Source organism: Gadus macrocephalus, chromosome 15 (genome assembly GCF_031168955.1).
Source record: "Gadus macrocephalus chromosome 15, ASM3116895v1".
Taxonomy (NCBI): domain Eukaryota; kingdom Metazoa; phylum Chordata; class Actinopteri; order Gadiformes; family Gadidae; genus Gadus; species Gadus macrocephalus.
This window is the reverse complement of record NC_082396.1, coordinates 2077080-2147258: the sequence shown is the minus strand read 5'-3', so window position 1 is coordinate 2147258 and position 70179 is coordinate 2077080. Positions and strand designations below refer to the sequence as shown.

The window sequence follows — 70179 nt, the reverse complement described above, 5'->3', positions numbered from 1 at the left end:
GTCAACCATACATTATGAAACTGAGCTTCCTGTCCCACCCCATCCCAAAGGTCCTCGACTAGATCGGGATCTGGGAACTTGGGAGGGCTGCGCAGTCCAGCACTGAGGCTTTTGGGGAACATGTGACAGAGGATGTTGTGCAAACAAAATATGTAGAGCTGCATAAAACCGCTCATGTCAATTGCAACGGGTCAACCCACTTGTGAGATGAACTCATTGGGCCCCCGTGGTTGTAAACAACTATATTTTGGACGCTTAAACGTCAACAAGAGAAAACAGAAGGGCTGAAGATGAGAGAGTGTGATTATTCGGTCAGGATATGATTAACCATCGCGTCTTGCCAAAGGCCTACTCGGATCGCTTGTAAATGATGCCCTATTTCTGACGTCCAATCTGACACTGATCGGACACTTAGGAACACTCTACAAATAGACATAAACTGCCCAGCCAACGAGATAGAAACATTAGCATTGACATACGCAACCTTGAGTCAACCTTACAGGCCATTGGCCATAAATGATGGATGTCAAGGAACACTTACTGCTCAAACGGCAGGGAAATTTAAAACGACATTCAACACATGATAAAGATTTCTATTCACTTCATCACAGACATTAATACCTCACGCCTCAATATTCAACATTCATTAGGAGGGGACTTCGGCTGGTTGTCAATTAAAGGTGCAGGACAACATGTCGGGAATCGAGAACATTGACCAGATACATTGGAAGAATAATTAATCAAATGATAACGTCCTCTTGTCTTTAAGAAATGAAAAGAAACTGTTTCCATGTAGTGTCTCATCTACTGTGTGTGGAAACGGTGAAATACGTTGTCGTGAACAAATCACTCAAATGCTTAAAGGGGTCATATTATGCCACCAGGTGTGAGTGTGATTAGCCTTTTAGCCTTCTGACATCACAAGTGGCCTAGTCCAGCTAGATGTGTGCTGGATAGATCAGTCTACCCAGCCTACCCAGTGGACCGGAGCAAACGTTGCTCATCTATCCGTCACACATCTAGGTGGACACGCCCCCTTGTGATGTCAGAAGGTGCCGATTTTCAAAACGGCTCGTAACGGCTAATCACACTCACACCTGGTGGTATTGATTCATCACCTTTAAATAGACCAGCCAGACAGAGGGAACAACAGGACACACAGGTGCGCAGAATCACGGTCGCACACGGTTCACGGTTCGGCGTTCAGTCGCTTCTCCAAACGTCACTTTAGCGTGCTAAACCAACAAGCCACCACGGTATCTGGAACACAGACCGGCGGCGGTTGCGGCCCCCTGCTGGGGAGACCTTTGAAGCCGCTCCCCAGGCACCCTGCTCCGAGTCGGCCTCATCGGTCGGTGACTGTAGCTGGGGGCGGTTCGACCGACGCCGTATTAAAGGCACCCAGTGCAACTTTCGAGGCTTAAAAATAAACATTCAATTTCTAGTCTTTTTTACACGGAGTAAGTTTCAATAACTCCATACCATTACATACCGACATTTAAGCAGCAAAGATGAGACGTCGTTGTGTGGTGAGAACTGATACAAAATCGATAACAACAACAATGCCGCCATTTTCTTTATTTTTTGTAACCTACAATAAATAAAGCAAGCTTCCAGTCAATGGAAAAATGGCTTCTCCCCACCGGCGATTGTTGTTGTTTACGATTTTCTATCAGTTCTCACCACACAACGACGTCTCATCTTTGCTCCTTGAATGTCGATATGTAATGGTATGGAGTTATTGAAACTTACTACGTGTAAAAAAGACTAGAAATTGAATGTTTATTTTTCATTGAATGTTTACATAAAGTTGCACTGGGTGCCTTTAAAGGCGTAAAAATAACCAGTCCCCGCAACATGGCACCGGATTACCATTTAGATTGAGTTTAATTGCTCAGCAACCTATACGCTATGTTAAAAGATCAAGTGGAGAACGGGATGATCTCAATCAGACGGTCTCAACGGGATGATTAAAATGATTACAGCATCTTGTTCGTTACCATCTGCAGCACACACTCTGATTTGATGATTTGTACCTTACGTAAACAGGGAACCACATCCTTATGAATAGCATGTAAATGTTTACACTTATTCTGAAATTACTCTTCAAATTCGTACTTATGTTACGAATATTTGAACCACGTGAACGCGCGCGCGCACGCACGCACGCACGCGCACGCACGCACACACACACACACACACACACACACACACACACACACACACACACACACACACACACACACACACACACACACACACACACACACACACACACACACACACACACACACACACACACACTATTTGGATGATAACTGCAATAGTAGAACCTACTGCGGACTGCTCTCAAACACACACACAGACACAGACACAGACACACACACACACACACACACACACACACACACACACACACACACACACACACACACACACACACACACACACACACAAACAAGGAAAGAACAGATACACAACCATTTAATAAATCTAAAACTAATGAAACATTTAATATTCTCATTAAGGGTTACAATTATGGGCAATGTTATTAGAATAACTGACCCGTAATTAAGGACGGCCTGTTAATTACATTCGTTATCTACATAATGTACCTTAATTTGGTCTGCTTGTAGTGCTCCAAGCTCTACACACGTCTCTGCATCAGTGATCACGCTTTTAATCTGTGTTCACTGCGTTCGCGGAAGACGAGAGATACTGAGCTTGATATAATTCCACCGGATACCTGAGAGAACAGAATGAAAGGTGTGTTAATTATACCTGTTCCTGTCAAGCACATTGAAGGAGAGAAATCAAGGGGGCTTTCACATCGCTGGGATTCATCAATTCAAAGATGAGGAAATTAACACTCCAGTGTCCATATTACCTTGATGGGTGAAGTTGTTTTTCTGCCTGATACATTCCCAAACACGTTTTGTTGGAGGAAAGTTTTCACAACCTTCCAGGTACGCCGATGGTCATGATCTCCTCCTTTATCATTTTATATTTCTTGGGAAAATGTCACACCCATGTGGAAACTCCAAGGGCCTCAAGTGATTCTTTGGAAGGGTTGTGCCTCTCATCCATATTAATAGACATGGGCCTTGGTTTGCCTATATTTATTGTTGCCGTGGTAATGACGGGAGGAGTTGTAATCTCTTGTTGATACTAATCATAGATGTAGTGAGATCATCTACCCAGCCAAGGCACACAGGAAGTTCCCCTAGGGATCAGTAGAAGCCATAGCAGTAGGCGATTGTTCCTGGACTTGATTGCTCACTATTAGCACAATGAAGATTTCTACGTCTCAATGGGTCGTTCTGAATAGGCTTCATTTGCAGAATCTGAGTTTCATTGCCAGTACGTTTTTACGTACTAGGATGCGCCATTAAGCATGACTATTGAATGAGTCATTCAGCAGATAGTTGCGTTGGGTGTATTCAGATGCAGGTCACTAAGCAGCAGGTAGGACGCGGAAGGGGTTCTGATATATCGGCTGGCCGTCAAACAACCTACGGCTCCTATGAATATAATAATAATAATAATAATACATTTAATTTAGAGGCGCCTTTCAAGACACCCAAGGTCACCTAAATATATACAAGCCACTGTCATGCCAAATTTGTACCGGCTGCCAAATTTGTACCGGGCGCGTCATCCATACGTAATCCATTCCAAACCTGCCTGGCAACAGATGATAACCACATATAACCACCTTATCAAGGGGGACTAGCGTATGAGTCTTACCCAGCATGTAACAACTGCTCAAGGATATGGAATAACACAGAAAAATAGTGAATAAATAAATAAAACCTGGACCGGGCCGTGGCAGGTGAAGAGTTGAGCAGGAGAAGCGCTCAGGAGAGAGGAGCGGGTTGTACATCAGACTACGAGGTCAATACAGCGAAGAAAGCGAATATATCTCCTGATCAATTGGGAAGACTTCCCAGAGCCGTGGTTTTCATGACCGGAGCTTCGCTGTCGAACTTCAAAGGAGAAGAATAATGGGGAAGATTAAGAAGAGATGAAGACGACGAAGAAGTAGAAGAAGTAGAAGGAGAAGAAGAAGAAGACGCAGAAGTAGAAGACGAAGAACTAGAAGAAGACGAAGTAGAAGGAGAAACAGAAGAAGAAACAGAAGAGGAAAACAGAAGAAGAAACAGAAGAAACAGAAGAAGAAGAAGAAGAAGAAGAAGAAATAGAAGGAGAAGCAGAAGAGGAAAACAGAAGAAGAAGAAGAAGAAGAATGAGAGAAAGTAGAAGGAGAAGAATAAGAAGACGAAGAAGTAGAAGGAACAGAAACAGAAGAAGAAACAGAAGTAGAAACAGAGGTAGAAGGGCAAGTGTCAGATGTGTGCTGACAGGTAAAAGACCCGACGGTGGTGGGCGAGCTCATTGGTATGCACCTTGGAGGTCGAGCCCCCAGCGAGGGCGTATTTTTAGACACCTCGTTGAAAGGGGCTGACTTTAATCTTGCTTTGCACAACCATCGCTGCAAACCGCAGATAAAGGAAAAAGTGAATAGAAGACGGAATTGGGGAGAGTGCTCTGGCTTTGGTCTGATTACCCCGCCCGCCCGCCCTCCCCAACCCCCATTCTGTCCCAGAACTTCTGCCGCCACCACCCTGTCCTCCACTTATATTTGTGTCGCACGGCAGCAGATCACGAGCTCTTAAGGTCAACACCGGCCTTTCCGGCCCGCCACCTTAAGTTTTCCGTTGAGCGTTTAATTGCCACAGGAGTTGGCGGGGTCATGTCGTACACCTCGACAGCCCCCCCCCCCCCCCCCCCCCCCCCCACCGTAGACCTCCTGGGGTGTATTTCCTCCTCTGGGCCTTTCCTCCCCCACACGTCACCCATGGGGAGGCTGAGGTGACTGGGTTATTGCTCTCGCTCTCTCTCTCTCTCTCTCTCTCTCTCTCTCTCTCTCCCCCTCTCTCTCTCTCGGTCTTTCCCTCCACCCTCTCTCTCTCTCTCTCTCTCTCTCTCTCTCTGTCTTTCCCTCCACCCTCTTTCCCTCCAACCTCTCTCTCTCCCTCTCTCTCTCCCACCCTCTAAATCACTGCGTGAGGCAAGACCACCCGTCTCACTCAGTGATTTAGGGGGTGGGGGTTTGCTGTGACTTTCCCCCCCCCCTCGCGTGTCACTCACGCGATTGTGATGTGACTCGGTTATTGCTTGTGTGCGCAAGGTCAATATACCCAGCTCTCTCTCGCCCTCTCTCTTTCTCTCTCTCTCTCTCTCGCCCTCTCTCTTTCTCTCTCTCTCTCTCTCTCTCTCTCTCTCCTTCTCTCTCTCGCTATCTCTGTCTCTCTCTCTACCCATAACTAGGGGGTGCACGCTGATTTTGGCAAATGTAGAATCAAATAAATGACAGAAATATTTTATTGTATTTTGATTCATGTTTCATAAAAAATATATTTTCCTGATAATGTATGGATGGATGTTTAAATTCCAATGTTTGAGTCCTGTGACGATCCCAGAGACACTGAATGTGCATAACTCTGCTGCCACGTCAGAACATCAACAACGTGGCGTGGCAGTGGTGGCACTAATGAAAGAGTTCAGTGGCAGACAAACACTACCCCTCCCTTCAGAGACGAGAGTCTGTGCAAATAGAACGGCCTCCGCCAGCTGTTCGCGCCAAAATAAAAGTGTGCTGCTGTGCATGTCCACATCAGAGAAGATTTCCGATAAAACGGAAAACCAAAATCCCTATTTACACACCGAAGACCAGGCCGAAGGCCTTTATTTAGTCCGATCAAATGTCCCTATGACGTCAAACGATGAAAAGCCCCAATATCAACACCGCTAATCTGTGTGTAGCTGTGAGGATATTATATTAAAGCGGCAAAGTGTAACATTGCACCTAGCTTGTAGCTTAAAATAACCTGGACATATCTGTAGTCATGCATAGACACACAGTTGCACAGCCAGTGAGATTGGATAAAACACTGTTACGGAGTCTTTTGAATACTGAGATTCTCCCTCCTGCAATCTAGGACGGGCTCAATCTTACAAATTGCGACTTTATGAGTTGTCACTTCGATTATATGAGCATGCATGGGATATAATGGAATTAGTAATGGTTTTGTTTGTGTGTGTGTGTGTGTGTGTGTGTGTGTGTGTGTGTGTGTGTGTGTGTGTGTGTGTGTGTGTGTGTGTGTGTGTGTGTGTGTGTGTGTGTGTGTGTTGTTGCGATTGGGGTACAGGACAAAAGAGAGGAGCTGTGTCGAACGCAGCTTGACACCATCTTACCTTTCCCAGACGCCCGTGTTGTGAGCTCTCCATTCCAGTCTCAAGTGGCTTTACATAACAGCTCCGGTGCATTCTCTGAGGAAGAACACTAACAAGTGTTTCTGCTACAATTGTCTTTAGGGATGAAGTAAAGAGTGAGTGGTGTTCCCTTTCATCTCAGATGTGTGTGGCGTGTAATCTAAAACTGGTCCGTTGTTGCCATTTGGCTGCCTTTTATAGCCACATAACGTCCAGAAATAGCCAGAGAACGTACGCAGCACTTTGGGGTAGTGATAACAATGTCCACACTGGTAGCAGGGTACACCACTATCACTTCCCTTGAGCCATTGCTTTGGTTTACTTCTTAAAGTCGGGACAAAATATATATATTCTCAGAACGTACCCAAAAGATGTTTTGCCATATTGTTGTTGTAGCACAGTGGTACGAACATTGTAATTCCACAGCTCTCCAAAGAGAATAACTTTGACATTATAGCATTTAGAGAAGAAAACAACATCAAGAACATGACAATGTGTGGATTACTAAGAATAGAAAATGTGTGCAACAATGCCACACACGTGTGCAATATGTATTTCTCTCAGGTAGGTGTTCAACACTGAGCATCACGGGATAATCAATTAAGTACATAGTCTTACTTTTTGGATTATCATACGAATTATGGTATAATTGCTTTTTGGTTGTTTTTTTTGCATATTAAACACAACTCAAATGACAGGGACGATTTCCCTTGTTATTCAGTGTTTTAATTGCTTCCAGGGTTGGATAATGTATGGTGCGGTAAACAGTGATAAGTTATGACAAGAAATCATAGAAGAACTTTTGAAAAATTCACAAACTTTTGGTTGTATCTATGCCCATCTAGCTCTCACTGTAAGACGGCAGATTATCTTCAGCGTACACCTGCAAATAACTCAAGCGTACCTTGAGCTCTCTCCTCTCGCCTTGAGTCTAATGCAACGTTAACGTTATTGCAGAGTGTTGTACTACTACCACTGGCTCTGCTGCTAGACCAGCTACCGTCTCATTAATATAGACAGTCTTTAATTAATGACTGAACGGACAAGATAACGTTAAATATTCATTTGAAAAGATAAGAATGTCCTCAGAATGATTAATAGGAGCCGGACACCTCGAGGCTGTTCCTTCGAGTCTTTCTGAACGATTACTGCAGAGAAAAAATAACATGTGAAATACGCTATTAATATTGAATAGTCAATAGGTATCACGCGATTGCGTGCTCCTGCGCACGAACGTTAATCTATTGAAGTGTGTTCCAGAGCACGATAGTCCGACTTTTTGCGTGTTACACAGAACGAAATGTAAACCAATGCATTCTGAATGGGAGTGTTCTAAGACAATTAACGTGCTCCACAAAACGGTATGAGAGAGAGAGAAAGAGAGAGAGGGAGGGACAGAGAGAGAGAGAGAGCGAGAGAGAGGCTTCAGAAAGGGTGTGCGCAGATAGTACAGTGCACCCTAGTTATGTTTATGCCAAAACCACAAATGCTATATTTAAGCAATAGATCACGACAGGCTGTGGTATGTGCTCATTATACCACTGTTAAGGGGCGTTGTCCGGCCCCGACGCGCAGCGGAGGGCCGGCGACCCCCTTCACAGTGGTATAATGAGCACATACCACTGACTGAAGTGAACTATTGCTTTTATACAACGGTTACTATTATGGCAAAACGAAAGTCATAGACACACTACATTTAAAAAGAAACCAAGAAAGTCAAAGTAGCCGTTTTATTAAAGAATACAAAAAAGTAGTCCCTCCTGGCTGCCGCTATGCATCGACGGTCGCTATGCAACACACTTTAGCGTCCCTCCGAGAGAAGGCTCCGATAGAGCGGTTCGCCGGCAATTTATCCTATGGAGCAGTTCACTCGCCGTGTGCCTAAGCTTTCGTTAGTCTCTCTCCATCGCCTTGCTCACTCCCGGAGTAACAACATTTACACCCTCTCCATCATCCAACATATGTTTTACTTTGTAACTGTTTCTACTTTCAGGCGCGGAGTGATATGCAAACTTTCACAAAATGATCGGGCGTCATAGCAGTTATGTATACGCTCATTATACAACAGTTGGGAACCAATCAGATCGCTGGATTTAGGTCCCCCGTTGTGTAAGTATATTTATACAGTGGTGGAGGTATCATATATATGAAAGAGGGCATTCAATTATACTATAATGATCAGAGGCCGAAGCCCTAAAGGAAGTGATGCAATAGGTGACTGAGGGTCAACAAAGAACCCCTTTTATCAAAGGGGGTCTCAAAGGACTCATACGCTTCAACACCGGCTGCAGCAGAAGTGTCGAGACGAAAGATGATAGACATTTATTTCATTCCATTGTTTCGTTGATATGCATTATTGAAAAGTTTCAAGCATATGGATTTAATGCAATATCCACAAACAGTTCAAAATGGTACCATGAAATGTCTTGTTTATTGTATTAACCAGTTAATTTCTCTTTTGTGAAAGTCACCAAAAGTCGAAAAAAGTTAAAATGCAAGGTCACAGGCTAACAGTGGAGCTGTGCTGGGAACCAGCAGCCAAGAGCTTCCATGGAAACTTTATACCCATGTTAAATAGATTTAGTTGGCAGTTCCTTTTCTGCCCATTTTTTAAACTTGTGGAAGCACTTTGCAGTACTGGGAGACACCATTTCTAACGGCAATGGAGCTAGATTCTAAAAATATCAAAAGATGCCCAAAGCAAATAGCTTTAACCCATAGTTGTGTTTTATCAAATTAAAAAATTTCAGAGTTTCATTGACCACAAATTGAGCAGAAATATTTTGCATACAAATCTTAAAAAAGTTTAACCACATTAAGAAAAATACATTTGTTAATTTTTTTTATTAGTGAAGCCACAAGTTTTGCACATTATCCAAACAGAATACCTGAAATGTTGATATTTCAGCCCTTTCGGGTTAAAACAAGAGAAAAGGACAACCTAACAAGAGTGAAAAGTTTGGGTTAGGTGACCTATAGTTCAAAGATGTCCCTGGTCAGGTAGACTAAATAAAAGTGTATTCCCAATTGCTCCAGGACATTCGTGTAATTTACTTGTGAGCTCTCCCTCAAGCCTAGAGAGACATCAGTGTTGAACCACCAACTGAAAGAGGGTATTTGCCATTAGTATGAGTGACAACATTTCATGGCTATTAATTTAGTTTTAGGCCATTATATTTAGCCGATTTGAATAGACTTTTCTAGCAGGTGAGGCTGTCAAAGAACTAAATATGGAGCAACTACAAAAAGTAAATTTGCAGCATGACCAAATTATACAAAAAGTATAGGAACTGTTCTAGCAGATATGTTTTAGAAGTCTCTTTTGATAGGCAGGGAATAATTGTCTTTGTCACCCTGTAGTCATGCCATCAAATCTGTTGGGCAAAGTACCGCTACTGATTAATCCAGTAGACTCACCAGTCAAGTCACCCTAGTTAGAAAATGGAAGAAACCCAGTTAGTCATGTTAATTATTCTGTTACAAATGAAGACTAATACTTTCCACATATTGCGATCCAAGTTACTGGCTGCAGTCTTGGATTTTATAGTTCTATATGAATAGATTCAATTTACTAAACTATTAATCATGCTTCAGAAGAATTAACCTTTCTTGGATGGCAGATCTACCACAAGCCTCCATTGCCACAACCTCCAGATGGCTTACGACCTACGGCAACTCCTCGACTACTGCAAGCCAACAAATTGTCTCTTGCACACCAGACACACATTTTGCTTTATTTTAGGTTTTCAAGCATCTTAAAATACCCAAATCATTGCTCCAATACACAAGTCAGCTAATGGCCTACAAGGAAATGCTGAAGCTAGTGTTAGTGATGGCGATAGAAATGGACAAGCTTGCGTGTACAAATATGCAACTAGAATTGCAAGGTTCACAGCCCAGTTGCATAAGTGGTCACAACCGTTGGATTGTAAGCAAGGGTAAAAAAAAAAAAAAAAAACTTCCCACAAACTAGTCAACATGGTCAATTGAAAGCCTGTACAAAACGACCCTGGAATAGTCAAATGCAGCTTTACTGCGGATGAATTAAGCCAAATTGCATAAACATCCAATGGTAAACAGTATACAAATGCAATCAAGGTTGCACTCACACTAGGCCATCTGGCCGTAGCCGTTGCAACTGTGGCCTGGCCACGGTAGGCTCTTGTACATACGCCATCACGTCGCAAGCATCCAAACAATTCTACCAAACCTTAACCAACTAGTGAAAAATGGAACAAAACTTTAGCACACACCCAGTGACTAATCACCTTGTCCAGGGGTGTTCCAACGTGGTTTACCAGAGGGCCTTGTGGACTTAAAGTAAGCCACACATTTGACAGAGACAGCACGGAATGACATTAAACTAAGCTAATCTACAGGTTACTAATGCTAGTGCAATTACATGAGCATTATGCACAATATTTGTACTCCAATGCTACGTAAAGCAGGCTTCTTCAGAAACCCGTAGCCTGCTACATTGAAGGCCAACTGTAACAAATCCTGACCAAGACCGAAAGATGGCTCTGGAAGCCACTACGGCCCACGCAGCAGATTACTGCGTGGACCGTGGTGGCTTCCAGATCAACCCTTCGGTGGACCATTCATACACATGTATTCCGAGGATGTTTTGAAGACACTGGAGTCCCATGGCACTAGATTCCTTTGAAGACTAAGTTGGTATGGGGGGGCCCAAAGGGGGCCCCCCCATAGATCTTGTCAGTCAGTCATCTAACACCTGTTAAGAAAAACACACATCACAAGATACAAATCAGCAAAGCTAGGTTAACAAACAGCTGCAACATGCATGTCAAGGTGCAAAGAGCAGGGTTACTGATGGCTTGTGTCCGAGGAGACAGCCCAAAAACTTCAACATTTAATAAAGGAAAATAACTTTTACTCACTGCGGTGGTCTGTTTCGAAGTGCCATGCAGGTAGCAATATTGGTCTGGGCTGCTCAGTCAAATGCCCACAAAAACAAACACGCAACAAGGCATGCGTCCAGTTCGTATAAAGTGACAATAGTGATCTGCAATCTAGATCGAAAACTTTCAACACTCCCTAAACTCAACCTCGATTGACAAAGGCCAATGCAAAGTAAACCAAACGCATTGTGTCCACCTTTAATAAAGGGGTGCGTGGCAGGTGATCTCAATAAGAGCTAATCAGAAAGAACACACTGTGATCGGCCATGAGTGAGACGTTCAAAACGAGAACGAGGATTTAACACCAGACGGAATTGTTACCATTCAAATTTCTTTAATATTGGATAGGTTATGATATCAATGATTTGGGCTTTGAGTAGGCCTATATTTCTTAAATATATTTCTTAATTTTTTTCAGCCCTTCACCTTTTGATATGAAATCTATAATCTCAGCTTCTCTATAATTTGCCCAACACATATTTTATTCTTATTCTTTATTTTGCCATTCATATTGAATCTTTACTGTGTTTTATTGTACAACACAATCATCGAATAATTATTGCTAATACTCTCCCATTGTGTTGATATCCATCTCCTTGGCTGCATTAAGACGAGGCTCGGGTCAGAGCAAAGATCGGGATCCACACATGATAAGGGATAAAGTTATTTATTAGAATAAAGTAAGTATCATGAAATCTGTAAAGGGATTAGTGTAGCGTATGGAAGATTAGAAAATGTGCGATGATATGGTTTGGACAGAAAACCAGTACCAAAATCACAAGGACCGACCGAGCCAGAACGGGGGAAACTTACCCAGACAGACAAAACAAATACTGGGAACAACAAACCATCTTTACCATGTTAGAAATACCCAAACAAAATGCAACAAACCAAACCTGAACAGCAAACCAACATATGTGACCAACCAACCAGTGGCGATTTTAGCCTGAAATTTCTGGTGGGGCAAATTTATATGACGTCATATTACGAAAAAAATAGAGGTAGCTGATTATTATAACAGTAGGCCTACGTATATAGACCAGTCAGGTATACTATGGGCTGCATTTTGAGTGCCAGCAGGGAGCAGACATCCTATTTAAATACATTTCACATGCTTTAGCGCTCAGTACGACACAAAGATGTTGCCTATAATAATAATAATATTGCATTATATTTTAAACGCAAACGTTCCAAAGAATCTCAGAGCGCCAACATGGCACGCACTATAATATAGTGTAACGACCTCGCCGGTGACATAATCATGTCGAGTCATTAGTAGTTGAAGGTAGTTTTAATGAACCAAAAACCAGGTCACTGAAACCCGTAACGTTGTAACAACATTGTCAACATTGTCACCAACAGCTGAAAACCGGACCAAAACAAACCCCGGTTACCCCGGCAACCCCCAACACGGTCTCACTCGCGTGCAGGCCCCCACCCGTATTCTACGTAATTCTACATTACGTAGAATACGTAGATTACGCAGTTAACGTCTAGGGGCAAATTTGAAATTGCCCCTAGCCTCAATGTTAACTTTGGCCGGAGTGGTTCGCGCTCATTGGTGTTTCTATGGTAACGGTGGGGCAGCGTGGGTCTTTGCCCCTCCGGAAACAGGAAACGTAAATATAGACAACGTTCATTCAAGCAAGCACACAGGCAGTAGAACACACGAATCAAATTACTCCAAAACAAGGCTATAATGCTTGTGAGTCAAGTTTATTCACACAAATGTGTACGCTACTTTGTATATAAAAAAAAATATATAGTTTGCCACGAAGTAGGAATGGATTGCGCCTTCTGCTCAACAGCGCCATCTCGTGGGTCTGGTGGGGCACTGCCCCACCTGCCCCTAATGTAGAAACGCCACTGCAACCAACTGAACTACTGACCAAACACACAATTCTTTCGACTAGTCTATGTATATGGGCAGTGGAAAGTGTGCTGTGGGGATGTTGAATAGTGTTAACATAAAACAAAACATGGAACCAATCCAAAGGTCCAAAACCTTAACGAACCATTTTCTACCGGGCGCGTTACGGCAGCGCAACGCTGCCTTGCGAGCCAGCCGTATTCGCACGAGATCCCGCGATAATCCTAAACCTAATGCACTCACCTTCCACTCCCAAAACTACTGCAATTAAATGCCAGGCTTTGTCCTTTCTGACATTGTTCTTATAAAAAGGATGATTTGAGACCCTTTGGTTGATTGACTGCTGACCTGGTGCCACCGGTCATGACGTAATAATGTTGGTGTTTTATTTATTGTGTTTTATTTTATTTTTAAATTGACCGGAATGCTCTATGGCTTTTACTTTTTCCCTTCCTGCCCTGATCGATCTGCTCTGTTGAAATTGACGCGGTTCAGCAACGGCTTGCGGCAAAAATAGAAATGCTACGGAATGATAGCGCTGCGGCACGGCGAGCCGCTCCTGGGACGTTGCTGAGACGTTCCGCAGCCGCGCCCTGTGGAAATGGTCTCATTGATTAGAGTGGAACCTATCTGCTGCGGTGACCGCGGCCAAGACGTGCCGCTACCGACGTTGCCGTAACGCGTCCGGTGGAATCGAGCCTTAAAGCCTTCGTGGCAGAACTGCACAGGTGCACCTCATCAGCTGACAAGCCTCTCAGCCCCGCCCACTGGCTACCTGTAGCAGGTAGGCAAACACAGAGGACCCAGCAGACGAAGGAGAGAGAGAGAGCAGTCACAGCTGTCACATCTGTTGCCTGAAGATTCTTTGTTTGTCTCCAACAAAACCTTCCAAACAGATGAATCATTGGCTCATCCCAGAAGTGTCAAATTACTTTTGTGTGTCAAAACGGGCAGGGTGGTCGTGGACTCCTGAAAAATACTATGGTTGTTTTGTGTGTAGAATAAAATGCCATTGTACATTTAAAAAAAAAAAGGGAAGACTTTCACAATGCAGGATTCTGGGAATGCAGTGATGGAATCCCGATAACACCTGTTCCCTAATAAATGGGCTCAAGATTCTGAGTCTGCCTGCAAGAGGTTGTGTGTGTGTGTGTGTGTGTGTATGTGGTTGGTGTGTGTGTGTGTGTGTGTGTGTGTGTGTGTGCGCTTCAGAGAAAAATTCTATGTTCCAATAATATGTTAACATAAATAAAGAACATTCTGAGCCCCAAATGTCCTCAAATCCCAGCAGCCCCACCGCGTCTCCCAGTGCCACCCCCCCCCCCCCCCCCCGAGACGAGGAGCAAATAAAACCACAGGAAAGCTCCACGCCTGACAGTAGCGTACCAGCGCGCGCCTTGCTGTGTGTCCTCTCCATAATGACTTATCAAGTGGATCCCAACAAGCCAGCAAAGTGGATTTCCTTGCAGGCTGGCAGCACATCCACTCTCCGACTCTCCCCTCTCCCCCCCTCAGCCAACCTCCCTCGGCGCTATAAACAAGCGAAAGCAGACCTCTAGACTGGGACTCTAATCCTTTAAGTACACCACATTCTTCATTCCTGTCACAGCTGCTCTTGTCCCTTCCAGTCCTGCCACGGCCATGCCCTCGCTGTGCCTCTCCGTCTACGCCTGGAGCACGTGCTGCAGGAGGTAAACAGTATTTTCGATTGCCAATATTGAGCGGTTGAATGTTGACCTGTGAAGGCTGATTTATTAGGGACGAATAAACACAAGAACCGGACAAGAATGGAGAAGACGCTTGAAATATGGATGAGTGAGACCATTGAGGCGTTCTTTATCGGTAGCATCTCTCACAAAGCCGTACTCTTAAACGTGTAGCTTAATGCTCCGTAGTTGTGTATGTGTATTTGTTGTTTGTATGTTACTGTGTCTGTATGCAAGCTGCTCAAACAAATTGCCCCTAGTGGGATAAATAAAGTTGTATTGTATTGTATTGTATTATGTATGAATTGAAGGCTACACTGACGAAGAGGGAAACTTAAAACCTTTTATAATAATACAGATATTTTACCTGGGTTGAATCCAGTAGCTGTTGAAATAGGATTCACAAAAGAAAAAAAGAGAAGAGCATGCAGAGTTATTGTGTATACTCCACTCCCCAAAAACAACAACATCTGCCCGGGCTACCTTCCTGAACCCGGGTTTGTACAGAGAATCTCTTGAGACTGACCTGGATGGCTGCCGGCACTCACAACCCCACCAGCCAGTAATTGACTGATAGTCTTGAGCACGGGGCCTGGTGCGGCCATTGGCATCGTCGCAACCGGAAGATTATCACCTGGAAAAAACAATAATGAATGGCTCTTGGCTGAGGAGGCGAACGTGAGCTGGGGGCTGTTTCCTCCTGGGGAAAAGACCAGGGAAGCCAGAATGCTCCAACAGCAAGGCCTAAAGATGAAAGGAGAGGCAGGGAGGCTTGCGGGTGCAATTCCCAGAGCAAGGAGTGATTGTTTTTCTTGAGAGAGGCGACCTGCTGGCCCAGTAATTAGCACTGCGGTCTCAGATCCAAGCAGGCTGCTTGGAGATATGGAAAAAAACTATTCAAAGACACACACAAGACAAACGCACAACAGCAGAGTGAGAGCGAGAGCGAGAGAGCGTGAGAGAGAGAGCGAGCGCGAGAGAGCCGTGCGCCCACTCTACAGTTCACTCAAGTCTCCCAACAAACCGCTTGGGAATTAGCTTCCCAGTTTGACGGGTGTCCCTTATGAACAAATGGAAATAGTTGAAACGGTAATTGTGGACGATTTTTTCTAAACCTCTGAAAAAGAGGCAATGAAGATTGATTTTTGTGTTGGTTTGTGTGTGTTGTGGCCCAGATAACCCTATTAGTTAAATCCTTCTCTTGCTAAGAATAGATAGGATTATTAAATTTAAAGTTTAATTATTATGTGTCCAGTAAGACCAGACCCCAGATGAAGCATGCTGTGCATAACAATCTGCGCCCTGGAATCATAACCCGACCCAAATCACTTTCAAGAACTCATAAACAAGCATTCTTCTGAGTTAATAATTAAGGAATGTTTAATAGTCCAATGGTATTATTGCCGCTGTGAGGAAAACTCGATTCATTTTTGGAAAAAGAAAAAGACAGAAAATAAGGATGGAAAACATTGAATAACATAAGACGATACAAAATGAGCTGGGTTCTATATCTTGGGTTGATGGGCTGGTGACATTTTCTAAACTCAATCGCTAAAATAATATTTTCGACTGGTCCTAACAGATAAGACAACGAGGGGTGTCTTAAGTTGTGACCCCTGGACCCTGCCGACTGCTACACATGAAGATCAGGCCCATGGCTTTTCATGTGCGGGCTTTATAACGACGCTGAAGTTGGCATCCGATTCGCAGCATCCGATTCGGCAGTTGCTGGTCCTTAAATCGGTCCTGATTGAAAACCACTACACCTAGACTCTTCAAATCTGGACTAAATTATCACAGTGAGGCTATACATTATGTAAAACATAGTTTCAGATTTGTGAAACCTTTACCCTATTTGTGAAAATGCAATACAGGCTCATTTGAATGCTTTTTAGGGGTCCAGACAGCATTGCATTTTCACAAATAGGGTAAAGGTTTCAAAAATCTGAAACTATGTTTTACATAATGTATAGCCTCACTGTGATAATGTAGTCCAGATTTGAAGAGTCTAGGTGTAGTGGTTTTCAATCAGGACCGATTTGAAGATTCTAGGTGGTTTTCAATCACGACCGTTTTAAGGTGGACCAGCAATTGCCGAATCGGATGCTGCGAATCGGATGCCAACTTCAGCGTCGTGGCTTAATAAAGATTTATGACATTTCTGAGGGCTCACTCTGTCAATGGCCCGACGCTGGTACAATCGGGAGGCAGCAGCACATTTATGGCGGCTTAAATATCCACTGTGGACCTTACACTGCACGCTTTCTTTCCTTTTTCTTACATTTGGTTTTGCTATGGTGCAGTAAATCATACACTACAATTCAGTTTGGTCTGTGCCGACCGAGAGAATGTCAAATAAAACATTTAATATAGTGAAAAATCAATTCATTATTTTTCGTGACGCAATAATTCTCACTATTACCTGGCTTGAACACAAATTTGCGATAGGCTTCGTATGTTGTTTTAGGTTTCTGTTGCTCTTCCGTTATCGGAAACGTCACAGTCTCTGGTGGCCGTGAGGGGCCGCTAGTGTGCAAAGTTACATCATATCTCTTTAAACACGAGGTAGTTGTCGTTCATCAATCAGACAATACAGTACTGGATCCGATGGAAATTCCCTTTTCTGTGGTTTTTGGATGAGTTGTATGGATGAATACTTACTATCTTACCACATTCTCACTGCTGTTGGTGGTGTTTACATTTCTTCGGTTAAATTCTTCATTACCCTGCAGAGCATTTCTGCATGCTTCAAGTAAGCAAGCAAGCAAGTATTTGTATAGGAAGTCGGCCTCGGACGACATTTAATGTGTCTCTACAAATATAGCTTCAGACACTTCAGACACTAGTAATAATAGCAAAATGGCGTCTGGAAAATCCCACGCAGTGACCTCAAACTGACAAAACGGTGATAAGAGCTGAAAGATACCGAATGCTAATGGCACTTTGATACACTTCACCGCAGCAGTGCTTTTTATTCTTTACAGGGGAGAGCATCATTAGAGGTCACACAACGTCCAGTGTGAGCGTCGAGAAGCGCTGAGGTCACGGCGGGTAGTGAGGGCTCTTCGAGGTACCAGACTGGACGTGAACATCAGCCGAAGCAGAGTCGGATAGCAACAGCTCTCCTTCAGCCCCCTGAGACGAGGTGTCCACGTCATCGTCCGAGGTGGACGGATGTGTCAGGATAATCCGAGGGATCTGCCGGATGATTGCCAAGCTTTAGAAACAATATTTTGCCGCACAAAGGTCAAACATGAGTTTTGTCATTCGTAGACCAATATATAACATGACACACACACACATGATACGGTTGTAAGCTACGTGCCTACAACCGCGAGGTAGAGCGGGTTGACTGGTAACCGGAGTTCGATCCCTGAGCAAGACACCTCACCCTGAACTCTCTTGACGAGCTGGCTGTTGCCCTGCATGGTTGACTCCGCCGTGAATGTGTGAAAGAAGTCGCTATTGAAAGTGTGCTTCTTGTGTCGTCTGTGCATGCATCCCCCATGTTATACCGTGGGGAGCACGCCCTTGAGATGGAATGCTTCATACTGTATGTGCAGAGAGTGGCGAGCCAGAGAGAGGGACTCAGGAACCTCCATAGTTCTTCTAGCTTTGTGAGACCATCCACATGTTTGCGTATCAACTCACAGGAAGTAAGGGATTGGCTCGCTTTCCCGGATGCTGTCCCATAATACTCAGCATCCACTGGCTAGACAACCTCGATGGTGAGTTGAGAGAGGGTTGATTGGCTGCTAATTGGTTGTCTGCGTGGTTGTGCCTTCTGTTGATTGGTTTACCAGGTGGAGGCTGGAGTATAAAATAAGGCAAGCCAGTAGAGCCAACCTAAATCCCACTAAGAGGTGGGTGTCAAGCCAAGGAGTAGTGCTGCAATGTGAATAAATGTTTTACCCCACTTTCTTGAGTCTGACAGGGTGGTGGGAGATGAGCGTTTTATGGTTTTAGTTCCCCCGAGATGAACCTCAAGATAGACCTCTTGCTGCGAATACTTTTAGATTTTATGGTTCAATCAAAGTGAGAAATGGGATTTTCTTGGAGACATAATGTAGAAATCCTTCCTTGAATTTCCAAAAAAAAAGCCGAAAGGAAATGATGAAATAACCTTCCGGTGGCTTGATGCAGCACTCACCGTCATGGTGCCTTTCTCCCCTTCAAAGGGGTTTGTTATCGTTCGTGCGTCTGGCTCCTGTCGGAATAACTTCCAGCTCGGTTCCATCTCCAGATCTAACTACAACGCAGGAGGAAGGAAAACAGACAAACATGTGGAGTGTGCATGAAAGAAATAGTGTATTTATTTATTTTTTTACAATTGTAGGGTACCAAAGTTAAGCTTTGTTAGCTGTGGTGGTTAGCCACTTACGTTTCCATTACAGGACACACTATCGACCCTCCCGGGCGTGTGCTCGCCCTTGGGAGTCTGGCATCCCACCTCCTCGTGGTGGAATCGCTCTGGACTCAACTTTACACCCATCTCCCGGGCAGCTGGGTTGTCCTGGACACAAACCTGGAATGGCAGTCCCTTCTCCCTCAGCACTTTCATCTTAATGCAACTTCCCGCGTGCCTGAGGGCACTCACGGCTTCGTGGTGGGCCATCCCCTGAATGTCAAGTCCGTTAACCTGGATGAACCGGGGAAAAGGCAGTTCCTCAGGGCAGGTGGGAGAAAGTAGGAGCTTAAAGTGGACGGCTGTTTGTTAAACCTTTGGTGTTTTCCCAGCCAAGATTAACATTGTCAGTCTATTTAAAGGCTATTTTATGAGAGGATGCAAACATTGATGTTTTGTTGCTTTTTTTTCCTAGAAGCCTACCTCTCTATGGATTCTAACCTAGCTTGTGTCAGGATGCCCTCTGCAGGTCAAAATAATAAAAACAGCTATTTCTCATGAAGTTACTTGCAAAAAGTTAGAGTAGCCTTAGTAGTCACTGCGACATATATTGTATTTGCCTCTGTTGTGTGTCAGTGAATTTCAAGTCCATGTCAGTAACAGAGATGGTGTTACTTAAACAATAATCATTTTCTCCCGCACCTCCAACAATCTATCTCCAACAAGGACCCCTGCCTTATCGGAAGGACCTCCTTCGGAAACCTTCGAGATGAAGATGCCCTGAAACAAAAAAAAAATTTGCGTCAACCTAAAAATAAATTCGGCCAAAAAGTGATTATCACAGTGGAATATGGTCTTAGCTTTAGCCACCTTAAGCCTTTTGGTGGCTAAGCTGAATTAGTGCCTACCTCATCGTGTTCTCTGTAGGGTAGAGAACCTTTCCCACCAGCGATGCTGAGGCCCAAACCACTGCTCTGCCCGCACACTTTGATCTGTAACTACAAGGTTTCCCTCCGTTAACAACGTCAGCAAAGTGACAACTTCCAGTGGCTTTGAAGCCCCCCCCCCCCCCCGAACAGGAGACACATCAGAGCTAACGACGGCCAAGCTCCACCAACAACACATCGCCTCCTAAAAAAACCCCCCGAGACAGTACAGTAGATCAAGCAGTGAGGATCTGGAGCAGTTACTCTTAAAGGCGCTTTGGAGACGCCTGCTTCTCGAGGTGGCGTTGGGGCCTGCAGTTCTCTGGGAGACTGGTACGCCTGGTCTACCGTGGAGGAGGAAGTGGAGGAGGAGGAGGAGGAGGAGGAGCTTTCGGGGGCCTGGGAGAGACCTCCACCGAGACCGGCCCCTGGGTCCGGGGCTTTGAAACGGGATGACTTCCCATCCTCTCGGATGTCCCCCCTGAGGCGGCCAAACCCCCACGTTGTGTCGCTCCCTGAAAATGGTCTTTCACCGTCCTTAGGTGGGGGGGGGGGAGGAGAGGGAGAGGGGGGCATATTACCTGTGGTGGTATCAGAGATCAACAGTATCACTGCGAGGGAGCGAAACTTCATTCGTCGATTACAAAAAATACATTGGATATGGTATTTATTTATTTGGTATTTAAAACCACTGGAAGATTGCTTCCCTAGGATTGTACTGTAGGTTGGACACAAACCTGGGTGCGGTGGTTCATTGCCTCCTCCTTCTCAGCGCTAGGGGGCCTCCCAGAGGCCTCCCGGGCCGACACGTGGCCGCTGGCCGCACGCCGCACGCCGCTACACTCAACCCCAGCATCGTCATGCCCCGGGAGCTCTCCGCTCCCTGCCCAGGGACGGAGGGCCGAACTGGGCCAGGACGCTTTAGAGTGAGCCTTCCTACCAACCTGGAGACATTCACAGGGTAACCGTTTCATGTGCTCAAAAGAAATACATAATGACTACAGAAAATGTATCATCCAAAGCTCATCTTTTTTTTACCCCCAGGTGTACCAACCTACAGGGAGAAGGCAATCTGGGTCCTACTGAAAGGGGGCGTACGCTGCACACATTACATGCTAGTCGTGTCGCTGCGCTGCGGCACTCTCCCATTAAAAGGCCATTTGGCCGGCTGCCATATCGGGAACATGCAGATAGGGCAATGACGAAGCAAGCGAGCAACGCTGCCTCACTAACGGCAGGGGAGAGGGGGCCCGTCGTTTAGAGGCCCTTAGTGATGACTGCCAGAGTGGGGAGGAGGTTTACACGTTTCCATTGTGGGGAACTTTGATTGCATTTGAAAATGCCTCAAACTACGTGTGAGGAATTACAAGGCTGCTTCTGTAAAACCCACGTTTCTTTATTCCACTCAATCTTTACCGGATTAACTTTAGCTTCAAAAAACAAAACGTTTACATGGTGTTTGTCTGTTGGGGGAAACGACTTAAAACTTGTGGGCTTGTAAAAGCAAAGTCAAGAGGGTTTTATTGTATTAGTCCCACCCTAACCCGCTACCTAATAACTATAAATGTCATAGTTGCCCTGTGCTGTATTAAGAACACTGCCAGACCGTTAAAGGAATAAAATATATTTCCATTGGGGTTATTTTAAGTCGTCGATATTGAATTTCTAAAGAGGTTGGGAGCATGCAGAAATATGTTGCAGCACATGTTATGCGGGTCGCACACCAGACGAGCCACAGACGGACAGACCGACATGCCACATGCATGCAGAACAAGGAACATCAAGAGTGGCTGGGATAGACGGACACAACAGGTTGTCTGAGGGAAGAGAGGAATGGGGGTGAAATTAATTCGGCAAATCAACACCAAGTGGTTGAGGAACGTAGTAGTTTTGGTACGTTTATATATATCCAATACATTTTCGATTTGATTGATTGATGGTGAAGGAGCGATGAGTGTGGACATGGAGAGATTAGTGACTTTGTTGACCTAAGGTGAACAAACAAAAAGCATACAAGGCTTAGCACATCTCAAACGAGAAATTCAGGGTATGGTGACTGAAGAAGGAACTAATGAGGCACTGCATGACTATGAAGAAATAACAACTAGTTTTTTGCAAAACGTTGCAGCCATTTTTATTGGATCAGTGGTTAAAAGTAGACCAAATCATTTGGCTCAGCATCCATGCTATTTCAGAACTGTTTTGTGCAGTTTGATCAAAATGGAAAATAATCATCAAAAGAATAGACATCCAACCAATTTGTCTGGCCTTTGGCTCACAATCAAAACAAAAAACAAATGTATTCCGTACCATAATATAGCCTTTATGTAAAATGCAAGAAACTTTGTTAAGTGCATTATAATAAAACCTCTAACAAGTAATAAAAAAAAAAAGGATCCATTCTTGTCACTTTTATCTGATAAAAAAATCTTTTTTGCAATGATTATTCTATACAGAACTGGCGATTGGAAAAGAAACTTGAACCATTTTGGCATCCATTCGATAAACATTGCAAAATGACTCCATGAAGCACAGCATAAATTATTATACATATATACCTCAGCCTCATGATCCCCCATCAAAAGCCCTCTAGTGGACACGCTGTGGTACTGTGGGGTTTTTAAACAAATCCATGAGTCCAAAACCATTTCAAATCACCCTAAAATCAGACCCAAAGCTTTAAGGAGGGTCAACAGACTAGACCGTCGGTACACCCAGCAGTTCACTTTAAATAAAACATCAGTACAAACGCATGTTGTTCAATGCTTTTACACTTTTACTTTTACAAATGTACCCAATTTAAAGAAAGAGTTTAGAAAATCGAAATCTAAGAAATGTGCTATACATTTTATTTACATCCGAGCTGCCCGAAAAGTAAAAAAGTATAATTATTCACAAATGACTATACAATAATCCTCAACTCACTCGGTCCACAAAACCTCGCGTCTTAATGGATCCTCAATAAGTAAAAAGAGTTACCCAGTGTTTAACAAAGAACAAAAATATAATACATTTAAAGATTCTTGCAATATTATATCAAGTCCTTGTAGTGCAACTACCTAACGTTTGTCTTTCTTATGTACAGAAAAAAAGGCCTTTTTAAAAACGAGTAAAAGTCTTTTAAAATATCTCATTTAAAAAGTATCAAGTTTGTGCAGATTATTGCCTTGGAAATTATTCAAAAAGAGAGAGAAGGCACGTGAAGGAGAACCCTGGCCGACTCGCGAGAAGAACCACGACCCACCGGGACCGGGCTTAAGACGGAGCAGGTGACCGGTGTTCTGAGGAGGACCAGACGAGGGGGAAGGCCACACTGGGGACTGCAGGTCAACCAGGGGTCAATCAGGGGTCAACCAGGGGTCGAAGGTCGGTCGGAGGGCGTGACGGGGATGGTGGGGTGCAGGGGAGGGGTTGGGGGTTGTGCGAGACGACGAGGCAACAGAAAACGAAAGGTAAAAGTATTTTGGAGGTTGAAATAAATAAGCGTGGGGTCAGACAGACGTGGTGACCCCGTTATTGACCTCGTTCTTGTTGGAGTCCAGGGCCTTGGCGGCGTTCATGTCGTTGCGGAGGTTCTCCGCCGCCTTCTTCATGGTCTTCAGCTCGCCGGGGTGGGGCGTGGCACGCCGTTGCAGAGTTCCCTGTGGGACGGCGAGGGAAGCGTTAGGATAAGAGGGGGCGCTGACCCCAGACAGGAAGTCTGGGGAGTGACAGCAGGAAGCGCAGGGCGGTCGTACAAGTGAAGAGATCCAACATTTAAACAAGGGTTGGTTAGGTTATTATATTTAAATGCCAGCCTCGTGTGGGGAATTCATCAACATTCCCAGCGCATCGACATGTGCGTGCATGTACCCGTGCACTACAAAGCAGATGATAAGTGTGCTGTATCTTGTGAGTTACACAATCTCTGGTAGTTCTTTATTGGATGGTGTAGTGGGATATTTTTTGGGTTCAGATTTTGCATGCAGGCTTGACGCCGCTTGTCTTTTCTGAGAAAGAAATTTGCATACTAATCTCCATTCATTCCTAAAATACTTTGCTGTATAATATCGTCAGGGGGAGAAAAGGAGTTTAGTACTTGTTACAACTACAATGCAGCTACTGCTCATTGCCTCAAAGGATTTGCAAAATTGATGGTTTGAAATATAAAAAGGGGCGATTTCAGCTCAACAGGACGATTCAGAACATAATAAATCCATTTAGATGTAAATTATCCGCAAAGCGCTACCTCTCGCACTAGTCTTGACCTTGCGTTTAACACAACCATTATGTTGGGACAATAGTTCCCAAAGACCGCACTTAGCCAGACCAATTCGCTAATTAGTACAGGGGCGGTATCAATGGGCACAGGTAAACAAGCCTCAGGACACAATTGGATAAACCTACAACCAATCAGAGCAACGAAACGTGTGACACGGCAGCGGAAGCGCTTGGTAAACACCTCAACAGTGCCCCCATAAGTTCTCTGCTCTACAGTCACCCTCGCACGTGTCCGAGCAAATCAAACAAGAGCCTGCAGGTTCATTTACTCCGCGAAAACAAAAAAGGGATCTATCCCTCTGCTCAGTCAATGTCTTCTCTTGGCACCAGTCCCCCCCCGTCCCCGTCCCCGTCATCTCACCTGGTCCTCTTCGTCGTCGTCCTCGCCGTCCTCCAGGAAGTGGATGGCGCTGGTGCGCTTGGCGGTGTGCTCGTCCCAGTCCTCCTCCGCCACGTCGTTCAGACTGGTCAGGCCGCCGAAGCGCGCCAGGTTATCGGCCACTGCGCCGAGAAGGGAAAACACCAAATCACACACAAGTACAAACACGCACTCAAGACACCAGACCCCGGAGGGGCCAGAGTAGCAGATCTTACATCACAGAACGGATCGGATGACGTCTCGTATCTCTGTGATTACAGCCCCTGGCAGCTGCAGAGGCCAGACGGGCCTCAACAGATCCTCCGAGGCTCGAGGGGAGAACGAGAGAGAGGATATCTGCGTCTCATCGCTGGTTCAGATTCGAGCTTAGTCGGAAGAAGCTTATCGCGACGCGACCCACGGCTGGATCCTCAACCCTTCTCCCCCTCACCACCTCTCTCCCTCTCTCCCCCCCCCCTCCCCCCCCCCCCCCCTCCCCCCCCCCCCCCTCCCCCCCCCCCCCCCCCCAACACCTCAACTCTCCCCGTGGATGTGCCGCATCACTCCACCCGGCCCAACCTCTGCCTTAGCTAACCACACCCATCAGAAACCCAACAGGGGTAAAACGAGCTAAATAAAGGGCAGTGGTGGAACCAGGAAGCACATCGATGGGTTTAATGAGAGGCGCCACTCTGATCTAAACAGGGGAGCCGGCGCTGTTTGTTTTTTTTGAGTGAGCGTACAAATGGATTTACAAATGAAGCATTAGATGGCCACACGGCAAAGCCGGCCCCGTAGCTGCTCCTAGAGCCCTCTTCACACGGCTGGGTTTGTACGTGATGGACGCAGGCCGGGCCTGCCTAAGCTGCTTTCAGTTGTCCAATCAAGTTTCTGAAGGGAGAATAAACCATAAGAAACACCCAAGGCCTCAGGGAGGGGGGAAGGGGGGTGTTGATATACTATGGTCACTGTGGGTCCTGTCATTGGTTGGAGAGAGAGATTGAGACAGAGAGGGGGAGGGAGGGAGGGAGGGAGCGAGACAGGGAGACAGGGAGGGTTAGAGAGAGAGGGAGGGAGACCGGGAGGGTTAGAGAGGGAGAGATTGAGACAGAGAGGGTTAGAGAGGGAGGGAGGGAGACAGAGAGGGTTAGAGAGGGAGAGATTGAGACAGAGAGGGTTAGAGAGGGAGGGAGGGAGCGAGAGAGGGAGACAGGGAGGGAGGGAGACAGGGAGCAAGCGAGCGAGCGAGAGAGAGCGAGGGCGAGGGCGAGAGACAGGGGGTGAAATCACAGAGCACAGAGTGATTCCTAGATCCCAGAAGTGATAATTCGAGGGAGGGAAAACCTTTTAGAGAGATAAAAAAGGTCCACAGTTGTTCCTGTCAGCCCAGACTTGACACAGAAGATAATTGGAATAGCTCCAAGTCTGTTCTTAGAGCGCTGGATGATAATAGTGTCGGCTTGGGCGGTATCACAGCATACCAGGGTAGTAAGAAATACCAAAGGTAGGACTCAATATCGTCCAAAATACAGCAATCCACTTTCTATTCTACAACTCTTTTTCCCCAACGTCCAGGAATATGTTTTATATCGTGTGAACGCTCCCATGGCATGCCGCTACGCGTGATGTGATTAGCCGTTACGAGCCGTTTTTTTTAAATCTTCCCCTTATGACATCACAGGTGGGCGTGTCCACCTAGATGTGTGACGGATAGATGGGCAACGTTTGCTCCGGTCCACGGGGTAGGCTGGTCGACTGATCTATCCAGCACACATCTAGGTGGACACGCCCACCTGTGATGTCATCAGGGGAAGATTTCAAAAACACCATACCTGGTGGCAAGCCGTGGGACCTTTAATATGTATTTCGGCCGGTAAAACGGCCTTTTGGAGGGCGTGCGTGTGTACCCTGGAGGACAGCGGTCCACGCACCTTTGGGGTCGGGCTCGCAGGGCTGCTGGGGCAGCAGCACGCAGGTCAGCACCTTCTCCCCGGTGTCGGGGTCCTGGTCCGTCTGGAAGGTGAGCAGCGGCTGGGACTGGTTCTCCGACAGCCACAGGGCCTTGAGCTTCAGCGAGGTCAGGGACAGCGGCAGGTGGGCCAGCCTGGGGGGCGGAGGAACGCCGCGCGTAAGAGGGGCGCATTCTGTAGCGGGCTCGGCCTCGCCCAGGAGGTGGAGCGGGGTGGCCGGTAACCTGGAGGTCGCCGGTTCGATCCCCCGGCTCCTCCTAGCCGAGCGTCGAGGCGTCCCTGAGCGAGACGCCTGAGCCTGACCCGCTCCCGACGAGCTGGCTGTCGCCTTGCGTTGTCGACTCCGCCGTCGGTGAGTGAATGCGTGTGTAAACCGTTGTAAGTCGCTTTGGATAAAAGCATCTGCTAAATGTCAATGTCGTGCTGGGAGGAGGACACCCGTTTCCTGGCCGAGCAACACACGGCTCAGCTAAAGGAAGCCATACATCACGCAATTGAAAATCGACATAAGCTGGTAAACCACAACCTTAATATGCCACAAAAATATCACTTCCTACAATATTTTGTCTCCAATAGTTGGATTGGGTCGTTTTTGGTTGAACACAGCTCAAAAAAACAACACAGTAGCCCCAACAGATGGCGTTACAGCAGGCGCCCACCCGGGCCGCACCACGGCGGCTGAGAGCAGCCCGTCGCGCGTCGGGCCGTACCTGTTCCCGGAGACGTCGAACACGTGCAGCTCTGTCGCTTGGGAGATCTCCGAGGGGATCCTGGTGAGCCTGTTCTCCCGCACGCAGAAGACGTTGAGGCTGCTACAGCCGCCGATCTGGGGGGGGGGGGGGAGGGGGACGACGACACGTGAGGGGCTTGGTACGCGTTGAAGCAGAGAAAGAGGCGGCGCCATGGGACCGTCGACAAGAAGCTTGGAGATTTAATATGATTGAGTTGCGCAACTCGATGGTGATTGGCGCTTTCTGTGATTACCATAATAGGCATAGGAGATCCATATAGACAATGTCGCCAATTAAACTTTTTACCCATTCACTATTGCAGTTGAACCCATTCTTAGGGTTCGTTCTTGGCAGACGATAGAGTGGTTAAAGTCTTTGTGGTTTCTTAAATTAAGAATGGGAAGCTCGTCAAGTTTCTCAAATTCACATTTTCACAGCCTTTAAAAAAAAGATTGTACTTGTCACTACCAGAGGAACTACTTTACATATGACTAATGGGAACCCAACCACAGCGAGAGGATTTGACACTAAAAATTCCACAGTAAACTGAGCAAGGTCGCATAACTAATACAACCCCATCATAAGCATCTAATCTTTAGACACAGGGACAGCAGCGTTAAATGATTGATTTGGTCAACCAGATAGAGAGATGCAGTCCGGCATCTGAACCGGCCGTCGTTATCAACCACTAATCCGAGATCGATCATAAATCCATTACAAAGGGTGCCAAGGGTCAAGTGTACCGCACACTCGATACCAGAGACCCACGCTATCGCTGGGATGGTGAAGATATGACGCCATGCGCTCGCCATGGTTCCAGGGAGAGAGAGACACACACACACACACACACGCCGTAAACTCATTCCAGGCCAAGTGTGTCCGACTGTTATTCTCTCCTGAACACTGCGGTCTTTGCGGGGCTCAAACACTGGGCCATTGTACCCGCTGGTTAAAAGGCTATTGAGATTACGCTTTAACAGTAAGCTGCGTCCAATTCAACCTACGAGAGGGTTTCGAGAAGAATGCCTGCACTGAATAGACTGCGATGCAATGTGCGCTGAACCAACCCCACTAATAAACAGAACAATGAGAGGAGGACAGCGAAACAATCTAGTGTCCTCGATTCTATTGGAAACACAAACCGCCGTTCTTCAAGTGGTTTTCAGTTGGGGTTGAAGAGGAACCGTTGTAATTGTTGTATTCTGAAAGGAAACGGGAAATTAGGATAGAAGTCTTACCTCTTTAGGCAGTGATGTTAACTGATTTCGATCACAGTTGAAGTTGGACAGTTTCTTCAATTTGCCAATACTTCTGGGCAAGCTCTGGAACGAAAGAACGAAGAGGACCATGAACAGCTGATGGACATGCGACATCACTGAAGGATCAAGCACGTGTTCAAACTAATACCGTCCTACTTTGCAAATGCCACCAAAACGGAGGAAAGAAACGTCAACAAATTGCTCATTTAGATTAAACCTTTAGAAATGGTTTTCTGTCCATATTTTTGCTGACTTTTACGGGAGGCAATCATTGCCATTATTTCGGTTGTAAACATGCTGGAAAATTGCAATTGCAATAAAAAAAAAAAATAATCCTCATATTGGGATTATTCGTTCTTATTGATACAATATGAATTATGATGGCATTTAAATAAACTTGAGCTCACAGCAAACATATCTCTCCATCTAGCTTCCACCATCTCATGTTGTACTTGAAAACACAAGGATTGAGGCTTTGAGCACATATTTACTTAAAATGGCATGACCTAATGCATATTCCTCCATAAAACTGAATTAGTGAGGATGATGCCTTGATATTGTCTTGAATGATACTGTTCCAGTGGCCAAATTTACGTCCATACTGTGGGAGATCTATCTATCTATAAATATCTATCTGTAAATGTCTGTCTGCCTTTCTATCTATGGTTTGTCCCCACCCACCTGCAGCTGGTTCTCCGTCAGGACGAGTTCAGTGAGACTCTCACAGTTGCCGATGCCCTCTGGAAGATGCATGAGCCTGTTCTGGTCCACCTTGAGGATGGAGAGACGTCCTAATTTACCTGCAGAAATAGAAGTAAAGTCGTTACAGCGGGTGACTTAGCAATACACAATGAGAACACGATGCTGTTCAATCAAATAGATACTCCGAAGAAGAATACAACTTGCAGCGTTCATTTTACAATGAATAACTTTATATTCTTTGTTTTGCTATTGGAACAAGGTTAGTATGAAACGGATATAAAGTATTCCAAGCTCAAGCCTGCACTCACTCGAATCAGTGTTAAGAGGCTTTGTTTTATGAACTGCAAGCGATACGATTGCCTAATAAAATCTAGAACCAACTGTAAATCTGAATCCAAATCAAATATGGTCAAGCTTCAGGAAGCCTTTGTGCTTTGTGAAGTATTGTAGTTAGCCCCTTTTAGGGGGTCATGTGTAGTGCAGCAGGTCAAGGCAAGTCCTCAACCTCACCTGAACAGTCATCCCTGAACAACAGGCCTCACCCATTAGCCTCTCCTTTCAGCTCACACTATGACTACGTAGTGAGGGGGAGAGAGAGAGAGGAAGAGAGGAGGAGAGGAGGAGGAGGAGAGGAGGAGGAGGACAGCTCACCGATGCTTTCAGGCAGAGCCTCAATGTTGTTCTGCGAGACCAGCAGGTCTGAGAGCTGCAGAAGACCCCCCAGCTCTTCGGGAAGATACTCCAGCTTGTTCTCCGACACGTCCAGGCACACCAGGCTCTTCATGCTGCCCACATCCTGGAGGGCAGAGGGTCAACTCAGGACAACAAGGCCATTGTACTCATTGAGCCTATCCAGATGACCTGTGCAATATGCAGGCGATCTACCTGAAAACACCTTACTTTAGATTCACTGACTTAAGCTTAATTTACATGTATACTCTTATTTTTTTATCTATGAGCATATGTTATTAGATACGGAGGTTGGCTAGAAGAATATATTATCTATAATTACGTATATTTATTTATGTCGTATTTTGTGTTGATGCGTATGCTAGTTGCGTTTATTCTATTTTGTTTACTGTGATGTTCGAAGATCTAGTGATGAAACCCTGAACTGGACTGTACAGATTTAATCTTGATGAATAGAACGTTGGAAGGGTTATTAATGTCATATTTCCAAAAAATCCTATTTAATGTTTAAAGAGTCCAAGAGGGTTGTGATGCCAATGAACGAAGAAAAAAAAACAGCACATATACATTGTGTTCAATGTATTCTGTTTACATTAAATCTCCCAGTGTACAGTATAATATTACAAAGCGTTGAATACTGAAGTCATCTTTTACAAAAACAGCTGATCCAAAGCCGGCCCCTCCCTAGTTAATCACCGAGGAGGGAAAGGCATATTCTCAGTTGCTATTCTAGGCTGTGAACATTTTGCTCACACCTTCATGTGGCTCCCATATGTAACTCTCAGAGGCAGCCTCAGCTTGGCTTTTGCAACAACCCCCCCCAAAAAAAACCTTGTATTTTGGTGTTTTAATGACCACACTTGCGCAGCATTAGCTGCAGGTGGAAGAGACGCCTCGACAGCCGCCAACTCATTTCGGAAGGGTAAAAATACACATGTCAGCGCAGACTCACCGCAGGTATATCGGCCAACTGGTTTCCATCGAGCCACAAGTCCTTCAGGCTGACAAGGTGGCCTATTGTCTCAGGCTGCGTGGGAGGACGATGGGTAGGAATTGGAAAGAGAAAAATTAGACGAATGCAGGGGAGGGACTACGGCATCCATCGGTATTGTGCTGAATTGTTTTAGAGCCATTATTTGAAAGCAACGTGTTTTGATTTACATTGAGCACAAGACAATGCAAATAAACAAGGAAATTTACTTCTGCAAACCATGTCTTGACATCAAGTATGTCAAGTGGTGAACGCAGTGCTCAGGGGGAGTCAATTCTCTCAATATAAATCTGAGCCAACTGCTGCAATATATATATACAAACCTTCTGGCCTCAGACTTACCAAGTTGTACAGCTCGTTATTGCCCAGGTCGAGTTCCTCGAGTTTCTGTAGCTGTGATAGCGACCTGTCGGTAACAAAGAAAAGACAGCTCATGAGACCAATTAAGATACTTTCCCATCCTCTGGCCACAGGTAAAGACAAGGTGAATATTCATGGCTAATATTGACACGCTTCTAAAATCAGCAGAAATTACATTTTGAATATATTGAGGCACCAGATAAGAACATTTTTCTTTTTCCACACATAGCTCCGAGACATGTGGGGCGGGGGGATAGTGTATAATATGCATAATTCATGAATAAATAAGCAGAGGAAAACGACTGTATAATCCGACAATGCTTACTCTGGTAAATATGTCAGCATGTTCTCTCTGAGCTCCAGTGAGACAAGGTTGGCGAGGCTGGGGAAAGCAGAAGAAAATAATGATCAGGAAAATCGTGCGATTCCTCTACCGTCATTTAGTGTACTTATTGAATGAGATTTAAATGTCTGTTTGAAAGAACAAAAACAAAAAAGGGGAGGCAGACATGAAATCTGAAACTTTCCCCTGGTAGTAGATATCAAGATTGTAGGAAGAAGGCCCAAGGTGTGTCAGTCTTATCTTGTTATAAAGTCCAGTCCAGCATAAACAACCGCTTCCAGTCAGCCATCAGGACATCCAATGGCCTGCAGCCGGTTGCATGAGCTTGGCGTAAGTTTGCGCGTAGTGTAGTTATAAGGCAATCGTTCACTAAGTCAGCATTAACTCAAATATGGTGCAACCACGCCTGGCTTCTATGACGTTCTGATCTTTTCCCCAAAGCAATATTTCACATCAATTTATTGCCGTTTATGCAATGACAGATAAGAACAGATTATCTTGTCCAAGAAGGTTCTCAAACTCTGCCCTGTCCAGCATTGGCAACTTCCACTTAGGGACGACTGTGGGGTAGAAGGCTCTGACAGAGAGGCACGGAGAGCCCTGCTCTGCATGTACCACGGGAATAAGCTAGAAAAATACAAGTCAAGATTTAGCGCGGAGGATTACCACAATCTCGTACATTTGAACATTGTTTTTAATCTAACTTGCATGCACAATTTCTGATGGCCTCAACGAGACAGAGTCTATCACAGGGGGGCGGTGGTCACAATACAGGGTCACTGGGCTAGGGATTACTGCGATGATTCTAGCAAAAAACTGTCTGCCGTTTGGCTTCAGCATTGGTTCAATAGATTAAATAACTGAAAACGCCCAACAGCGTCAACAAACTTTTTATTTTTTATTTTAACCAATGCTGACGGTGACTAAACCACAGTAGCAACAATCGGTTCAGGGAACTGGGAATAGGAAATATTTAACACACACACACACACACACACACACACACCAGAGTTCATGGCTGTCTCAGTATAAATGTCACACCCCACCCCCCTTGAACGTATTTTTCCCCGACTGCGCGATGGTTTTTATTGCGCTGCCTCCTTGGGAGACAGAAGCCACTAACTCAGGGCGTTATGTAAGGCCGACACGGGACACATGCCGTACCAGGAGGGGAGAGGAGCTGACGAGATGCACGACTCACATTCCCGCTGTCCCAGAGTCTGTCTCCAACCTGCCTCTTCCACTTATTGCCCCACCTCCCTCTGTCTGTCTGTCTGTCTGTCTGTCTCCATCTGCCTCCGTCTGTCTGTCTGTGTCTGTCTGTGTCTGCCTCTGTCTGTGTCTGTCTCCGTCTGCCTCCGTCTCTGTGTCTGTCTGCCTGTGTCTGTCTGTCTGTCTGTCTCTGTGTCTGTCTGTCTGTCTCTGTGTCTGTCTGTCTGTCTGTGTCTGACTGTCTGTGTCTGACTGTCTGTCTCTGTGTCTGTCTCCGCGTCTGTGTCTGTGTCTGTGTCTGTCTCTGTGTCTGTCTGTCTGTCCGTCTCTGTGTCTGTCTGTCTGTCTCTGTGTCTGTCTCTCTGGCTGTCTTTTTGTCTGTCTCCGTCTCACTCTTCGTCTCCATCTCCCTGTCTCTATCTCCCTGTCTCTATCTCTAGTCACTCCCTTCTCTGTCAGTCTTCCTTGCTGCCTGTCTTTTCTCTGTCTGTCTGTTTCTCTCTACCCACCAAATCTTGCATGAGTCACATGCAAATGATGCAAAACCCCGTGCCAAATTACACACATGGTAGGACTTTATCTCACCATTATCATCCCTAGAAGACAAAGACGGTTGCATGGACAAGAATGATCAGCAGCATTTAAAATGGGTTATTAAACTAAGTGCCACGGGTGATGGATTAATATATAATATATTAACAATGCCCGAAGTGATAAGGTAAATAAGGTTTAATTATGTTCTGATGAAGTTATCAGCAAGGTTTTATGAGGTTTAAGACCTACATTGTAAGAGTAGCTCAAAATAAACATACCAAAACAAAAACACTAAGAGATGTTTACCCTCAGTGGATATCAGGCAATCTTTTTAATCGAGTCAAAAAATGTCCCTTTAACATTTCCAAACAGTGATATCCATCTATGCTTTCTTTTTTTCTTTATTCATAATACAAATGTTGTCTTTGTTGTATACTTTAAATGAGGGACTGATGGGTAGCATAAGCCCTGCAGTTACATTTGATTCCAAACTAATCTTCTACGTGAACCGACAATTCAGACCAGACAAGAAGGCTTAAGCTGGATTTAGCGCAGACAATATCAAGGTAATACAAAGAAGAAATTAATCCGATTTCCTGGGAAAACCGGAACAATAATATGACCGATATCCCTCAATGTCCCTTAGAAGAATTATTAAAGATTGGATTTGATACGTAGCCAAATTCAAAACAGTAGTATAGTATCATAATCCTCTTAGCCCGGTTCTTGGGAGGTACAGTTATGGTCAAACCAGAAGCATTTAGGGTTGTCCGTCAGTGAATGTTATCCTACATGGTACAATAAAGAACAGATTTAATTATCCTTCTTCCTGCTGTCCGTCTTTGTATACTCAAGTTCTTTCCTGGCCGAGTAGGAAACTAGTAGTGATTCAGAAGTTGATGACAGAACATTTGTAACCAACAGTTTGGTACGGCTGTTCAATCTCACAACTGTCAAACTTCCAATCCAGCGTAGCTACAACAGAACCATAATATCAAACCCACTCCCAACACTTTAATAACCTCATCACATATTTTACAAACCGCTTTTTTGCTTTTCCAAACCATTTCATTTTGTCTACTTTATATGAATACTAAACCATGTAAGATATTGTTATAATGAAACATGCAATTGTAGGCTTGGGCTTTTACTGCACCATAATAATGTATTCATTTATTTCAGTTGAGGAAAAATTGCTGTAGCGATACATTCATACAACTGTAGCAATAACTACTTGTATAAATAGTGTAAATACTTACTTTCCGATGTTCTCTGGTAGGGCCTGTAATGAAATATCATTGATTGAAAGGCATGTTAAGTTCCGCAGCTCTGGAAAGCTCTCGGGTAGTCTGCAACAAAACAAAAAGAACAAAACAAAAATTAATAATTGTACTCGAATAAGATGGCTGGAAACTTTGTGTGAAATATTTATCATGAGCACAACATCCACTACAACATTGAAGAGAACTTCACTCATTGCCTCAAGCATGTATCTAGTCTCACGAAAAAATATTTTGAATTATTTAGTTTGATGAAGTACTTAAATCACAGAATTCTGAAAGCGTCCCATCACCAAGGTGAATTTGTGCATCAACAGATATCTCCACGTGACTATCGTATACATTTAGCCACGCTTCAGCCTCTATTCCACAATAAACCGTATAGCAGAAAGAAAACAATCCAACACTAAACCTAACACATCAAATATACACAAAACACCTCATCACTAAATCTAGAAGGAGTCCCGCTTGGTGCACGTCGAGCAGACTGCATAGTGTGGCGTTTATCGTCGTTGCAGCACTCTGAGGGGGTCCAATACCGCGTGCGATCAGGCCTTGTGTTTTCTGCCTTCCAAGCGGAGGCATGTGCAGTGTGGCCCGGAACCCCGCTGAGGTGCTAATTAGGCTAAACCCCGACCAAACAACAGATAGATCACGCCGTGGCAAACGTTTACCAGCCCCTCCAACACATTGTGTGTATTTGAGGATCCGCTGAATTATCTAAGGTGAGTCACACAGGGAAAAATAAAATCTAAGAAAAAAATAGAGACTAAATGACAATAAATAAGTCTGTTGGTAATCAGTTGTACTACATGCACTGTTCGATAAGGAAAGAAAAAAAATGTTTTTTTTAATGCATGCAAGTAATAACTAAGGTTCCACAGAGTATAATATCATCAACTAGACTACCTTTGTAAAGGGTTTCCACTGAAGTCTGCCACTTGGAGGGCTTTGCAGTAGGAGATGGTGTCTGGAATTTCCATTATATCTACATGAAAGAAAGAGAAAGAAAGATGAAGCCATGTCAAATCTTTTCCAACATAAAACATTTCATAACACTTTCAACTATCCGAGAATCTGTTTAAATTGGACTTCAGCTAGGCCTTATTTCACCATATCTTATTCTAGGCTGATGTGAGCAAAGGACTGTGGACCCGAATGGTAACTAAACACACCCATTAACACCGCAAAAAATATTAAGACCTAGCAAAAGCACAAATACTTGCATTTTACCTTTCTCCCATTTCAAAAAGTCCTTGGACTCCATATGACATGATAAAGCAAACAAAAACAAACTAGCAGGGAAACAATATTTTTTTTAGCATTCAAGATAAGATCCTGCTCCGCGGCCATAACTCTGAACCCTGCACGCACAAAACCAACACAACAACCAAGGTTTAAAATGTTTTTTAGTGTGTACAGAAAAACGAAATGCTGCAGGCCGCAGGTGTTATTTTAACGCTCGGCAAACTAGCCACAAACCGAACACATCGAGTCCAAACACAGTATGTTATTTATACGTCGGTGTGTATATGTTGCCCTTACCGTTCCTAGACACGTCCAGCTCAACCAACTGCATGAAGTTTGCAATCTCTGGCGGGAGCCTCTGGATTTCATTATCGCTCAAGCCAAGCTTCCTCAGTTTTATCAGCTGGAAGAATGGCTGAAAAAGACAAACATTGAAATAGAGTTGAAAATATGTACACACGAACCCAACGTTGGTCGTTCTTCCCACACATTCACAGTATTTCTTTGAAAAAAAACAACATTTGTAAACGCAGTAGTAGCATTATAGTCGTTCAATAATCAAATGTGCCCTCAGCTTAATGTTTAATGAGCTTACAGTAATGACAAATACAATCAATACAACAATATGTCAGCCTAACTCATCAGATAAACTCATCCGTGCACAACTAGCAGTTATACACTTGTAGTTATATAGTTGTCTACTTGTCACCAAAGTCAAGAGTATCCAAGTCACATGTTCAAACTACAATTTTGGCTATTACAATTTTACCAACTGCTGTATTGGGTTCAAATGCACAATGACTTAAGTGTCATTGCATAAATAATTAATTTCTGAAGGTGAACTGTTATGGAAAGCATCATATTTGTTTGTTTTTAAAGGGATTGCATGTATTGGACCCACTAATACAGAGTAGTAGTGTGCTTTGTTTATGGAAGCCTAGTTAACTTGTAACGTATTACGATAGGCATGACTGCACACGCCACATGCACTGTGGTTACCCAGAGGTCAATACCGATTATGACCGTATAGTTAAAGTATCAAGTGTTGTTTGGCTTTGCCCAGAATTGCCCCAACTCCTAACTAAACAGCTTATCTTGCACCGTCAAATAACCTTCAACAGAAACACTCCTTTGGATTCTACAGACCTAAAAACCTGTACCAGAATCAGCATAATTTAAATGAGCATTGCACACATCAAGTCAGTCCAAGTGAAATGTATTTGTATTTTCTACCACCCTAAAATCCAGATTAAGTAACACTAAGGCTGTTCTTGGTCAGAACAAACCTTTCCTTAGTTTGTTAACCAAGCAGTTCTGGATGAAGTTCCTTGGTTCTGTGTTCTGTGACCGAGGGTTCAACGCTCAGCATTGGATCCTTCTAAACATACTGCCAAGTGGGTGGATTCATACCGTTTCAGACCCTGACTGGTGGTCCCTGAAAAATAACTCATTCCCTTCTTTGATAGCCGTTTACTAGCTGGTCTGCCTCGGCTATTGAAGCCCTCCTTCGTGGATGGGGCTCTGCAGCATGAAAACACATACCGCTTCGTTTTTTTGGGGTTATTAAGTAAATATGTGGTTACCAGTCGTTTGTTTCGACTACACTTCTGTTTAAAAAATGCATCTCGGTGTGTGTAAGACATAGTTGTTCCTACGACGTTCCTCTTGGAAAATGTATCTATCGTGACCGCTGGAGATATGCAACATAAATAAGTTTCATGATGGGCTGCCTTCGGTCACCCGCCAATGCCAGTGTTCGAGATCAGGATGTTTTGGTCTGAACATCTTTTGCCCCCGACTTCCCACCCCAGCCTCCATTCCAACCAGGCCTTCCTATCATCTGGAGACAATATGCACAATGCCCACTGAAACCAAACAGGACATCTCCTGATCACTGCAATAATAAACTGGTCCTTGATATCTCCCAAAAGACAGATGTTGGCGACGGGTCACGTAAATCAACTTTGTGTATTTTAGTTTGTCTTTCCAAGAAAGATTAAACAGTCTCTTTCTCTATACACGCTGTTCAAGGCGGCCTAAGTTTTGTGTTAAGCCTAACGATTTTTCTGGTTTCTAGGCTATATGCAACATGTCACATGTCACGGAATCAATGCAAACCTTGTGATTCGCTGATTCACAAACCTTTTCTAGTATCTCAATCCCCGATTTTCAAACCTGAATCCCACAAATCATCTCAGTAAAAGTATCACTTCTCTATCCCATCGGATGGCATTTATCGGGATGTGAATCAAATCGTGCTTGAAAGGATAATAGCATATACCTATATCTAGTATCCATTCATCTCTTCCACACATTGATCTCACAAAAATCTGGAAAATTGTTTATGTCCATGTCGGTATACTCTCTTCAAAAGGCACGACGGCGGCGCGGTGTGTGTGGATGTACGGAGCTCTGTCTTGGACGTGGTATATGTTGATTGCGCCGTCGAATAGAGGGATAAGCTTCCACCAATAGTAAAATACCACCGTGTGTGAAGCATTTATAATACAAATTGTAAACACTCCTACATGACTGTAGGCTACTAAGAGAGAATAACAAAGTTGCCCTGGGGGGGTAACACATTCTTTTCAATGTCCTACGTTTGAATTCCAGCTGAAACGGGGATCAGCTGTAATGGAAGACCAATGAAGTCCAATGTATCGAACATAAACTCCTTAAATAAAGCCCAAACAACAATGATATTGTATATGTATATGCTACCTTGGAGTAACAGTTGAATGGGCTGAGGTTGTCAAACTGAATTTGAAAATGTAGCCCATATGCAACGGGGTGATGGGTCGACACCAAATCACAGGAAGCAAACAGTAAACATATTCCACATCACCCATGACCATTGACAGATCAAGTTTAAGACTATTAATAAACCTCTATATTCTATTTATGTCACGTTTTGTTACAAGAAAGCCCATGAAAATTACATTCAAGCCTATGGGCTAAATAATGATACATTATAAAGATAATTTAAAGATAGTACTAGGTTGTATATAGGGTCTGTGTGGCAGCACTGCTTTTATAACCTGGCTACCATAACAGCTGAGCAATCTGTATCGGCCACTTGGGGCATCATTAGTGCATCACTGGTACTCATCTACCGGTAAGTACAATGCCTAGATATTTGAGGTGATTCCCAGAAACAGGTAGATTAGAAACGGCTTTTATCTGTACTGGCCATATGAGTGAATCATGAAACATGTTGGATCAAGTGTTGGTTGAATAAAAAAGGAAGACGACAATGACAAGAGACGTTTGATTAATGTAATGTGGTTCTATCGGCTATCGTTTTTAGGAAAGGCTTTTGTCCTTACTCTATTAGCGTTAGACTAACCCGTTCTTCCTGTTATACTGTCATTCGTCACACCCATAGCCGTCATCCTGTCTGACAAAACAACTAAAATGGACGGTCACCTGGTTGATGAACAATAGCCCCATAAACCTTTGTCTTGACACACGAGTCAAAGAGTTATAGCTATCTTCAGTCTGAGCCGGTTGACCTTCACCAATGGCTTTTTGAGCATACCAATAATGCTGTAAACTCTTGTTAAGTGTGATTAACGGTTATAAACAATTTACTAAAGTTATACAAGGTCAAAAGAAAAAAAAAGGAAAACACTGTCTCCAATATGTTTTTGGTCTAAACTGTGTTCTGCACTAGCCTTATGTTAATAGACATAGGTGTGTTGTTAGGAGGGTAAATAGAACGGGCTGGGTGTAGAAAAAAATAAAGTGCAACCACGAGTTACTAATTAAACAAATGTATCACACATTACTCCTCAACAGCGATATGTAGGCTGCACACCAAACACACACACACACACACACACACGCACACACACACGCGGTGTGTAGCCTCCAAGCCTACACGCGTTACACAATATCACAGTCATCTACAGTCATACAAATAGCATTCCTGGGTGCTGGAGTGAATTTCAACCACTAACTTTCCAAACCATGTCAAAGGACTTTGTGGCAAATCAGCCTGGATAACAAAATCAATCAAAACGTGATTCAAGGCTAATCCGACTACAGTGCTGCGTAGGAAACGGTTTGTTTATTCACAACAGAGGGCAAGGAGGACTGAGGAAGCCCCAGAGGTATCCGTGACCCCCCCAGGGATGTTCACGGTGTTCTGTCGATGAGTGCGTGCCAAGAAGCCAAGTGGTTTTTAAAACAGACATCGATGTCTGGTTATTTCCGAATTTCCTTCATGAAAGAAATTGTCCCATTAACTAGCAGTTGAGGTCGTAATTGGGAAGAACACTCCCGACTGTTCCCTTTATTTGATGCTGTGAAGGGAAAAGTAGGCCCTTAGTAAATAAAATGGCTCGGTCGATTCCTCTTGTTAGGTTGAAGGACTAGGCCAAATCAGACTTCAAAATAGCTTTTTGTTATGTAGGCGACACTCTTACCCTACATTAGAGAGGAATGGTGTGGAGGAGGTTTTCATTTTTCAACTGATACAAGGTGAGGCTGGCTAGTGGCATATGGCAACTCGCCCTTTGTTTAGGCTGCTCTGCATAAAAGAATTAGTAAACACATAGAAACCAGGTTAATGTCATGCAAATGGAAAAAGGCAAGAAGGAAATCTTTGAACAAAGACACTAAGGATTTAGTGTGCCTGTTTAGGACTTAATGTAAACGTGAGTTCCAGGAAAAAGGGTTCAGCAGTAAAAAGACAAAACAATGTTGAATAAAGAAAGTATCAAGACCAGCCCTGGCCACTTAGGCAGGAATATTATGAAATCAGACGCATATTTCCGGTTCAACCTGAATGGTGAATAGATAAAAGACAGTTGAAATTCTAATAAGTTCAACAGGACAGGTGAAAATTCAGACCCATTTACCATAACCGTTCTAAAGATACTATAAGGGTTTCTTCATCCCCAACCTGCGGATCAAATGATGGATCTTCATGATGAAGTGATTAATAATGATGACGGAACAGTAGCATTCCTGAATGATGCCAAGTACTGCTATGGGCTCAACTAAATCAATAAGCACACTGATCATAACAATGCGCACGTAGAGCGAGTTCCCTCCTGAACCAGTGTACCTGGAGGGAGACACAACTCGGCCAGAGAACAGAGCATTGAGCTGGAGTCATTTAAAGGTTTATCCAATTGGACGCGTCTTGGGTTCACTCCGAAAGCCGCAGACGACATTATGTCCAGGCTGGGCAGCACAATAAACAACGGCCTGCTTTGTTGTCCTGCCAGGATTCCCTTGTTCCCTTTGTCTCAAACATACTGGTGAAATGTATAAAAGAATAACTGGGATATGGCACCACGATGCACATTGCAAACCAGCATGCTTTTGTAGTCGTTCAGCTACTTAAGATGATCATAAAATATCTGGGCCCGACCCAAAGGCTAATGTGTTCCAACCACAGAGTGAGACGGGTGACAATGGAGCGTACCTTTCGGCACTACTTGTGTTCAGCCAATCGGCAAGACCGGTTCCATCGTTCAAAACCACAGCTGAATCATCAGCCTTTATTCCCTGCACCCTGAGGTGTAGGCTACGAGGACACCCCGAGGCAACAGGACGACACGTTATCCCCGGAAGGTGAGGAGGTAGCACTGCACGCGTTTGCAAATATGACAATATGACACTTTGGGAATCATAATGTCAACTCTGACGGACAAATGAACATCCATTATATACATTACTTGATATAAAAGTAGTAAAGCTCTATATTATAATTGTTTCTACACAGATTTGGGCCTATAGATTCCAGTCCAATAAAATTGTGAAAGAGATGGTATACTAAACACAACAGATACACTGGTTGACTTAAAGTTAATTGGGTTTCAGGCGCTCTTGTGAAGTAAGTTACTGCAAAGGCACAAGGTAGGTTTTCCACCTCTACTTTTCATTAGAGGATAGACAGACAGGTTTCATCAGTCCTGTTAGGATAGGGCTTGGGCCAATTGGATTAAACCCAATTGGCCCAAGCCCTATCCCAACATGACTTGTGTTTCATGAGGTCAGGTGAGTTGATCCGGCATTCCCTTATTCCACTCCAGCCGCTGATTGGGAAGTACCGTAAAACGGGCCAATTTTTGGATGTAGGTGACCACACTCCCAAACAAGAATGGGACATTATCAAATTACAAGAGGTTCAAAAGCAAGTTATCCCCCATCAGAATTGAGTGCGTTCTGCTTATAAGCCTGTTCAGTTGTTGAGTCGGGCTGCTTTGACAATAGGTCAGGGCTTATCAATGCACTAAGACCCAACAGCTTAGAACATAAAAGGGTAAACCACTGCAAAAACAGAACCAGAAATGTATGGGTAAAAGACTCGGACAGATGAATCAACTGCATCGTTTGGCCATAAGGATCGACCACAACTCTAGCATCCACACAATTGCACAGGACAAGCTTGCAAACAAACTGAATACAGTCCTCTAACTCAAAATGATCCTCTCCAATTAAAAAACAGTTACTGACAGCGTGCACAGGTTGGGTACATACAGCGTCGTCAGCAGCAGACATTCAACAGCTTGGCTTTTGTGGCAGAACAGGCCTGTCAAATGCCAGAGCCCCTGCACAACAAACACCAGCATTATCCGACCGGAATTTGAGTAAGCTCAAACAGGTAGGAAGTGACTCGGACAGATGCCACGCATGCTAAAATGTCTAAAGTGTATGAGAGAGACAGAAAGGATTTCAACGGCCAGACTTATTCGTCTCACGTGAATAGCAGGGTGACAAACTGTCCCATATGGGGACGTGCTATTGTAATGTACATCTCAGGACAGAGTTTCTCTGAGTTACAGCAAGCTCCAATTGAGTTAGAAAGGACTATAGGCCTATAACGAGCCAATTGAGATAAACATCTCTATGGCTCGAGTACCATACGGGACAAGAGGGCAGGTGGAACCAGGTGGGACACTTTGACAGGCTATAGTGCGCGTACCTTGCTGACCTTGCGTAATTGTTGTCCCTGGTTCCCACGAGATACAGATCAGGACATTGCTAACCCGTTGAAATTAAGTGACCGTGGGCCAAATGCATGAACGCACACATGTTTACTTTGACAACGTTTTACATCATTACAATTCGTTTTCTGCTTACCTTGGGCAAGTCTCGGAGTTGATTGGCATCCAACAACAGCTCCTCCAGGCTCCGGCCGTAGCGGTAAATCTCATCTGGCACATACAGCAGGGAACAGTGGCGTTTATCGATCGTCTCGACGTGACGGTTGCACCGCCACAGGGGTATACAGTGAAACATCACGGGGTGATGGATGGGAGAGCCGCTCTGAAAACCGTCGTGCCCGTGCGTTGGACAGGAAGGATGCAACAGATTGTTTGTCTGGCTGAAGGTGGTTCCAAAATTAAAATTCCGCACGAACTAAGCTTTCTCGACACGATCGCGGCTAAAAGTCGAGCGGCGAGTGGTAAACATCGAAACGCAATCTCACCGAGCGTAAATAAATCGCACTGCCAGCGAGGTCGCAGCGAGCCCTCGTCGTTCACTTACTTTTTGGTTAGTTTGTAGGCACCTGCTTTTTTGTTAGTTCGCGTCTTCGCTGCGTTACACACGCCACGGACACACATGGATCAACTTTCAATCCCCCTTATCCAAAAATATTAGCCGCATCTTAGTTTCGATAGAGGGTTGCGTTTCTCGTTTTCCTAGTGCCAGAGTTAATTTCCTCCCAGTCCAGATTCTGACCCGGAACATTCCCTCCCTCATTCCAATCCTACGTCATCTGCCAGAGTGCTCCTCCCTCTCCCGGTATTATTCCTCCCCTTCCTCTCCCTCTCCAAGCCTGCCTGCTGTCACCCAAAGCCTGTGACACGTTTGCGTGGGCAGATAGTTTGATATCCAACGATAACAAAAATCATCCACCAAAATGCATCAATGTTGAATTTTGATTTTAGTAAAAACTCTTCATAGCCGGACCATTGCGCATGCAGTAGTGCTCAGATTTGATGGATAAATCTGATCTATTCACCCAGCAGCCTATCTACAACTTGAACGGCTGTTGCTAGAACCTGAACGACATGCATTCAAACATTTGTTGCTTAATTGAAAGCAAAATTACACAAGCATGCTTTATTCTTCTTGAATAGGCTACCACTTAAATTCCTGCTTCGTACCCATTTTCCTCAGTCCAAGTGTTTTTATTGCAGTTAACCTCAGCTTGAACGCTAAAGTGGTACAGAACGCAGGATAGACTATTCTGTGCAGGACCATTTCTTCAGACTTCAAGATGTCAATTATAATTTCAGTAGCACAAACGTATGGGCATCCATTTGCCATTTTTTAAATGAATGATTGACTTTAGTCTACAATCGAAGTCAAGGGAATTTAGGAATCTAAACTAAGACAGCACACAGGGCATGATGTAACCAATGAAATCACACTACCTTTTAGAACCAGAATATTCATTGCTTTTTTTCAGGCGGTTAATGCCCAAATGCTGCCTTTTAATCCTCTGAAATTGAGTTACGATATTATTGTATGGATTGAGTCTAGTGTGCTTTTTCTTCCCAGAACAAAACTGTAGCCTAGTGTTTCAAAACAAAGCACACGAAGTTGGCCTCATTAATACTCGAGTAAATCAATAAATATTATATGCGCCAGTTTCTTTCCATGAGCACTAGAGGGAGCCAAATCATACCAAATGACCGAGAAGCATCAACCACAAAAACAGACAAAACCAAACAGCACAGCATTAGATTGCCCTTTCAGATGCTCGTTTAATAGTGAATATTATGAAAGAAACAAAACTATAATCTCTTACAAAGCTTATCAGAAATCAAGATAATACAAGAGTGACCTATGCCTACATCGTCTCTAGTTATGAATGGATAGTGCAATTATAATTCAATGTTGTGAACCCTTGTTTGTGCGAAGATTTATTCAGTGAGAGCAATCATCTGCGTCCTAGTTGTTTTTTGAAGGCTTTTAGTGACTTTGCCATCATTGGAGCGACTCCTGCAATAACAGAAAATACACTCATTACTCTGATTGGTAATGGTGCCCATTAGTGCAGGAGAAGGGAAAATAATGAGTGAAGTGCCGATAATTAATTTACATATCCCCCATCACTATGACAACAAATCACAGACCACAAAAACTAGAAAATCGAATAAAAGTGAAAACCGAATGAGTTGAATTATTAATAACTCATTCTGCCCCTCCCCCCCAAAGCCAAAACACCATTCAATCGAGTCTTACTTGTTCTTTTACGAGGGTCTTGTGAATTTGCCGTCCCCGAATTGGTGGGGTTCGATTTAGGGGGCTCAACACAGCTTGGTCTAGGTCGGTGTTCGTGAATCTTGACGCTGAAAGGAAACCACAGTTCATCTTGTTGTCCCCAAGGTCAAAGTTGAGGGGTTGTTAAAATGCCACCCAGTTTCTAGAACGACAAATAAAAAAATATACACGCACCCGAGGAAATGCAGGCAATTACAATTCATGCTTGTTCATGCAACTGTCAACACGGCAACAGGGCGAGGTTGTCGGTCTCACGGCTGCCGGAACCCACCTGGCGCGGACGGCACTGGGCTGAACGGCACCAGCTGTTCCGTACATCTCCTGCTGGATCCGGACGTCCCTCGGCGGCTTAGCAACGGTGTGGATGAACGCCATCTTCACCTGGCGACCTGCGCAGAGCAGGGCCCGAGCGGCGGTCATTTTAACGGGGCGCATACTCTCAAACAGCGTAGAGCACGGCTGTTCAAACAAACCACCGGGTTCGACTCGCTATGAAAGGAAATGTTTCGTTTTCAAAGTGAAAACATTTACCGGTGAGTTCAACAAACCAAGTGCAAAATAGTGCTCTTTTTGGTATTGGTTCTCTTGTTCCTGGAGCCTACAGCAATTCAGCTAATTTTTTCTTTAGACTTGACCAGCGAGCAGGTGGTCAAGTTATATTAGGCTGGACAGAATTGATGGGTTTGCCCGTTCAGACAAACGAGTTAAACCACAAAGCCCGGACGGTATAAGAACCCTACAGCCAAACCTCCCGAAAAGGATGAACCAAATGAGGCTATTTTGCGTGATAATTTATAACTTCGAAGCCCTCTCGTGGCTAGATAATGAGGGCATGATTCTAAATAAATTAGCTGACCTTTAATTAAAAAAAATGAATAGTCACCCATCGTAACGTTCACTTATCACAGATAGATATCTCATTAATACAAAAACTGTGGGGGAAATGGGATTATAGCGCTACATAAATTCAAAACAATAGTCAACATCGAGGCCTTTTATAAAAAACATTTCAAAAGACGCCCAGTTGAGTTCTTCAATTCAAGTTGATCATATTGAACGGCCAACCATGTTACGCTGGCCTAGTAAAATAACAGAAGACACAGGCCAGTACAACAAGCTACCTTGAGGTTTCTTTGAATGAGCAGAGACGATGGTCTTGGCCAGTCTTTTGAACTTGTTCTCCCTCTCCTCAGATAGCCGCACGTACATCTCCTTCCAGGACTCGTATTCCAGGAGCCTGGCTCCTCGGAAGTCTCTCTCACAGTGTCTTCCCCAGAAGTGGTCGGTCTCTCCGATGTAGCTCTATGAAGGGGGAATAGTGTTTATCCTTTCCGGGCAGGATTGTCTCGCGGTTTGTGGTGTTTATGTCTTCTATGTGTTTGTGTTTTTTCTGTTTTCTGTTTGTGGTGTGTGATGTAATGCCCTACAATGGAAACTATGGACAATTATTGCATGCGTTAAGACACATACATTAATTGAGCAACTAAATGCAAAACAAATTTCAGAACTGTCTGACAAAGGAAGTCAATTATTATTTGACTCCATAGTCAAAGGAAATGGGCTCTGCCTCAATCCCCAATGCAATGCTACCTGCAGGCGTACTTGAGCAAGGCGACTGTGTGGTTTTGGATTAAAGTGACTCAATGACTAAACCGATGAGTCAACGGAAAATGAGCTTCCAAAGAGATGACCCTATTCCAATTGTCTACAAACAAACTAAAACCAAACACATCTCCAGATCTTACAGGGTTGTATTCTTCAATCCGCAGCAGCTGATCCGGTGTACATCTCTCCAGCACCGGCTCCAGGATCTCAAACGGGACTCCCCCGGTATCGTACAGCACTGAGGGAACATTCCAACATAAACATTCACCATATCGAACGCCCGAACACGGGATGGCTGGCGTCACTCACTGTCGATGTTGTTCTGGAGGGCACGGATGCACTGTTGGTACAAGCTCATCATGCTTGGTAGGAAGGCACTCTTGTTTCCCGAGTACACTTGCATTTTCTTGTTACAACGATGGCCGGTGAAGTGTTTCTCCCCAGCGTCATCGAACAATTCTTTCTCTACTGTAAAGAAAAATAATAAATGTATGGAATAAAAGGTTGACTTGTATCAACAGTTGGCCTCAGTGACGTCACACATTTCTTACAACTGAAAGACGAGATGCTTTCAGATGGTCACCACAGCACCCATGTTTCTACTTATGTACACACAAACCAACCTCTCTTGGGCTCATAGTAGTCAACAATGGAGAACTTATCGCATTCAGGCAGGAATTCTGGCAAGGGAGTGTTGAGCAAGTCCATTACATTATCTTTAACCTAATATAAATAAGAAAGGGTTAGTCCTGAACCTGGTGGCGACAATCGCTGTACTTGCAATTGTTGCGCTATACCTTATTCATGCCAACGCCATTTTCCAAGAGTGGAGGCAACTTGAAGGTCTTCTCTTCTTGTTGTTTTGGGGCTTCCCCCTTCTCCCGAGTCTTCGTCTTCTTGGGAAGAGGCTGCTTGGATGTGCTTCTCACCTTCCGTTTCGATGTATTGGTGTCATAGCTCAGGAAAGACTCAAAAGACATGGACGGTCCCGCTAAATCAGCCTCGCTTGAATTATTGACCTTTATTTTGGACTTTTTGCTGCTGGTGTTTGAATGTCCAACACTTTCCGACTTTTTCATAATTTTTTGACACCGTTTATTTTCTTCAACAACTTTCTTCTTCTTACTTTTGCGGTCCCAAGAGCTTGCCAACGTGTCTGTGCCATCCTCTTTCTCACTGGCTGAATCAGATGAAGTCATTGAGTATTTGGCTTCAGCTTTAGAAGGGAGAGGCTGTTGAACAGTCTGCTCTGGTGTGGATTTCGGATTTTGATGTTTTTTCTTTGATTCTTTGTCCTCGTAGAGTCTTTCAGTGTCTGTTGTGCAGAGTGCTTTTTCTTTAGGGGTCAGTCTGCATTTTGAGGCCTTGTTAGTGGTTTTGCTTCGATGCATAGTGTCATGATGCCCGTCATGTTTATTATTATTTTCATCTTCATGGGGGATTTTTTTATGGCTTTTGTTTAAATCGTCTTTTTTTAATTTACTAGATTTTTCCTTTGGGACTTGAGGAGTTTCTCTTTCCAGAGAGCTTCCCCACAGATCATCTTCCCTCTTCTTCTCCTTGCGTTGTTCCTGGGGTGAAGCAGGTCTTTTGTCGTCAAATTTCTTTGAACCCTTAATTGCTGTTGCCGTTTCCTTGCTCTCACCCCGAGATTTTAGACATTCTCCTCTTTTGTCTTTCTCTCCACTGCTTGTGTGAGTTTTCTCCTCCAAACCATCTTTCGATTGTGTAGTTTGTGAAGTGTCTGAATCTACTGGATTGCTGTGTTTAAGCAAACATGATTTAGGAAAAATTACCCAATGAATTACTGCATTAGATTAAAAAACAAAGCAATGTGAAACAGCACCTTATGGAGTCCTGAGGAACTAATTTCTTCCAGTATCTTACTACCGATTTGGCAACTTCTCCGACCTCCTTGTGATTCCGCAAAGAATTTACAGTTTTGCCGATACCGGTTTCCTGTCAGGATTTTAAATGGAAATATAAGATCAGCTCCAAAAAAGTCTGAACTAGGAGTACCGAGGCAACAATTGTAGTCACATATGTTCAAATATATAAAACGAAAGTCTTACGGAAAGAATATCCAAGGAGACATCCAGACCCTGAAGCTTCTGCAAGGTTTTTAGAAGCTGTGAGAAAAATAAACAATACATTAACACCACCATTATATTTCCTATCTGTCAATCAATTTGCAAATACAATATAGCTGAATCGTAAACCATTCATGTGTCTGATAAATTGCATGAATTAAATGTTCAAAGGAATCCGATTTTTGATGAAGCTTAGGCCTTCATGCCATATATGGTGATCCTGGATTTGGATCGCTAAAGTGTGACTTGCTGACCGTGCATTTTGAGAAGGGGGGTCCATCTATGGGAACCCTAAACACACCCACTTTGGCTGATCATTTTACTACGACCTATAAACGGGTAATGCAACTGCTCCCAAGTTTGGTTTAAAAGGCATCAGGTTACACACAGGCAGGCCATTCAATGAATTAAAACAACCCATGTAATGTCTGGGGAGTGAAAGTCTCGGCCATTACTTCATGAACAACGATTGAGTCGTCGACCAAACCAAGTGACCAATAGCAAGCCGACAGAGAACTCTTGCAGTAATGACGGACAGCAGCCATAAGTTGAACAACTGGGAGTGAAGTTAATTTTAGCACCAAGGCAATACAAACTGGCCCCCTGCCGCAGAGAGTCGACTGTTATAGCATTCGGTCAGCAGCCTGCGTAAAACCTAAGCTGTGTGCAAGGAATGGGGATTCAAGGAAAAGCCACCGGGACACACCATTAAACTACTCTTTTGAATCACTGTTTTGTCAACATTTCAACGATCATTAACAATATTTTTTTAAACCTAGTTCAATTAAGCAAAACTAAATGTTGTGTATTCTATAGGCATCACAATATGCAGAGTTGTGAAGGAAAACAAAAAGCTATCTTAATGTGTTAACATGACCTGGTTTGTCATGGCCTCGTTTATAAGGCCTTCGTTCGAAATGGGCCTAGGTCGTTTCATTACCTAAACAACTGTGAACGTGTGGACACATGAGTGTCTGAGAAGCCCAGCTCTCGTAAAGCCATGTGTATGGTAAAGTAACAACACTGGCCAACATGGCCCCACCTTACGTTTGTGGGTGTCCATATAGGCCTGCATAAACGTAGCCTACCGTAGTAGACTTCGACGTGTCCTTGAGTTGTAGTTTGAGCTGTATCACTTTTTTCACCAGATCCGAGCCGGCCATCACTCTTTGCTTTATTCACGTGCAATCATTTACACACGCGGAAATGGATACCTATGACACTATATAATGGGCGGCCCCCCTGAACCTATAATCCGTCCCAGGTCATTATTCGATCGATTGCATTCACTGGATCAACTCATTTGAGCCATTTAAATGGATGGTCGATTAGAACGTCACTTCTTATAAAAATAACATTAACATACACTCAGCCCAAATGTCTCTAAAGGGACCATCAATTAATTGTTTATTTTATAAACTGCAACAACACACATTCTGGCCCATTTAAAAAAATTGGCATTCTATTATACTTTACATATTTATTTATGCTTATTCTTGTATGGAAGGATAATAGTATACTGCTATCGAAAATATATGGACATATGGATGCAAAAAAATCCCAATTAAATGGCCTTGAATCTATTCGCAGGGACGACGCGTGTGCATAAATCGATCCAAAGGTATTGAGACAACTGTGTTGATACTTTGATAGACATGGAATATTGGCTTGAAATAATCCTATCCTATTTGTAGTATTTGGAGCATTTAAGTGGCATCGGACGATTCTGCTGGATCTGTGCTTGTGCGTGTGCGCGCGCGCGCGTGTTGGGGGTCTTGCTGGGTCGGTCCTGCTAATCGGTCCATTATTGCGCAATACTTTGTTCTCATGCACTCCCATAGAGGAGGGGTTAACCTTATGTCTTATCGAGTAACGGTGTCCCTCGGTCTCTCTCTCTCTCCCGCAGACGATTTAGAGCCGCAAGGGCTTTTCTCATCGGCCTCATCCTAATTCCTCAGGTGAGTAACTTCTGATTTATAAATTACGCACGTTGTTTTATTGTGTAGTATTATGGATTCTACAGTGTTTGGAGAAACAGTGGGTGTCCTTGCTTCCGTGCTTTGTGTGTGAGGCCAAATATAAATTGGCCAAAATACCTCATGAGCGCTTTCAAAGCAAAGCAAACTGTTTGTATTTGATAAACAATTTAGTAGTCTACATCGCCTACTGTGAGCAAACAAAACTATCATGCAAAACCACCCCTTAATAAGCAAATTTGAGAATAAGTCAAGGAGTTATAGGGCCTATTTGTCTCACTTTATTAAGACTATCGTATAGGTTTCAATCTAGGAATAAGACAACAAACTCCACAATAATATGGGTTTCATTTATATTTTTGCTTAAACAATACGAGAACATGAGGTGGTGTCTTCTGGCCTCAAAGTCTATAAAAGGAACGCCATGCTGGACCCTACGCCGTTGCTATTCCTGGACACGTACTGATAAATTGTGACAGATGCAGAGAGAGGAATGTTGACGCTTGCACCTACTCCACTATCACCAAGCCCTGAGGCAGCTTTCCAATTTGTTAAGGATTATATGCTGTAAGAAAAACTAATATTTTATGTTTTTTTTTAATCTAACTGTATTCTGACTTAGTTGAATGTGCTTCGGTGAAGGGTCGTTTGACAAGGCAATCTACAGAACACTAACGTAGTGAGCGTAGTGAACAGGGCAGTAGCCCCTTAACAATGCAATCAGATCAGTTATTAATTAGACAGGTTGAATTCCTGATTTCCAATCTGTTTGTCTATCATCAAGGCATTCTATTTCTGTCGAGAAACAGACATTTGCAAGAAACACAAAATAAACCCCTTAAATCGAACTTATCTTCAGATTGTGCGTTTTTGCTTTCAGAAGACCTGGGCCGTGACACTCTGCTTCAGCCATGGCTCCCAAGAAGAACAAGGCAACCAAGAAGAACAAAGGGGAGATCAATGAGATGACCATCATGGTGGAAGACAGCCCCGTCACCAAGATCAACGGGCTGAACACCCTGCTGGACGGGGGAAACGGCTTCAGCTGCATCTCCACCGAGGTCACGGACGCGGTGTACGCCCCCAACCTCCTGGAAGGGCTGAGCAAGATGAGGCAGGACAGCTTCCTCTGCGACCTCACCGTGGCCACCAAGTCAAAGTCCTTCGATGTCCACAAGGTGGTCATGGCGTCCTGCAGCCAATACATCCAGAACATCCTGAAGAAGGACACGGCGCTGCAGACCATTGACCTGAATGAGCTCTCCCCTGTGGGTCTGGCCACCGCCATCACGTACGCCTACAGCGGGAAGCTGACGCTGTCCCTGTACAGCATCGGCAGCACGATCGCCGCGGCGATGCTGCTGCAGATCCACACCCTGGTGAAGATGTGCAGCGACTTCCTCATGCAGGAGCTGAGCGTGGAGAACTGCATGTACGTGGCCAACATCGCCGACGCCTACGACCTCAAAGAGACCAAGAAGGCGGCCCAGAAGTTCATGCGGGAGAACTTCATCGAGTTCTCCGAGATGGAGCAGTTCCTGAAGCTCACCTTTGAGCAGATCTGCGACTTCCTGTCGGACGACTCCCTGCAGCTGCCCTCCGAGGTCACCGCCTTCCAGATCGCCATGAGGTGGTTGGACTTCGACGAGAAGAGGCTGAAGTACGCCGCCGACCTCCTGACCCACATCCGCTTCGGCACCATCTCCGCCCAAGACCTGGTGAACCACGTCCAGAACGCCCCGCGCATGATGCAAGACCCCGAGTGCCACCGCCTCCTGGTCGACGCCATGAATTACCACCTGCTGCCGTTCCAACAGAACATCCTCCAGTCGCGCAGGACCAAGGTGCGCGGGGGCGTCCGGGTGATGATCACCGTCGGCGGACGCCCTGCTCTGACCGAGAAGTCTCTGAGCAAGGAGGTCCTGTACAGGGATGCTGATAGTGTCTGGAATAAGCTGACGGAAATGCCAGCCAAGAGCTTTAACCAGTGTGTGGCGGTCCTGGATGGTTTCCTGTACGTGGCGGGCGGAGAGGACCAGAATGACGCAAGGAACCAGGCCAAACACGCCGTCAGCAATTTCTGCAGGTGAGCAAACCGCCGTCAGACAATTCTTAAAGCAATCTGTCGTCATGACTTTGCCGTCGTTAATCACCGCAATTCCTTAACTTTTTGTGTTTGACTTTTATTCAAGGTATGACCCCCGCTTCAACACTTGGATTCACCTGAGCAACATGATCCAGAAGCGCACCCATTTCAGCCTCAACACCTTCAACGGCCTCCTGTTCGCCATCGGCGGCCGCAACTCGGACGGCGTCCAGGCCTCGGTGGAGTGCTACGTCCCCTCGTCCAACCAGTGGCAGACCAAGGCCCCGATGGAGGTGCCGCGCTGCTGCCACGCCAGCTCCATCATCGACGGCAAGATCCTCGTTTCCGGAGGGTACATCAACAACGCCTACACCCGGGCCGTGTGCAGCTACGACCCCTCCACGGACACCTGGCAGGATAAGAGCAGCATGAGCTCGCCCAGGGGCTGGCACTGCGCCGCCACGGTGGGAGACCGGGCCTACGTGCTCGGGGGAAGCCAGCTGGGAGGCCGCGGGGAGAGGGTGGATGTCTTTACGGTGGAATGCTACAGCCCCCAGAACGGGCAGTGGAGCTACTGTGCCCCGCTGCGCACCGGGGTCAGCACGGCCGGCGTGGCGATTCTCAACGAGAAGGTTTATCTCCTGGGGGGCTGGAACGAGGTGGAGAAGAAGTACAAGAAGTGCATCCAGGTTTACAGCCCTGATATCAACGAATGGACTGAGGATGACGAGTTGCCGGAAGCCACTGTTGGTATCTCGTGTTGTATGGTCAACATACCCACACGTAAAACACGAGAGTCTAGGGCCAGTTCAGTTTCTTCTGCCCCAGTTAGTATATGAACTGTCAGATAAATGCCTGTAATGCCTGTATCGTAGGACAATATATTGGTAACAAATTCTAGAAACAGTAAGATTCATCGGTAAACAGAGAAGAAGAATATTTCCATTATCAATGATGTCATGGGAAATGGCTAATAAATTGGTTTACACTTGCATTTATCAAAATGTCATAACTGAAATGCTAACCCTTTGAAGATATACAAAGGGAATCAGTATTATTGATTACGTAAATCATGATGTGTAATTGTAGCTGACAAAAATGAAGGCACAGAAAATAATACATCAAACTCATCATCGGACAGGAATTTGCTTTGGGTCCAATCAAGATAGGATGATTTTGTCCAATCTGAAGGCACAGTAGTTATGTAAATGTAATGGTTTTATGGCAAAGAAATAAATTGACAAGCAAGTAATGGTGGCCACATATTGTAAAGTCTTTAGAACTCAATGAGGTGAGGTGAGCAGGCATATAATATTTTAAACAATGGAAAAAAAAAATGCAATATCTGCCATTGTGACCTTGGGTGTCTTGAAAGGCGCCTCTAAATGAAATGTATTATTATTATTATTATTGTTAATACAGACACTTAATAAAAAAAACAGTTATTGAAACACTTTTTAAAGAGAATTACAATGTTTCAATTTATCGAATATCTGATAATCCATCTCTGGGCAAAGCATTGCATTCATATAACAAGAATGGTTGGAATGAGCGGGTTCAAACTTGAAATGAAAGCTTCTACCAGGAGTAGGTGGTTTTAGTAAAAGCCAGTTTCAACACATTTCTCTTCAGGGTTCAATTCGTCTGTATGCATGTCATATATAGAGTAATACCCAGGCAGGCATTGTGTGTCTAACAAGCCTATCCATGAAAGGAAATTGATTATGTTCTGCAGAAGATGGAGTGGTAGGGGTTTCAATGGTTTAGACGTGATGTTTTGTAAAAAAATAAAATAAAAAGATGCTATAGGAAAATAAAATCTGCCTGAGCTTTCAATGGGGGACAACAAAAGGAATGTAAAAACTCCTTGACTGCTCATGATCTATTTATATACTTGTATTTAAATCCAATAGTTGTGATTGTGTGATACTGATCAACAGTTATTTATTTAAATGCAAAATAAAAAGCTATTATTTTGTGCAAACTTGTCTTTATAATTTTTTTCTTCGAATCATATGTATTACCACACTTCCCAACCCAATTAATTTCTATTGAAATTGAAATTATTTTTGAGCACTTTTTGTTTTCTTGTTTACTTTAGCTTTCATTTTATTGTACTTTAGCATATTAACTTTACTTTTGCATTGAAGTAAATGCATATTGATCATATTGTGTAGTAGTATAAAGGAAGATTTAATGGTAAATATCTGATTATCCTTTATTATATATTTGTATGTATTTATTTAACGTCTAAGTGTCTTATTATTGAGACTCTTATATGATACTGAAAAGCTTGCTACAATCGAATAACAGCGATTTCTTGTCTTCAAGTCTTTTGTTTTTCATTCACAAACTAATACATTTTTAATAATGTCTAAATAAGATTCACAAATTGAACACATGTTGAATCATAATCATAACAAACATCAAGTTGTGTCTGATTATCAAAGTGACATACCATTATTTTCATTAAGTTCGAGATTCATCATTCTCAAAAGTAATAATAATTGTTAGGATTCAACCTATTTGCATATCTGAAAAGACCAATTCACAATATTGTCCACAGGCTGTACTTATGATCCTGAACCTGTTGTGTAGAATAGATCATGTATGTGGGGACATTACCATACAGAGAGTCAAAGAGTCAAAAAATAGCATCCATGTGTGGTTGGTGTAATCTTTTGCCAGACAATGGGCTCCACCTAAAATCAAAGGTCCCGCCACTATAATAAGTATCTGATGAAAGATTCCAGCAGGGCTGCCAAGTTCTCAGAAAATATTTGAGGGAAGGCTCGCCACCGCATGCTTAGGGCATTTATTTATTCATACTTACTTGAAGTAAAGAAACAAGACAATTTACAACCATTTCCCAAGGTTTATCAATTATAATCCTTACCCCAACTAAACATTGTTTAACATAAAAAAAAAAAGGGTTATGGCCACCAGAGGGATCGTTGACCTGTAAGTTAATGATCAACATTGACCACCAGGTCTTTTTGACCCAGACCAGACCTTTTCACATCACCTCTCACTTTTCAGCAATCCTTGAACACCTCCCTTTGAACTAGTGGTGGCTGTAAAATGTGGCATTGATCCGATACCAAGTAGGCCTAATACATGACCAGAATTGCTGATATCGATACCGATAACGGCATGCTTCTTCATGCAAACCACAGTCAATATAACAATTCCGTCTGCATTTTGAGGCATCAGCCTCAAAGAGAGACCTGTTACAACCCCCCCCCCCCCCCCCCCCCCCCCCCCCGCCCCCCTGACCTAAATGCCCTTTCTGAAAGCAACTTGTAGCAGTATGCAAAGCATGTATAGTTTTTTTTACTGCATGACAACTCAAACAAGATTTCAGTCATGCGTAGGCATGTCTTACATCACAATGTGTAACAGTTGGTCCACAGCGCAAAACGTATTGCTGGAGCAAAGAGGGTGTGATATGAATATTGAGTGTGTCAAAATATAGTACGCACCGTTTTTTCTGGGGCTAATGGCGGGCAACCACCTTTCTAGTTCACTGACATCAGCAGCTAAGCAGTGACAGGAAGAACCTAAAACGATCTTAGTAATGCACTGCAGTTCCTGTAAACCTGCACCTTCACCCAAGCTTTTCTTTTTTTGGACAGTCACCTCATGACTCGTTGTAGAGAGACAGATTATGTCAACATTTTGCAGCTTGACATATTTGTCCTGGGAAGAGCAAACCTTTTGGTAAGTTATCATAGGGGCTAAAAAGGTGTCAAAGCATGTTGGAAATCTAATGAAGAACAGATAAAACGAACTCTTGAGCCAATATTCATATAAGACGAAATACAGACTGATATCTAAATAAAGAAATAGCAAGCAAAGTCAATGATCCGCCTCAAACCAGAATGTGGAGTGGTCATGTGTGTCCCTCAGCAGTCTCAGAAGCACAAACATTCTGTTCAGAAGCTGAGCCTCACACCTTCAGGCTAACAACCCTTCTTAGGTGATCATGAACGGCAACTCAAACCATTCGTCGTGATCAAATATGACCATATACAACCTAGCTTATCTTGTCTTCATGGTGTAAGACATGCTGGCTATTCAGCCTTCCTTGTACTATATAGAAAACGACTTGGGTCAACAGTTAAAGTGTAACCAGAGGAACGTGACCTGTACATTTAGACAGTAAACTAAGAAGCAAGTGATAAAACTGAACTGCTGGTTCTCCTTCCTACCCCTCTAACTTAAACATACCTATGATGATTATTATAGTTATTATTATCATTATAATTCTGTGAATACATACTAACAAACCAATCCATCAGCAAGAGACAGACACATAATTTGATCTCAACACCAGCTAACAACCGTCAAAACTAGTTTGTCAGGACCGTTGTTGACTACTACTATGGATTGTCCTGTTGTTTGAATTGTGATAACAACTCCAAAATTAACATGCAGTTGTGCACACACACTTAGTCTGCCACTAATGGTGTTAATACATATGAATGAGTTATGATTACAATATCCCATAGCCCCTATTTTTATATATGATTCCCTTCTCAACCCTCCCCCCTCCTTCCTCCCTCACAGTTGATGACTTTGTTTACTACTTTACCCAGAATCCTCCCGCCCCTATCCCCACCTCTGCTGTACCCTCTCCTCTCTCCTCCGAAGATGTCAACAGAATAGTTACCACTAACAACGCCACCACCTGCCCCCTTCACCCGACCCCCTCACTCCGCCAGGCCGTCTCGAGCGACATCCTGCCATTCCTCACCACCCCTCCCTCACTTCAGGCCTTATTCCAGCGTCCTTCAAGACAGACAGGCAGAATCAAGTCGCTCCTTAAGAAACTCACCCTTGACACCATCGACATCCAGAACTACAGACCGGTATCTCTTCTTTCATTCCTTTCTAAAACAATGGAACGTGCCATCTCTAACCAACTGTCACCAACAAAAATAACCTTAATTGACCCTCATCAGTCAGGCTTCATTGCACAAACTCCACAGAGACAGCTCTCCCCGTGGTGACTGAGTCAGTCTGCCAGAGCCACGTCCCTCTCATCGGTTGTCAATCTCCTTGACCTGTTCTCCGTGCTAGACACCGTGAACCACCAGATGAGAAAACGCGATCACTGTCATGTCAACAATTTGACGTGACATGTCAAATCAGCCTAATCAGTCACCCATACACTGATGGCAACGATTCCTAGGGCTTGCCCTCAATCAACCGTCAAAGATGCATGGAGGAATGTGGGATTGGATTGTGCCCAATGTGCTGCAACTATTTCACCTGCTGCTTCACTCGATAAGCAGACCAGGGACCTCTCTCTTCTACCCAGTCTCAGGCCTGATGTTCCACAGAACAGCAGAAGCCTATATGTGCATTTCAGTCAACACCATGTTGGGATGCACATGGACTGGTACAAGGCCGGTACAAGTACCAGAGCTCATTCCACGCCCTGGTATTGCCCGCCTCTCAGTCCTCTTGATAGGGATCTGAAAGGCATTTGCCTTTCAATCTTTCCCAGGTCCATACATGACCTAGGCCCCACCTTCCTACAAAATGAATCCTGCAGAACACTAATGTGGGACACACCTTTTATTTGTCCAGTCAATCGATTGACTTTACTGCTACTTTTTTTTGCTTACTACTCTTACTAAGACTGCTATATTTACTACTACAACTATTACTAACTACTGTTGCATATTCTCGAAGAAAGTAGTCCAATCCCGGGTTGCTTTAACTCACTTCATTTATTATAAAGTCGTCGGCATGTTTCGGCATGGTAAGTGAAGCTATACGGAGGGAATTCTAGGAATCGTGTAGAACACGTGTGAGAGGAAAATACCGTGATCTACTTCAAGCCCCCCGGGCTTAGGCCCGGGTGGCTCTCTCCGTCTACCTATTGATCTCTCGCCATCTCCACCCCTTGTCCTCAGGTAGAGACCGTCAAGTGGGCGTGGCCGGGGTGCCGTACTGGCTTCGGCTTCTTCGTATATATAAAAGCGCTGCTATCTGTGGCTTGAGCAGCCTCCAATAAGGTCTTGCTCCCCTTGTGGCTATGTATAGTATTTACGGCTTATATGTTTGGTCCTGCTTCATTGGGTCTATGTGTGGGTAGCTTAGATTCTTAAAATACGTAACACTACTAATAGTCCTAATACTACTACTACTTATGACTTAATATAAATAATAATAATAACAATAGGTTGTCTCACAACTTCGTTGCTTGACACCCAATAATAATAATAGCCTAATAATAATAATCATAGGAGTAGCGTTAGTGAAATAGTAGCCGATCACTCTTTTCAATTCTTTGTTTATGAGTTAAATTAATAATAAATATGAATATGTAATTTCCTAAATTAAAGTATAGGCTACACCACTTGAAGTTAAAATTGGTGTATACTTAACACCACTATTTTAATGTAAGGAATAAGCCTTACATTGGTAGGGCTTATTCCAATGCTAATTTAGAAGAGCATTATCATTTATCATTATCATAACCTAGGCTAATAATCTCTTCCATATCAGCTAAATATCTTGCCCGGTCTTTCACATGAGATACGTTGTGACCGTTTCCAATACGGCATGTCTCCCCTTAACGACAAACAACTGCCTGATTAATTACCTAACAATGACCCAAACACCATTACTACCGATAACATGCTCCCATAGTTCCGAAATGGTCTTTGCGGTGTGAGGTTACATTGTAGGCCTACATGTCCTATAATATAATAATAATAATAATAATAATACATTTAATTTAGAGGCGCCTTTCAAGACACCCAAGGTCACCTTACAGAGCATATAGTCATCATTCAAAACTATGTAAAACAGACTAGGAATAAAAGGAAAACAGAGGTTAAACATGAAGAATAATAATAATTAATAACACTCAAAGACGCCTAAAGTGAAGGGGGGACCTCACTAACCACCACCAATATGTAGCACCCACTTGGGTGATGCACGGCAGCCAATCGGTGCCAGAACGCTCACTATACACCAGCTTGAGGTGGAGAGTTAGGGATGAGGTGGAGAGTGAGGGAATAGAACATTTAAACACTATCGACCATATTTAAACACTATCGATCACATTTAAACAATATCGACCACATGTAAACACTATCGACCACATTTAAACACTATCGACCATATTTAAACACTATGGACCACATGTAAACCCTATCGACCACATGTAAACACTATCGCCCACATTTAAACACTATCACCCACATTTAAACACTATCGCCCACATTTAAACACTATGGACCACATATAAACACTATCGACCACATTTAAACATGTAAACCCTATCGACCACATTTAAACACTATCGACCACATTTAAACACTATCGACCACAAGTAAACCCTATCGACCATATTCAAACACTATCGACCACATTTAAACTATCGACCATATTTAAACACTATCGACCACATTTAAACACTATCGACCATATTTAAACACTATCGACCACATTCAAACCCTATCGACCACATTTAAACCCTATCGACCACATTTAAACCCTATCAACCATATTTAAACACTATCGACCACATTCAAACACTATCGACCACATTTAAACACTATCGCCCACAATTAAACACTATAGACCATATTTAAACACTATCAACCATATTTAAACACTATCGACCACATTTAAACACTATCGACCACATTCAAACACTATCGACCATATTTAAACACTATCAACCATATTTACACGCTATCGACCACATTCAAACACTATCGACCACATTTAAACCCTATCGCCCACATTTAAACACTATCGACCACATTTAAACCCTATCGCCCACGTTTAAACACTATCGACCATATTTAAACACTATCGACCACATGTAAACACTAGCGACCATATTTAAACACTCACACAATTTGATATATATCACTATATATAGATATAGATTTGTGCTGATTATATTATTACGATCTATCCTTGTATATAAATTGCGGATCCCCATAAAGGGTATAAATTGCCATCCCCGTATTGGGTTCCAATAGGTTGACTGACTCCGTCCATCCTTCGTATCATCTGCTGTTCCAGCGCCAGACAAACGGCGGTGATGCTACCGACGGAAAAAGCCGTTACGTCCCATTGTTTGGAGTGAAAGCAGTTTCTCCCTATCCATATAATATATATATATATAGATCTACACATATAAATAGTTTATAAAAGAGTTAAAGTTTACAAAAACACACTTAAATTACTTAAATTACTAAAAACAACGCAACACGCACGGAGCTACTGGATAAGCCAGTATTATATGTATATAATATATGTATATATATATTTTTTTTTTATGCAAAATACGCACGTAATGTGCTATTAGAATAAAACAAATAATAGAGGTACACGCATAATGAACACAATACGTGATGGTATTAGTGTTCGTATTATTAGCTGGCATGTTGAAGAAGTTGAAGAAGTGGAATATGTTGGCTGCGGCGCTGCTATGGCTGTTATATAAGTCCCATAGACTCATAAATTCTTTATTTTAAATTTGTAATACTGTTCATTCATATAACTTTAGGCCTTATTATAATTAGGGTAAACACCTTCAAACGGCCGCTTAACATGAATTATTTATTAGGCTATTAATTTATTAACATCAGCTATAAGGTGTGAGGTAGGCTCTATGTTTTGAAATGTTCCATTGAAAAAAAAAAATACACGTGTACAATTGCATTGTGCAAAACTGCTCCGTCATTCTTACTACGACACATTTGTTGATGTACCAACAATGTAGTAGGCTAATTAAAAACCGAAGAACCTGATCCGTGCCTTGTGGAGGGAGTTGCATGCAAATGTCCCGTTTTGCTGAGTCATAGGATGACGCGGCTCCGCCTGACGGCGTGACGTGTTTCCAGTCTGCAGCGCCCTGCCGCTTATAGGAGGAGCCGCAGCACAGCGCGCAGTAGCCGCTCACATAACCTCGTTAAACCGCACAGATCGGTGTACAACGAGCACCAGACTCACCCGTTAGTCGCTTTATCATAACCATCACCTATTGTCTCGCTTTTGGGCTACAGAGAAGAAATTCAGATGCAAGTGTAAGCTGGGGGATTTGAGCGGTCTGTGCAGTGTGTGTGTCTTTACCTTGCTAAACACACATTAGCCAGTGATGCACACGGGCCATCTTGATGGTCAGTTCACAAACGAAACCAAGGAGAATTCGCATTGCTTTTCTCATATCTGCTCCTTTGTTTGGATCGGTGTCTAAAACCTCCGCTCATCTTTTATTTCGGAAGAACTAGCCAGCCACTGTTGTGTTTTAGCAAACTGGTTTGCACCACGCACCAGTAGACAGCATAGGTCAGCACTGGTCTCCGCGATGGGCTTGCTGTCACAAGGGTCACCGCTCAACTGGGAGGAAACCAAGAAGTACGCAGATCACATCCGTAAACATGGTATCATTCAGTTCCTCAACATCTACAATAAAGTGAAAGACCGCCAGAGAGACGTGTTGAAATGGGGAGACGAGGTAAGCATGAATGAAAGAATGAATGGAAAAGGTTCAAGTTGAACTCCTCTTATTCACAAAGCCTGTGTGGGTGACAACATTTTACGTAGAAATTAACTTATCACTGGTTATTATTGTGATACCTTATGTTTCTTGTGTGTGTATACTACAATATAATAATGGCTTACACCTCATACGTCATTACCCATTACACATTAACCTACACCTTAATCTTTGTACTTCTATCAATTTGTAGGCCTACACGTTGATGCGATTTGTTATCACTGTGCAGTTACATGTCTATTGACCTTATTTTCTACTTCTGCTCCTGACTCTGAATATGCTCTAACATTAGAGTAAAGACACTTTTCTTTCTTAAGTAATTCACATTTTCAATCGAACACTGGCTGTATTCGTTGCTGTGTGGAGCACATACGTTCAAGCAACGCGGAATGTTGTTGTGATAGATTAATCCACCTTGCAGAATGGGGATTCCACAATGGGGGATGATGGAAAGTCCTGGAGAATGATTGATGATTGATGAATTTGTAATGAATGTGTGATCTTGTGCTTTGCTATAGAAATGTAAAAGAAACAACATGCATGTGATTAATGCAAACAATTGTCAATGCTGACATGTTGGGTTTTTTCTTGAACTTTTTTTTTAGGTGGAGTACATGTTGATTGAAATGGACGAGGCAAACGAGAAGGTTCGAATTGTTCTGAGTGGAGGGGAAGTTTTAGAAACGCTTCAAGAACAAGGTGAAAAGATCAACCCTAAGTAAGCAAGCATTCAACTACACCTTTAGAAACACACCGAATGAATACTGTGAGTTTACAAGAGTACACAAGCAACTCCTGGCATAGTTTAGTATTATTTAGGACTCAAAAAAGCAGTGGGGTCAGTAATGAGCAGACATTTCACAAAAAATGTCATAAATATTGCATAACATAAATGTGTCTTTATTGCACTGTATGCCACTTCTCTGTATCAAAACACTTTCAAAGAAAACAAAGTTCAAGTACTTGGGGCGGTATAGATGGATTACTTTGATAACCAGTTCATAAATGTATAAATATTTGAAAGAAATACTGCACAAAGTGCATAATGTATGCCATTTCCTAGTGGCCACTTAGAAATGACACAACAGCATTGTGTAGGAATATAAAGTGTCTCACGGATTGTTCAAAGCCAAAGCGGTATTAAACGAGATTACGAGTGAACAAATAGTCAAAGTCACACGTACTGCCGCTGTTAATTCCCCCCTCAGTCTACGGGTCGCTTATTACTCAGTCATTTGAGCGGCTTGGCTGGAAACTTGGGAGACAAAGGGAGCCGATGGAAAGCAGAAAATAATTGAGGGCAGCCAGGGTAAACGGGGGGGCAAATTCTTGTTTGCGTGACTGAGCATGTCTGCGAAACTGTGATAACACGCGTGGCTTTGTGGAAGCACGCTCGGCGCATCGATGACGTCACCTGGCTGGTTCCTTCCGCCCCCGGGTCTAAATCTCTCTTTTGTTACCCCAGCCACCCCACCCTGTGGAGGCCGGAGTACGGCAGCTACATGATCGAAGGCACGCCCGGCCAGCCGTACGGAGGCACCATGTCGGAGTTCAACACCGTGGAGGACAACATGGACAAGAGGCGACGAGAGGCCTCTGCCGCGCTGAAGCCCAACGAGACCCTCTGCACCGTCACCGCCTTCCCCAGGTAGCCGGGCCAGCCGGCAGCCCCTCGCTGGAGAGGAGGTCCTGGGGCACTTCCACTTAGTGCCTCATGGAGGCCTATAAAGAACGCTCAATATGTTACCAAAATATCCTCCCTCTCTCTCTCTGATATGTATTTATTTATGTATACATATATTGAGATGGAATTGTGCGGTAAATGTCTGATGTTTCTAGGTTAGGTTGTCCGGGTTTCACCAAACCAGAGTATCGCCCGACACCTGTGGAAGCGGGAGTCTCCAGGTCTTTGTTCTTCCCAGACGAAGCGATCAATACACATCCAAGATTCAGGTACGCTCATGGGACAGCTCGGGACTCGACGGCCTGTTTTGGTGGGAGGAGGGAGGGAAGTCCTGCCTCCCTAAGCCTCCCGATGTGTGAGGCTTAATCGTGTGTGGTTCTATGTTGATGTTCCGTACCCTCTTTTCAGCACGTTGACCAGAAACATACGTCACAGGAGAGGCGAGAAAGTGGTCATCAATGTACCAAGTAAGTGTTGCGAATAGCGTCTTGTTTCCAGGGCCTTCAAGTCTACATGTGCAGCTCATAGCACGGAACAGAAGTGCTATATTGCTTTTATTCTCATGCTCTTGTGTCTGTGTCTGTTCCAGTCTTCAGGGACCAGAAAACCCCCACTCCCTTCGTGGAGAACTTTCCGGAGGACGACGGGGAGGGGGCGAGAGCCGCGCTACCAGACCACATCTACATGGACGCCATGGGCTTCGGGATGGGCAACTGTTGCCTCCAGGTACACACAGAGACCAGGACACGGACCAACACGCACACATCCAGTCACAACTCGACCGTGACACTGGATATGCTCGACGGCTGTGCATGTAATCTACACTGGTAGCTTTTTCGATTTGCATCGCTGGTCAGGGGCCAACAAGAAGAGCAGAGTGCGATTTGCAACACAGACCAGGCGTTGCAGTGCTGTACTTTGACCCGCCTTCACCTCTCTTTACCGCAGGTGACATTCCAAGCGTGCAGCATTGCCGAGGCAAGATATCTGTACGACCAACTGGCAACATTCTGCCCTATTGTGGTAAGTCGATAAGGCATTGGCGGTGTTGTAGTCAAACATTCAAGGTCCATTACTTCGCAGAGATTGGCCTTCTTATGCATTCTACTCTTGAATCTGCTTGCTTTAGTCTTACCATCCGATTCTTTTTGAATTACCAAGGGAATAGGACGTTGATTAATGAAGCAGCCTGCCAACAAAGGCGGGTTGCAATATAGGCTCTACATGCGCAGCATCTGAACAGCATCGAAATGACAATGTCACTCAAAAAAGAGAAATGTAATTGTTGTATAAAGATGGTAAAAGAGTAAATATCACGGTCCAGACAAACATTCTCAAAAGGCAGACTCTAGCTCCCTGTGTCCTGGGAGTTTGGAAGCCATTGTGTTTTTTTTTTTGGGCTGCAACCAAACAAACAAATGGACTGCAATAAAGTGGAGCGCTTGTTTTGCCCGCTCCTCACAGATGGCCCTGAGTGCTGCCTCGCCCTTCTACCGGGGGTACGTGTCCGATATTGATTGCCGCTGGGGGGTTATTTCTGCCTCGGTGGATGACCGCACACCAGAGGAAAGAGGCCTAAAGGTGAGCTGCCGGAATCCGAGGGGTTTTACTTTAATTGTGGGAGTTGTTGCTAGAGGCACGTGCGGACTCCAGCGACGCAGGTGTCTGTGTTGGAGGAAGTTTATGAGTAACCTGAGCCCGACTCTGTGTTATGTGTTTTTTGCGGTCTGGTGTAGGTAACACAATTCTGCTGCTCCGGTAAAGGGTGTGAGGGCGGTGAAATAATAGGCTCAGCCCTTTTTTATGGGAACTTGAGTATGGTGTGGACCCTGTGCCACATGTGATTGGGCCGTATACCACCAGATGGATTTGTTCCTCCGTTTTAGTCTTCAAACATTGTGTCCTTTTTTGCAGCCTTTGAAAAACGACAAATACAGAATCTTCAAGTCGCGCTACGACTCCATAGACAGCTACCTCTCCAGCTGTGGGGAGAAGTACAACGACATCGACCTAACCATCGACGAGGACATCTACAAACAGCTCCTGGATGGAGGTACGTTCAACTTCACAGTCACTCCGGTCACCCTTCAGATTTCAAAAGAGTCTGGCCTGAACGCCGTAATTCGCCGGCGCGGTGCGTATTGTGAAACCAATGGTCTGACCGCTGTGTCTCAGGGATCGACAAGCTGCTGGCTCAACACATAGCCCACCTCTTCATCCGAGACCCTCTCTCAATATTTGAGGAGAAGCTGAACCTGGACGACGAGAACGAGTCCGATCACTTCGAGGCAAGTGTTTGCCTGTGATTGCATAAGTACCAGTACTAACAAAGGCTCAGCGTAGCCAGTGAGGTCTGCTTAACTTCGTGTGCACAGCTTATTGATCATCATCATTATGTTTTGGTCCATAGAACCTCCAGTCCACCAACTGGCAGTCCATGAGATTCAAACCCCCGCCCCCAAACTCGGACATCGGCTGGAGGGTTGAATTCCGCCCCATGGAGGTAACCACCGGAGCCTCGCGCGGGTTTTAATGAGATTCGATCTGAGGGAAGGAAAATTGTGATTGACACATTTTTTTTTTTTGCCGTTCTTCCAGGTGCAGCTGACTGACTTTGAGAACTCTGCGTACGTGGTGTTCGTCGTGCTCCTCACAAGAGTGATCCTATCCTACAAACTGGACTTCCTCATCCCCCTGTCTAAGGTACATATTATCTTTAGTCACGGGTTGTTCTGGCAGTTGGGCTTGCATGTGGTCTCGTTGTTGTTCTTCTTTTCTCGTCTTTGTCGCTGGTGGGTTATGTGACAGTTTCCCATTTCTTCACTCAGTCCACTCAGCATTTTTATTGAACCCTGGGAGATCCCTTTGAGCTGCACTGGTTGGGTAGTAGGGGGCAGACAAGGCAATGCTGCATTGTATGGTCCTCTTCTCCACATTCACAGTCGGTTTGGCCAGCTTCATAGCCACATCTGGCCATGGCAGCTTTTCATCGCCCTGTTCTCTTACGGTCCAGTGTCTTCCACTTGCATGGGGGGGGGGCCATGTACCCAAACACCGTTTTTTCTTTCTCTTTTAAGTTTTGTGAATTCTCCTGGTTCTCGCCGACAGGTGGACGAGAACATGAAGGTGGCGCAGAAGAGGAACGCTGTGCAGGAAGACATGTTCTACTTCCGGAAGGACATCTTCAAAGGCAAGAGGGGGGGCGTTCCGCGGTCTGGGTCTGCTGACGCTGTCCCAGTGGGGGGTCCTTACTCATCGCGGGCTCCTTTCTCTCCCGCCTCTAGGGTGCAACCCCGGGCTGGACGGCGCCACGGCGTCCGCCCAGAACGGCGTGGAGACGGACGGCGACGGCGAGGAGTACATGCTGATGAGCATCGACACCATCATCAACGGGAAGGTGGGAACGCCCCTCGCATTCAAAACGGATTCAAGTCCTTTCTTTGAAATGGATTCATTCTTTTTTTTTTTTTTGCGATCGATTTTTTATTGTGTTTTATAATTCATACAGAAAACGGTTACACATATACGCAAATAAGACGTCATACGACATTCAACCACACTCACTCCCCCCCCCCCCCCCATCCACCCCCAGGTCTAGCCCCCCACAAAGAGAAATTCTGTCATTTGAAATAGATTCATTCCTGAATGGAAATGGTACACAATCAAATAATTATTAATAATGTAATGACGAAAAGTCATTATGAAAAGTAATGACGAAAATAGGACCAAATTAGGTCCTATTAGAGTAAATTAAATCAGATACTTACACAATTGCGGTGCGTGTATCCACAGTATTATGTGGCGATGCATGTATGTGTGTTGAATTGTGTTGTCTTGTTGTTGTCCGCTAGGAGGGCGTGTTCCCCGGGCTGATCCCCATCCTCAACTGCTACCTGGAGAACATGGAGGTGGACGTGGACACACGCTGCACCATCCTCAACTACCTGAAGCTCATCAAGAAACGAGCCTCGGGTACGCACGCACGCACGCACGCACGCACGCACGCACGCACGCACTGTCGCTCGCTCACTCACTCACTCACTCACTCACTCACTCTCCATTGTTCCTTTGAAGCGCAAAATCGTATAGCGCTTCAAAGTTAATGCACACCACTGTTCTATAAATAATACATATATATTGCATTTTTCCCATGCATATGAAGAAGTTTGGTTTTATCAGAAAGAATCTGGGCGTGAGCGTTGCCTCTTAGCCTCAGGCTGGTAGTAGCGAGCCGTGACGCTGAGGGCCTCACCCCACTCGGCGTGGCCTCTGTGTCCCCACAGGGGAGCTCATGACCATGGCCAAGTGGATGAGGGAGTTCGTGTCCCAGCACCCGCAGTACCAGCAGGACAGCGTCGTCACCGACAAGATCAACTACGACCTCCTGCGGAAGTGCGACCGCATCGCCAAGGGGCAGGAGCGCTGCCCCGAGCTCTTCGGGGAGCCCATCAACCGGTTCAAATGAGAGCACCGCGGCGTTCTACTGTAGCGTGAACGGTACCGTTGCAGGCCCCGTCGGCATGTAGAGACCAAGTATGTGGCGTGTCACGGGGGGGGGGGGGGGGGGGGGGGGGGGGTGCGTTTCAGAGTGCCACACGTGCGCAACGTTAGACACCCATTTGGCACAAAGTGTGTACATAATTGATCAGATTTTTATGATTATCGACTTATTTTAATAGAACGGAGAAAGAAAAAAAGGTTAAAGCGCGAGGCGTTGAAATGTGTATATATTTACTTTCTCACTGGTGGTTGAAGGACGCCAGCGTTGGTGAATGTACATTTTAGCAGTGGTGTACAATAGCGGGCATTTAATCGTTGTGTGTTGTTATTTTTTTGTATATACAGCACTTACAGGGCTTTTAACATTAACGTGGGTTCTTTTAAATTAGTCCTCTCGGCATTTAGTAGAAATCTTTCGCTTTTGAAGTGCTGAATCCTGCTTGCCTTGCTCTGCTGGCACAATGTAGAAATGAGAGCTAAATGCAAGTGGAGATTGAGACTTTTGCAATGTTTGCTGCTTCCAATAAACCTGCACAGCATTCAATCATGTTGCACGCTCCGCTTTATGAAAAAATAAATGTGTCTTTTCAATATTACACACACATGTGGTGGTTATATTTTTGTACTGGTTTTTCCGCTTGAGGTGGTGAAAGACAAAGCAGACCTAGTTTAAACAGCTTCAAAGGAATGTTTAAAATAAATTGAATACTTCAGTAGACTAGTATTTTAATTGCATACATTCGGTCTTGGTACAAAGCAAAGGTTTGCTTTTATCTTTACCTCTAGAATTATGCTGCATGTTATATTTCAGATGAGGTTTTAACTTTTCCACCCCCGACATTTGTCTGCAACAAAGGTGGTTTGATCTTCGCTCTCTAAACAACGTCGATTTCATTCCAACCATGTCCGCATTTTCTAGTTGACACCCCGCTAGGAATTCTACCAGTCAGCACATTTGCGTGATCGGAGGAGGACTGTGGGTCGTCCGACACTGCGTCCAGAAGGCTTTGGTATTCATTCAAAAATACGTTTAAAAGAATTAAAGGATAACTTGCATGCTTAAATCAAACCCACTTTATGCGCGTCTTTATCAAAATAAAACTTAATGAAAATGTAAGACTATAAACACATTTCATGAGCACTTCACAAATGGTGTGGTTATCAGGTTTCAATGGAGTGTCCTTTGGACGAGACGCCGCCGCCCTAGTCCTATTCTACCGCTAGATGGCGCCAATGCTCTTGCTCTTAAGGACAGTGCTCGTCTGACTTATGGCCAGCTCAGGGCTTTCTAACAAGATGTGCTTTGATGCAGATAATTATAAACCCAGTGATTAATCCTACAGAATACCTATCTAAAATCCTAATCCTCATAGAGAGGTTAACACGATTCTGACCTTGCCCCCGAATAGACTATTCCGATCGATAATGTTTTGATCAGTGTAAAGAAATGTGTAATTGTAGTGTGCAGGCT

The 70179-nt window shown here is 44.2% G+C and overlaps 6 protein-coding genes and 1 long non-coding RNA gene across 13 annotated transcripts in view; 2 read left to right on the top strand and 5 right to left on the bottom strand.

The window, feature by feature from the left end:
- The window catches only part of mlip (muscular LMNA-interacting protein), a 20143-nt gene extending 12683 nt beyond the window's left edge, over positions 1–7460 (bottom strand). The window contains exons 1-2 of one of the 3 annotated variants that reach the window (XM_060073066.1): positions 6259–7455; positions 2616–2746 (exon numbers count right to left, since the gene is read on the bottom strand). Coding sequence is in view for 2 of the 3 variants with exons in the window: in XM_060073065.1 (XP_059929048.1) it covers positions 6259–6330 (72 nt within the window). In the remaining variant the exon portion in view is untranslated. Of the gene's footprint in view, positions 1–2615; positions 2747–6258 lie in introns of all 3 variants that reach the window. The other 2 variants (XM_060073065.1, XM_060073064.1) reach the window with 2 other exon arrangements.
- Positions 7461–10215: 2755 nt separating this feature from the next.
- On the bottom strand, positions 10216–12098 carry LOC132473098 (uncharacterized). Its single transcript, XR_009529251.1, has 2 exons — positions 11178–12098; positions 10216–11011 (listed from the first exon to the last, which is right to left on the bottom strand). It is a non-coding gene; the product is annotated as an uncharacterized LOC132473098 (long non-coding RNA).
- Positions 12099–16916: 4818 nt separating this feature from the next.
- On the bottom strand, positions 16917–21210 carry LOC132473334 (protein scribble homolog). 2 transcript variants are annotated; one of them, XM_060073412.1, is made up of 7 exons: positions 20310–21210; positions 20028–20117; positions 19822–19899; positions 19156–19413; positions 18925–19023; positions 18426–18584; positions 16917–17972 (listed from the first exon to the last, which is right to left on the bottom strand). In XM_060073412.1, exons 1-7 carry the CDS (start codon positions 20676–20678, stop codon positions 17817–17819), a joined length of 1209 nt encoding a protein of 402 aa, XP_059929395.1. In that variant the 5' UTR covers positions 20679–21210; the 3' UTR covers positions 16917–17816. The 2 variants fall into 2 exon arrangements, with proteins under 2 accessions (XP_059929395.1, XP_059929396.1); XM_060073413.1 differs by lacking the exon at positions 18426–18584 and having other exon boundaries at positions 20310–21203.
- Positions 21211–22153: 943 nt separating this feature from the next.
- On the bottom strand, positions 22154–43753 carry lrrc1 (leucine rich repeat containing 1). Its single transcript, XM_060072632.1, has 14 exons — positions 43079–43753; positions 36281–36398; positions 35645–35723; positions 34715–34804; positions 31692–31748; positions 31349–31412; positions 30968–31042; positions 29977–30121; positions 29305–29423; positions 28603–28686; positions 27344–27459; positions 26595–26767; positions 24667–24806; positions 22154–23686 (listed from the first exon to the last, which is right to left on the bottom strand). The coding sequence occupies exons 1-14, from the start codon at positions 43235–43237 to the stop codon at positions 23537–23539; spliced, it is 1569 nt and encodes a 522-aa protein (XP_059928615.1). The 5' UTR covers positions 43238–43753; the 3' UTR covers positions 22154–23536.
- Positions 43754–44682: 929 nt separating this feature from the next.
- Positions 44683–50163, bottom strand: eloal (elongin A, like). 3 transcript variants are annotated; one of them, XM_060072624.1, is made up of 11 exons: positions 50016–50163; positions 48910–48966; positions 48684–48796; positions 47635–48598; positions 47461–47560; positions 47147–47305; positions 46978–47075; positions 46354–46534; positions 45504–45621; positions 45194–45300; positions 44683–44950 (listed from the first exon to the last, which is right to left on the bottom strand). In XM_060072624.1, the coding sequence occupies exons 1-11, from the start codon at positions 50088–50090 to the stop codon at positions 44889–44891; spliced, it is 2034 nt and encodes a 677-aa protein (XP_059928607.1). In that variant the 5' UTR covers positions 50091–50163; the 3' UTR covers positions 44683–44888. The 3 variants fall into 3 exon arrangements, with proteins under 3 accessions (XP_059928607.1, XP_059928609.1, XP_059928610.1); XM_060072626.1 differs by lacking the exon at positions 48684–48796 and having other exon boundaries at positions 50016–50162; XM_060072627.1 differs by lacking the exons at positions 48684–48796; positions 50016–50163 and adding an exon at positions 49975–49989.
- A 561-nt stretch (positions 50164–50724) lies between these two features.
- klhl31 (kelch-like family member 31) lies at positions 50725–54973 on the top strand. 2 transcript variants are annotated; one of them, XM_060072629.1, is made up of 4 exons: positions 50725–50885; positions 51784–52989; positions 53096–54354; positions 54412–54973. In XM_060072629.1, the coding sequence occupies exons 2-3, from the start codon at positions 51815–51817 to the stop codon at positions 53826–53828; spliced, it is 1908 nt and encodes a 635-aa protein (XP_059928612.1). In that variant the 5' UTR covers positions 50725–50885; positions 51784–51814; the 3' UTR covers positions 53829–54354; positions 54412–54973. The 2 variants fall into 2 exon arrangements, with proteins under 2 accessions (XP_059928612.1, XP_059928613.1); XM_060072630.1 differs by having other exon boundaries at positions 50726–50885; positions 51787–52989.
- Positions 54974–61888: 6915 nt separating this feature from the next.
- Positions 61889–69304, top strand: gclc (glutamate-cysteine ligase, catalytic subunit). Its single transcript, XM_060072631.1, has 16 exons — positions 61889–62482; positions 63130–63242; positions 63990–64172; positions 64364–64477; positions 64617–64675; positions 64798–64934; positions 65157–65231; positions 65673–65789; positions 66123–66261; positions 66384–66496; positions 66619–66711; positions 66807–66911; positions 67317–67398; positions 67493–67605; positions 68060–68180; positions 68492–69304. Exons 1-16 carry the CDS (start codon positions 62333–62335, stop codon positions 68671–68673), a joined length of 1896 nt encoding a protein of 631 aa, XP_059928614.1. The 5' UTR covers positions 61889–62332; the 3' UTR covers positions 68674–69304.
- The last annotated feature ends 875 nt before the right edge of the window (positions 69305–70179 follow it).

Bases quoted from the DNA above. Each gene is read 5' to 3' on its own strand.
- LOC132473334 (XM_060073412.1), bottom strand. From the start codon at position 20,678: ATGAAGTTTCGCTCCCTCGCAGTGATACTGTTGATCTCTGATACCACC. The intron at 19,024-19,155 runs GTAAGTGGCTAA...CCTGCGTTGTAG, and splicing joins GTGTGTCCTGTAATGGAAAC to TTAGATCTGGAGATGGAACC. The intron at 18,585-18,924 runs GTGAGTGCTGCA...TTTATACTCCAG, and splicing joins GGGAGAAAGGCACCATGACG to CCTCCACCTGGTAAACCAAT.
- lrrc1 (XM_060072632.1), bottom strand. From the start codon at position 43,237: ATGTTTCACTGTATACCCCTGTGGCGGTGCAACCGTCACGTCGAGACG. The intron at 31,749-34,714 runs GTAAGTATTTAC...TGCTTTCCCCAG, and splicing joins CTACCAGAGAACATCGGAAA to CCTCGCCAACCTTGTCTCAC. The intron at 23,687-24,666 runs GTGAGATGACGG...GCCGTCCCACAG, and splicing joins ACGACGACGAAGAGGACCAG to GGAACTCTGCAACGGCGTGC.
- eloal (XM_060072624.1), bottom strand. From the start codon at position 50,090: ATGGCCGGCTCGGATCTGGTGAAAAAAGTGATACAGCTCAAACTACAA. The intron at 48,797-48,909 runs GTAAGACTTTCG...AAATCCTGACAG, and splicing joins TCTCCTTGGATATTCTTTCC to GAAACCGGTATCGGCAAAAC. The intron at 48,599-48,683 runs GTGCTGTTTCAC...GCTTAAACACAG, and splicing joins GTTCCTCAGGACTCCATAAG to CAATCCAGTAGATTCAGACA.
- klhl31 (XM_060072629.1), top strand. From the start codon at position 51,815: ATGGCTCCCAAGAAGAACAAGGCAACCAAGAAGAACAAAGGGGAGATC. The intron at 52,990-53,095 runs GTGAGCAAACCG...CTTTTATTCAAG, and splicing joins GCCGTCAGCAATTTCTGCAG to GTATGACCCCCGCTTCAACA.
- gclc (XM_060072631.1), top strand. From the start codon at position 62,333: ATGGGCTTGCTGTCACAAGGGTCACCGCTCAACTGGGAGGAAACCAAG. The intron at 63,243-63,989 runs GTAAGCAAGCAT...TTGTTACCCCAG, and splicing joins GGTGAAAAGATCAACCCTAA to CCACCCCACCCTGTGGAGGC. The intron at 67,606-68,059 runs GTGGGAACGCCC...GTTGTCCGCTAG, and splicing joins ACACCATCATCAACGGGAAG to GAGGGCGTGTTCCCCGGGCT.